The 71,035-nt window shown below is 44.1% G+C and overlaps 2 protein-coding genes across 4 annotated transcripts; both read right to left on the bottom strand.

Moving 5' to 3' along the window:
* Positions 1–18,866: 18,866 nt before the first annotated feature.
* On the bottom strand, positions 18,867–23,431 carry CBLN4 (cerebellin 4 precursor). Its single transcript, XM_069034259.1, has 3 exons — positions 23,165–23,431; positions 21,704–21,820; positions 18,867–19,200 (listed from the first exon to the last, which is right to left on the bottom strand). The coding sequence occupies exons 1-3, from the start codon at positions 23,429–23,431 to the stop codon at positions 19,003–19,005; spliced, it is 582 nt and encodes a 193-aa protein (XP_068890360.1). The 3' UTR covers positions 18,867–19,002.
* A 9,116-nt stretch (positions 23,432–32,547) lies between these two features.
* On the bottom strand, positions 32,548–64,234 carry LOC138120915 (uncharacterized). Of its 3 annotated transcripts, none has more exons than XM_069034022.1 (18): positions 64,017–64,234; positions 63,251–63,506; positions 54,138–54,242; positions 53,267–53,353; positions 52,175–52,348; positions 51,230–51,378; positions 49,240–49,416; positions 48,238–48,670; positions 47,885–48,047; positions 46,026–46,137; positions 42,500–42,590; positions 41,891–41,977; positions 40,056–40,208; positions 38,766–38,895; positions 38,602–38,634; positions 36,841–36,944; positions 35,640–35,723; positions 32,548–34,751 (listed from the first exon to the last, which is right to left on the bottom strand). In XM_069034022.1, the coding sequence occupies exons 2-18, from the start codon at positions 63,347–63,349 to the stop codon at positions 34,647–34,649; spliced, it is 2,286 nt and encodes a 761-aa protein (XP_068890123.1). In that variant the 5' UTR covers positions 63,350–63,506; positions 64,017–64,234; the 3' UTR covers positions 32,548–34,646. The 3 variants fall into 3 exon arrangements, with proteins under 3 accessions (XP_068890123.1, XP_068890124.1, XP_068890126.1); XM_069034023.1 differs by having other exon boundaries at positions 64,031–64,234; XM_069034025.1 differs by lacking the exon at positions 63,251–63,506 and having other exon boundaries at positions 64,031–64,234.
* Between the last annotated feature and the right edge of the window lie 6,801 nt (positions 64,235–71,035).

The following is a 71,035-nucleotide window of genomic DNA, read 5'->3' as shown; positions in this document are numbered from 1 at the left end:
ATCACCTCAGGAATTACCTCATAGAACTCCTTTTCTTTCCTGTAAAGGCAGTGAGGTTCATTTTTTTGTTTGTTTTGCTGTATTTTGCTGTTTTTCTATTAATTTCCTACATAAATATTCAACTTTCCTCACAAACTTTATATTTTACTGTTATCAGTGCTGGACAAGAAGTAACTGTATCCGTGTGTTCCTTCAGCTTTATTAATGACACGAGATATTCATCTAAAAACCCTGCAGAAACGGATTCATTACCTCAGATTGCAGGGGAAAACTCACATTATTTGTTCTGAATGAGGAATGGCCAAAGCCCACTTTAAATCTCACAATGGGAACTGCAGCACGGAAGTGAGATAAGAAAGAGATGCTGAGCTTTGATTCTCAGACTGGCTGCAACAGAACGCTCCCAGCTCCCACGTGTGATAGTTGTCCATGGAATTGGGTGGCAGAAAATATGCAAATGAGGTCTGCAATTACCTGACTGGGATGCACAAACGGGGGAATTGCTTCATCAGTTTGGAAAAGCGAGTGCAAGTGGATTTTTTGGGCTGCAAAACTGAACTTCACAGAAATCAGTCACTTGAATTATCTTACTCATAACTTTACAACTCTGTATTTTCTTCTATATTCTCTATATTTTCATCCCCTGAAAGTTTCCAGCTGTGCTTTTAACAAACTTATGGGAAGAGACTTGCATCACCTGTATTATTCTGGTTTTTAACTCTGAAATAGGTGATTTTAGAATGTCCTGAGCTATTCCTGAAGCAAACCCCCCCCGTGGTGGTCATTTATTCAGACAGCCAGAGCCAAGGCTGTGTCTGGCGTTGCTCAGAGGGGATCCAGGGGCTGGAGGAGTGGGAATTCTTCATCCAGGGATGAGCTGCTCTCTCCAATTCGGGTGCTTCTCCTGCCTTCCCCCCTGGGATGAGGGGTTGTTGAAATGAACTCCACTGACACAGCTCCCCGAGACAGCAAAGTAATTGTGTCCCAAAGGTACCAACCCAGGGCAGCACCGTTTGTCAGAAACACAAAAGGAGCTTTTCTCCTCAGGGCTCTTGGGGAGGGATGCGTTAAAAGCGTCTGAGAACGCAGGTGTTCAAGGAGTCTCTGCCTGTGCTCCATTTTCCAGTGGGAATCCAGTCTGGGAGGAATTAGGGCCCCACTGACCCAGCCCTACTTGTATCCCACCTGTTCAGGTTTCCTGGTGCTGTGGGAAGGACATGTCTGTGTTTGCTGAGGCGGCAGTGGAGTTTCTGTGCTGCTGCTGTGGCTTTCTCAGCAGAGCTGGAGCAAACATCCATTTTCTCCTAATGCCAGAGGAAGGGATGGATGTCTGTCTGCCAGCTGTGAATTCCTTGACCAGCTACGTTTATACAGTGTGAGATGATTAATAGAAAACAGTTCAGGCTACTGAATAAATTCCTTCTAATTGAGCATTTTTTACTTTTTCAGAATATTTAGAAGTCTTGTGCCAGTCTGGGGCCAGTGGGTCCCCCCAGGGCCTCTGTGGCTGTCAGAGCTGTTCCCCACAGGGTGGAAGCTTTAGGAAATGTCATCTAATTTTAAAAATTGCTCACAACTATCCCCAAACTCTCCTGGCGTGGTGTGTTCTGATTTTCTTTGTGAAAGCAGGCCTTGCTCCTTTTTCCCAGGATTTGCACCTCATGCCATTTTCTAGAGTTGTCCAGAGCTATTTCCATATTCACAATGCCAAATCAGAGCCTGATGAGAAAAATCCACATCCCACCTCCTCCCCTTTCTCTCAGCCAACCCCAATGAAAGAATTTTCTCCATCATATTGTGACTGAGTCAAGGTGTAATCACAGGAAAGTCCTTACACAAGATTATCCTCACAGCACCCACAGGAAATGTAAAGTCCTTTTCCACACATTGATTCCAATATGTTCCCCACCAGGACACCTCCTGCTCCAGGACGTTTCCCACTAAAGGGTAAACTTCTGATTTATTAAATAGGTTTTATTTTAAGCTGGATGATTATGAAGCTTATGGGCAAGATATTTTAATATGTAAAACTCTCCATTTGTCAATTTGCCTGCAAGAGGAAACAATAAAAAGAGCTTCCCTGTCAATATTTATTATATCAAATATTTAACAATGGTTTCTTGGCAACTGGAATGAAAAACAGGACTGTTAACTTGGATCCAAGGGTTTGTTTTATCAGGCTACAACTGAAATCTGCAAATGGTGAAAATGGTGCTTAAACAACAGGAAAATTTGTGTAGCAATTGCTGCATAATGAGGAAGCTCAATAGCAGATAATTGCATAAAAAGTACTTTAATGCTAACTGCCTACTTTAAAAAATTGTTGCAAGGTTGGGTTCATAATTAGATTATAATTATAAGCAAACATGAAATGATTACTCTCAACAATTTGGATTGGTTTTTTCAAAGCTTTGCAGCTCCTTTTTTCTGCATTATTTTTATCTTTGTGATATGAATCTCCCGTCTCTCAGCTCTGAAGAAAGATTATTTAATTCTCTCTCTCTCTCTTTCCCCCTCTTCCTCCTGCCCACTCTCCATTAGCACCCCCCCAACCCCTCACATTTCGTTAGAGGCTCGTTTTATTCATTTTATTTATAATTAAGCAGTGATGAGTCATGTATTGTTGCTTTTGAAGGATGTTCTCAGCTATTTTGGAGATCCTAAGCAGGGTGCATTAAGGTTAATTACGTACTAATTTACAGTATAAACTGCACTTGCAGGCACTTTGATCTTCACTAATTGTGGCACTGAACAAAGTAAATAAGAGTTTGTTTACATTCCAGCAATGTGACCATGACAAAACCCTTTTATGGAATTTATGATGTCCTTTCTTTCTCCTTGGCTTCAGTGGCTCAGGGGCAGCCTTGAGCGGGGAATGATCCAGAGGAGTGGAGTCTCTCCATACTCATTTTATAATGATTTTCCTTTCTTAACACAATTCAGATGTTGAATATAGAGCAGCTGACTTTTATTGCATTATAGCATATCAAACGTGTTGTGCTATGGAGGCAATAAATGCTAACGGGGTTTGATGTGATGGAAAGGTGATTTTGAGGGTCTCAGGACAAAGTGGAAGGGCAGGAAGACAAAAGCATGAACTGAGTTAGAGAAACTGAGCAAGGGGATCTTGTTCTTTCCTGGGACTTTTCCTGCTCTTTTCCTGCTCAAAAAGCATCTGTTCCCAGGTTTCCAGGAGGGAAAAATCTGTGTGGCTTCACTGAATCCCTAAAAATGGGCAGAACGTTCCAAATGAGAGGAGACAGGGTTAATTGTTGGAACCAGGCTGGGCTGGAACTCTGCTGTCAGCACCGGGGGTGTTCTGTGATCCCTGGGACTGAAGGCTCGTGGTCAGCCTGGAAGTTATTCCCAGCTCCCGGAGTGTGCAGAGAGAACATTCCCAACTCCCACTTTGTGTCTTGCTGGTGGCTTTTTTTAGTGATTCTCAGCTGAGGCTCCGCAGCTCAGCTCTATGTAGGGCAGCAGGAAACAAAGGCACCAGGAGAGAGCAAAGGCAAAAATCTCCAAGGAAAGGATAAAACCTGTGCACTTGCACTTGGCTGTCTCATCTCCTCCAAAACCAGGCAGGAGTTCATGTTGCCAGGATCATTTACTCTGTCAGAAACAGATCTTCTGTTAATTTGGGCTGGTTTTATGCTAGGAGTGTCATGTGGAGTTTAAATGGTCTGTGACTTGTAGCAGCATAATTCTCCATTAGTTCAAGTTGTTTCTCTTAATTTTCCTATCATGAATTTTACCTTTTGCACAGCACCAGTGCAAGGATTTTGTGTCTGAGGCTTCTCAGTTAAAACGCCCTTCTGTCCAGGAGGACACTTCATTCAGAAAGGGGGTTTGGGGTTTCTTTTTTCTGGTTGAGCAGCTGAGAAAGAAATTGGGATATTTTTGGGGTGCTGCAAAGCTGCATCTCACATCTTGTGGCATGCTTACAAATCTCTCCTGCTAGGTGTGAGCAGCGTGGGGAAGCATTGATTGCATTTAATAAACACCAATATTTTTAAGAAGGAGCCTCAGCAGCTTTCCAGCCTTGTGTGCTCTGCTGACAGCAACACTCAGGAGCAGGAGGAGCAGCAAGTGAGAAGCCCTGAGCTCAGGAGACATCAGCCTCTCTTTACAGGGAGGATGAAAAGGTCGGGCTTCGACATTTCCTGCTGCAGACGGCCAAATGCTTTGCCTCCCTTTTTCTTCTCCTTCTCTTTGGTGTTCAGAATCCATTCAGAAATTTCCCATGAAAGCTTTCTCAAAAGTTTCACTCCCGAATGAAACAGCCATTCTTCCTCCAGCTGGATTCCAGCCTAATAATTTGAGATAAAAATTTGGGGCCTTTCAATTTCCTCACAGAGGAAAATGGGAGCTATTTGGGGAATAGATTCTCCTCATTGCTGCCACTGTCCAATATTTCTTAAATTCTTTTAAAGAAAGTTGTAACAAAGTGAAAAAGGGAGAGTGTAAAGATATTTTTCTCATTTTTGGCTTCTTTTATTGCAGGGAAAAGCCTTGGTGGAAAGCAAAAAGAAGGGATGAGGAACTTGGACTGGCTCAGAAATTATTCTTACGTATTAATATTGCTAAACACTCTTGATTAAACCTCTTAGCAGATTGTAGGAGGACAGGTTTGGAGGTTTTTGAAACTTTGCTTTAGACCTTTTCCTGCAACATTTCCAAGGAAAAGACTCAGAAAAGTGAGGCAAAGAGGAGGCTGAGTTGTTCTTAGTTGTTCAGTGGTATTTTACTTAAATAAACATTGATCAACAAAAATAATCTAGAGTTTATACAGGGTGGCTGGACACTGACAAAACCTTTGGTGTAATGTACATTAAAGCTTTCACTATTAAGGATCAAAACCTGCTCATTCTTGGGGATTCATTTTACACAAAATTGTGAAACAAAGGGTGATTTATTGAGAAGAGACCTTAACAAACCAGGCAGTCACTTCATCTTTGAAATGCTGTTGCTGCATCCAGTGTGGAACTGGGCAATCTTTATATTTAAAGGGAAATCAATATCATTGATTCCACAAAATAAAAGCTGCTCCATAAGAAACTATTACGAAATCTGGCTGTTGGCAAAACACAAAGTTTTTAAATCAAGCTGATCAAGATCGGGGTGAGTTTCTTGTAGCCAGACACGATGAGGAAAAGACACAATGATGAGGAAAAGGCACAATGATGAGGAAAAGGCACAATGAGTAGCAGGGAATTACACGTTTGATCAGGAAAACTATGTCAGGAGTTTGGAAAAGCTTCTTTTGTCCTTGTTTCTTTCTCATACAAACACTCCCTGCAGCCAAGCAATTTGCTGGGGATTTCTATTTAAGTGTAACATTTTCATGGATTTTTTTTCTCCCTCTTCCACAAGATGCCCGCAGCAGTCACTCAAATAAGTGTCAAAATCCTAATCCCTGTCAAAGAGCCAGTTTAGGACAACTCTGGAAGGCACAGCTCTCAGACTTAGCTCTGTGTGTCTCAGAAAAGGGCTGTGAGCTCCATCCAGCATCCCTCCCACCCAGGGGAAGGAAATTCAGCTGTGCCAGGATTGCTGACAGAACTAAAGGGATATTTTTCACTTTTAGGAGCACCATTCCACCCTAGCACTGAATTTCTGGTTTAATAGTTTGATCAGTCTTATATAAAGCGACGTTGGGTAATTAAACTGGCATCCAGATCACCCGTGGAAATGTACAACGGTCTATTTAAGGGCACAGAATAAAGTAAATTATGACTTAGGCTGACACAAACCAAAATTTTCTATGCAAAGCAGCTACTCCTAAATTTCTTTAAGGAGGTTCTTTGTTAAAGCCACACAGTTCCTTAAGAGAAAAAACAACCTGTCTGTCAGAGATACTTCAATTATCTTTATTTTACACTGTTTTTCTTTTAGAAATAATAGTAAAGAAGGTGCTCAGGATGCTTTTATCTGAAGCAATAAACCTCCAGGATGTTCCAGTGTAATTAATTGCATTGCTTTAAAGTAAGGGCCTCTAGCAGAATATACAAGCCTTGACATTTTTGTTATGCATAAACTCGATTAGGCTTATGCCAGAATTAAGCATCAGGATTATATTTCCATTCCATTCTTAAATTCTCATTAAAACTAAAATAAGGGAAGCCTCCAACAAAAGCTACACTTGAGTAAAAATGTGATGACACATTCTGAGACTGAGGGATCTGAGGGTTGAGATCATCCTGTTGCAAATACATTTCTTTCACGTTTGTCAGCTGTTAATTAACATGTAAAAAAGGACATTTTAAATGCTCCAAAAGCAAGCCAGGCTTTGCAGAGAAACAACAGCACAACCTTCCTTGATAACACAGTTAAATCAGCTCAAGTCACTGCTGAGTTATAAAGTAATTAAATGTTATTAGGGACGGACTGGTCCCAGTGCAGCAGGATCCAAATGGGGTTTCAGGGAGAGTTTCATCCCAAAAACTCCTCTGGGGCTCAGGGAAGGTGAGACAGCCCCATGGGAGGGAACTGCAGCACAGCCCACGCCGGGAGCTGCTCTGCCAGATGTTGCTGCTCCATCAAACACGATAAATTGGGTTATTTTTACCCAAATCGAAACAGGGAACTGAATCCTGAAGACCAGATCCACGGTGCGGGTGAAAACAGGGAGAAGACAGGAGGGAATTTCAGCATTTAACTGAACAAATGACTTCCAGAGGGCTCAGATTTCCAGACTCTCTGGCTGGTATTTTTCAAAACTGAAGATTTTTTATTTTTCAATGGCTGAAGATCTTGAGCAGTCTGGATTCCACCAGAGGTTCTTAGAGAAACAGCCCTGAGCTGCTCCTGAGAAAGGCTTTTAGCAGCTTACCCTGAAATGTTATTTTTCTACTTTTAGCCTTCTATTTTGACCTGTTTTGATCCAGGCTGCAGGCAGAGGATGATCCAACACTGGGATTTCTGTTAGCAGTATCCCAATATTCCTCCTAGTATCACACTAGCACTGGCTTTTCCTGCCACATGTGGTCTCCCTCTGTTCACAGCCCTCACAGCACTTCCAAGCCCTCTCAAATAAGAAGAGCTCTGTTCCCATGAGTCAGGGGAGTCATTCCGAAGCTGCCTTTACTCAGTCCCTTACTCCAGACACGTGGGAGTCGCTACAACTCTGCCACGGAACCCAAACCCTCTTTCTTCTCCTGCTCCTTATCCCCTCTCCTTACCCAGGGCGTGGATCTGGAGGAGGGGGGCTTTAGTGAACAGCCTGAAGTTTGTCACATTAACCTGATATTTATTTAAGAGAGAAAGCCCTGGCAGGAGGCCATGAGGGAGCTTCATGACAGCTCAGTGGTGATTTGATGTAACTTTGCTCACCAGGACTCATTTTGTCCCTGTGCTTTCCTCATGTGGGAGAATGGACAATTAACAACCAGGTTCCTTCAGTAAAGGGGTTTCCAAGTTGTGGCCCCATTAGAAGATATTTCTCTGGCCATGTTTTTAAGGCTCTTAATTTGATTCCCATTGCCTATAGCTTTGCAAAGTTGTAAATAGAAAATCCCAGAGTGGTTTGGGTTGGAAGGGACCTTAAAGCTCATCCTATTCCACCCCTGCCATAGGCAGGGACACTTTCCACTGTCCCAGATTGCTCCAAACCCCATCCAGCCTGGCCTTGGACACTTCTAGTATATATAAATATGCAGAAACTGGAATAAGAATGAATCAAGCTCAAGTGCCAGCATGAAATATGTATGATTTTCTCCCACAATTTCTATAGAAGCAATTCCCTTTTGCATTTGGATGTGACTTTTATTGAACTCTCAGGGGTGAATTAGAACCCTGTGTGCTCAGTTCAGTTCCTCCAGCCCTGGGAATCTGAAATTCAAGACTGCAACTCAGAGCTCTCTTCACACATCACTCTGCAATTTGTACAACTTTCTGGAGGAAGTGTCCTATATCAGGTAAGAACTTCTCATTTCAAGGATTTGTTGGACCCATAGATCACCGGTTGAGTGCATCAACTCTGGCCAGACCAATGCAATAAAGCAGAAATATCTTTACTTTTTTGTGCTTGAGCTCATATTCAACAAAAAAATACCAGTAGCAGATGTTTTTGTCACCTCATAGACTCACTTTAACTTGCTATATTTTCAATCCCAGGCTCTCAGTCAGTCCTGCTCCTTTTGCAGCCAGAAATCCCCCAACGCTGGCAAACTAACTGCCCAAGGTGGATGTGAGTGTGTCCCTCTGCTCCTGGCTTGAACCTTTTCCAGCTCTCCTCGAGTCCTGCAGCTCTGGGCTGCTTTGGGCTGGAGCAGACCCAAGTTTGCAGCACTCTGAGCCCTGACCCTCGCTTAGTGCATGAATGTATTTCTGTGGCTCTCAGGCACTTCTTTATCCTACAGAAATGCAGTAATGAGCACAGAGCTTGGGGAAACTGAGCTAAACTGGGGAACTCTGCAATATTTGTGTAAAATACCGGCTGGGAAGAGAGCTGGGAAGAAACCCCCCTGTGCTGTCTGGTGCTCGCTTTCTCTGTGACCAATTCCATAATTCTCCAGCTTCAAGGAGAAAAAAATATGTATTTTTGGTGTATTATATTTTGCATTGCCTTTGAGCACCTCAGTGTTTTAAGGGTGGGAATTTTTCATGAGATCCCCTACAGATGTGAGGTTTGAATTTAGAATCTGGCCTAAATGAAGATGATGTAATCCTGTTCCATTTGAGGTCCTCAGTTCCGATTTTAACTTCTGCAGCTAACAAGGATCTCCAGCCTCCTCCCACTGAAAATTCAGGGTGAATTAAAAGCAGCCCTACAGCCACTACTGAGAGCCATTCATAATTGTCTCTATATTTCTGTTTTAACTGCATTTTAATGCCGGTGCTGTGTTCAAGGCCAGGCACCTGGGAGCTCATTGCCACCTGAATTAATCTTGCTGTAAGTAATCTTGAACAGTCCCCAGCAGTGCAGTGATTTCCTGCAGCATTACAACTTCACCCACACCAATATTTCTAAGCCTAAATGGGGCCTCCTTATCTGCTGGTAAAGAATGAGCATCTAGAAACCATTTTCTGCATAAATATACAACTAACCCAGTTCCCAACCTTTTCAGAGGTGAATGGCATCCGCTCTCCTCACTCTGTGTAGACATCAGAGAGAAAGCCGAGGGGAATTGGCATGTTCCTAAGGCCAGTAGGAATTTTGAGAAAGCATATTTAATCCATTGAAGGATAATGTGTATTTTGTAACCCACTCCATGCTGGTACTGCTGCACTGGGTTATTTGAGGAGATAAAAATACAGGAATTGTTAGAGATGATAAACAAGTTCAGATTTCCAAAAGCTATAAAATGGCTCAGATCCCACAGGCCAATGGCAGGATCCTGGTGCTGCAGGAACATTCCCCAGGATCAAACCCTGTTCTTAAACCCCCTGGACACAGAGCACACAAAGGGATTTAGGAGCATGCCAGGAACAGTCCTCAGGTGTGGCACATCCAAGAGACTGGGTGCTTTGGAAACAAAGCCTCACTGTAGTTTTCTTGAAGACTAAAACAGGCCTTGAGACAAAGCAAAGATTCAAGTTTTGGGACCCATCTTCCTCCCGGGTGGACAACGAGGAGTCCCCCAAAATGAGGAATCCCCCAAAACAAGGGTGGGCTCACCAACGCTGACTGAAGGAGAGAGTCTGCTGGGGATCAGCTCCTCTGGAGCTCAGGAGAAGGGAATTCTGCCCTGTGGGATAATCCTGGCAGGGCTGGTGTCATCCTGAGTGCAGCCAAAGGGCAGGGAAGTGCCCCAAGTTCCGTCCTGGTGATTGGGCTGAGATTTGTGCGGGGCTAAAGCAACATCTGCTCCCCCAACCCCAGCTGGGCTAAAGGAGGGTGGGTTTGATATTTATCACCTTGTCACAGCCCTTCCTTGGCTAAAAGACAGCAAATTTCTATTTTTTGTTAATGAATATGAAAATAACTCACCCTGGTTTTGTCTGGGAAGGTCTGGAGCCCAAAGCCACCCCCACTGTTCCAGTTCAGAGACTCCTGGAAGAGGGAGGAGATTTCATCAGTGAGCAACGCCCCTGGTTTAGCCCAGCAAGAGGAATTTGCTTGGCTGCCTGCACATCAAATTACTTCTAAAATCATCACCTACCCCTGGAAAACCTCTTCTGTTGCTGCAACAAAGAATTAAGCAGATGCACAGCTTCAGACATGGAAGGGAATGAGCCCAAATCCATGAAATCCCTTCAGATTTTAGCACTGGACGTGTGCTCCACTGTCTGCTGGATCCTGTCCTGCTTATGTGTGTGCTGATTATGTAAAGACTCCTCAAGGTCTGACTTACACTTATAAAAAGCTCTGGGATCTTTTCAGAGTCTTATTTTTCCAGCAGCAGAAGGATTGTGACGCTCAGGAATTTCTCCAGCAGCCTGGTTTGTCTCTCACTGTTCAGAAGACATCAATAATGCCCACGTTTCTCAAGTGCATTTAAGTAGGAATTGGTCTGTCATCAGTTTAAATCTCACTCCAAAATTCAGTCAATCTTCATTCAGCTTCAGAATGTGCTAAATTGTTCAGATATTTTAAAACTCTTCTTCCTTAAGGCTTCTGAGTGAAATTTTACATTTATTTAATAAAGCAGCCAGGATTTACTACACCAGTGCTGGTAAGCACTTTTTACTCTCCTCAAGATAGATTAGAGTTGACTGTAGACATTTTTTGCTACAGCTGCACAAGTTTACAAGTCACAATTGAATTACCAAACTGAGGAAAAGAAAGATTATTCCTGTGGGTGCAATGCAGGTTGCAGACTTGTTTTCTTTTAAAGAATTAGCAATAAATGTTATCAGCTGCAGCTAGAAAATGATGCTGACTTGTTCCTTTGTGGGGACCCTATGGGGCATCATGAAAACCAAATTCCATAGCTGAGCTTTCCAGAAAAAAAATCCAACAATGCCCTTTTGAGCACCTTAAACTCAGATTTACTACAGAGGAAAAAACTTGGCTTAAAGGCATCCCTGGCTCGCCCCTGAAGTTGCCCAACCTGCAGTGCTCACACAGTTATTGATTTATTTACTGCTTAAACAATGCGTTCCTGCTGTGATTTTTTGAGTGCTATTTTTCCAAGTTGTGCAGATGCTGTTGCACATCAGGCTTTGCTCTTTTTTCCTGCATCTAAAAAGAAATAAATATTGTGAGCCGTCACCTTTTTTCTCCACAAAATGTACTCGCTGCATTTCCAGCTCTGCTGAGCAGCCTTTCACTGCAAACCCTCAGATCTGCTGCTCGGTGAAATTTCTCATCTCAGGGTGAGCCCCTGACAAATCATCAGAGTTTAGAAGTGCTCACAGTTGTTATCTTGAGGTGCTGTCATTACTGCAAACCTCATTTAAGCCACCCCCATGTCTCAGCCAGGACTGACACCTACAAGCACAAAAAAAGCCTTTTCCAGCAATGTGTGTGAAATATTCAATACAGCTTCCAAAAACCCGGGGATTTGGGCTGCAAGTCAGACTTTTAAACTCACCACAATCCCTGTTCCTGACATTGTTATATGATCAGAGCTGTAAACCCTCAGCTGTCTCTCAGAGACCTGAAGAAAAGTGTCTTCCCCACTCGTTCAGGGGAGTAATTCCTGCACAAAAAGGAGCTGACAGCTGAATCCTGCCCACTGAATCAGTGTTTGCAGCAGACTAGGTCCAGACTATCTCACTTATTGAATTCGAGGCAACAAAGATAGATGGTCTTGGAGTTATCTCCTCCAGAAGCCTTTATTATTTTTGTAGAAATGCATTTAAGCACCCCACAAAAAGTAAAACACTCGATGCCGCTGGAGAACTCATTCCTCTCTCACTGCCCTGATGTTCCTTAGCATTCCTGTGCTTAAGGTCTTCATTCTTCAAATATTTTCATTATTTTGCTTTCTAGAAATGAGCCAGAGTTTATTTCTCCTGAAGAAAAGAGGAACGAGGTGATCTCTTAAAGAGGTCTGCACCTCGGGTTATCTGCTGCTGTTCTGGCTGCAAATCTGGGCTGCACTGAGCAGTTCCACCTGGACTCTGATTCCTGCAGCTGCTCTGGAATCTTTTCCATTTTCCTGGTGTCAAAGGTTTCTTCAGGGTCTTTCTTCAGTCCCCAGGGAGATTTATTAATAAAAATTTTAAAAATTGTCAAAATGTTACCCAAATTTGACAGTGTTGGGTAACTGAGCTGAGCTGGTTCATTTGTACCAATAGCTGCTGGACTAAGCCATGTTTATCAATATTTCAATGTTTGTATTAAATATTGTGGTTGTCTAAAAGCCCTCAGAGAGGAAAGGGAAGGGTGAAAGGACCCGTGACCTCTTCCCCAGTTTTGGAGGGACTGGTGACACTTCTTGGCCACTTCTGAGGGTCTCACAAGACCACCAGAATTACAATTGATAGAAATCTTTAATTAACAAATAAAATTAACTGGCCACCACCATCATATCATGAAGCAGTGGCTGAGGGTGAAGGTGCAGTCGAGTTTTGGGCACAAAGAAAATCACCTTTGATGTGAAACCTGGACCTTTTCTTCCACACCCTGGCCCTAAAAAGTCCAAAATCCTCCTGGAAATTTCACTGAGCTTGACCACTGGGATGAGCCTCTGGCGAAATCATTAAACCAGGTGAGCTTAACATGATCTGGATTTTCTCAGCAAAATAAATCCATACTGTTTGATCCCCCCTCAAGGGAAAGCTGCACTCACCATGACATTAAAGATACCTTCTGAAATTAAAAAAAGCAAGCTTATAAAATCTTACTGCAGGCTGTTCAACAGCCAGTTTTGTATGCTTTAGAAAATCAATGAATAGGATGAAAGTAAATATTGTGTGGAAACATTTGTTCTATGTTAAAAATAAATAAAAATAAAAGAGAGACATTTGGAAATACAATGACCAAAAACATCCAAATGAACTTCCAAAATTGGACCATTTTTCCCTTAATTAAAATCTGGTGACAAAAAAACCCACAAAAAACTTTGGAGCAGTCTAATTGTTTTATCAGCAATCATTTATTTGAAAAGTTCAAATCTTCTATTTCAGCATCAATTCTTTCCCTTTTCTCTTTGAACCAATGTGAATTTTCAAATAAAAAGTGAGTTTCAAATTAAATACAGAGGCTTTTGGATGCAAAACAACTCTCTCCTTTTTATTTGCAAAATAAAAATTCTTTTTTTTCTAATTCATCTGCATTTTGCAAACAGTAATTGGATCCCAGTGGCATTTCCTGGTCAGGAATGGTTTTGAGTAAAATCAAAGTTGGGAACCTTGTGAAGGCTGCTCAGGTGCTTGGGAGGCTCTGGAGGAGGAGAATGCCCCTCTGGCATTGACCCTCCTCTCTGAAATGCATCTCTCAACCCTGCTGCTTTGTATTTAGTTCTGTAGTAGAGCACTGACAAATCTTTATTTTCATTCATTTTGCTGCTTAATGGCACGGCTTCAGCTCAAGGGAAATTGAGCCTTGCTGGATCCTTAGGACTTTTTCTTACTTTTATTTTCAGGTGGTGTTAATTCTAAAGGCAGCCTCTGTTGGAGAAACCCATTTGTTCACTGGAAATAGACTTCCTTTTACAAAGCAAGGGATAAAATAGAGCCCCAAACATTGATTTTGGCATTGAGCAGGATTCCAGGACAGCTACCAGATGTCTGAGTGCCATTCTCAGATTCCACACAGCCACCAAACCCTTGGGGTGATTCAGACCCTCCCTCTGCGGGCAGATCTTGTCCCCTGCACGGGGCTTTTTTGTCACTGCCCTGGTGGCCTGGGGATCTCCCTCCTCCCAGCATTAGGATTATCCAGCACCTCTGAACCTCCTCCCAAAGAGATCAGAATGCAGCATTTTCCTCGTGCCAGCAGCAACTCCCAAAGCTCCACACTCCCAGCCTGTTCTGCCCCGTGCCAACCTCTGTGCCCACATCAGCCCTTGGCACCACAGTGGGGTGAGGGAGCTGCTGGGTGGGAGCAAACCCAGGCACACTCAGGAATCCAGGGATGGAGCTGCTTTGTTTGCCCATCTCCAGTGCTCTGCACTGCCCTGGGACATCTCTTGTCCTCCAGCAGGACCAAAAGCCACCAGTTACCACGTGGTGGCTGGAACAGGATGGGTCAGAACCATGCACTGCAGAAAATGAATAAACAGAACATACTGAGGAAATTCAGTGAGGTGAATAATAGGACAAGAATGTATTTAGGTTAAATTGTTTGTTATTTTTTCCTTCCCACCCCCCACTTGGGTATTTCCCCCACATCAGATACCAGCCAAATAAAACCCAACAAAAAACCCCAAATCTGACATCCCTCTCCAGAAATGAGTCTTTTTTAGATCATTTTGGATCACTTTGTTCCCTTGCAGCAAAGAAGAAGCAGGAGGCAGAAGGAAAATGAGGGGGAAAGGGGGGAAGGAAAAGAACCTGTTAAAAATGATGCAACTTTTCCCTCCCCCCAAACTGTGAGGATTAAAATAGTGATCACAACTTCCATGGAACGCCTCAGCTCACAGCTTGCACCAAACAGACTATTCCAGCCACTTCCCCAATATTCCCATCATCAGTTCCATAAGAGTGCCTGATTTTATCATTATTCTTTGTATCAATTCCCCTTAGGGCAGAAAAGGGCTTTATTGCCCTCCCCATTCCCAACCAGCAACAAATAAATAACTTCAGCTGAGTGTCCAAGACAATTTTCTTTTCTCAAAGGAGCCTTTTCTGTCTGGACAGCAACAGTACAGAAAAAAATGGTGTTGTGGCATGTGCCAGCCAACAAATTCTGTCCCTGGGCACCTTTGTTTATTTCCATTGAGTTATCTGGCTGATGTTATCTTTAGAAGACAAAGAGTTGGAATATTTTAAAGAGCTCTTACAATATGAAGGGCAACAGTCACGAATTGCCGAGGTAAAAGATGCTGCCAACTAAGAACCCCCTAGAAAAGGAGGAGAACATAAAGGAGGAGAACATTTTTCTGTTTTCTTCAGCCCATACTTCATGTTAATGGCTCAGCTCCTTGGTGTGCTCCTGACATAGAGCTCCTTGCATTAATTTCTCTATTTTAAACCTGCTTGGAAAAATACTCTGTGTGCAGACGTGGGGCTTAAAAAATGAGTTGGCAGCTAATTGTGAAATTCTTCAGGCATTTCAAACTGTTTCACTGCATTCCCCTTTCCAGGAATGTTATTTAGATGGAACATGGAAAGGGAAATAGAGCAGAATTCCATTTACTCCTAAACCATCCTGTGTATTAAAAAATGTCCAGTATCAGAAAAAGGATTGGTCCAACAAACTGAACAGGGCCGAGCACCAGGATTGGATGCGTTGGCACCTGGGAATCATTTCCCAAACCCTGTCTCCGTATTCTCAGTAGGCTACTCAGCTACAAAAAGGCCAAAGTGATCGAATTAACACTCATGAAGTGTTCAGATACTGCTAGAGAATGACATAACAGAAACCACATAGAAAACGTTGTTTAAAAAAATATCTTTTCCTTTTCTCTGCTTCAAAGCTGGTTTTTCCTTTTTATGTAGAGACAAAAGAGCTTGTGAAAATTTCACAGCTACCTCAGTGCCTTTTCCAAAAATAGTTTTGCCACCAGGTTCTTTTGAACAGGATCTTTTTGGGCTCTGCAGTTGTTTGGCTTGTGCAGCCCAAATTCTTCACAGCACAGAGGATTCAACAAACAGAGCAGATTTCTCCACTGGATGAACAGAGGTGAGCAGGGAGACCTGGCTCTATCAACAACATTTACATCACTGGGGAGTGAAATAAAGGAAATTAGAGAGGGGTTTTCCATGATAAAATATGGATAAAATATAAATAAACCAGATAAAAAGTAAAAATACTGATCTCATTCATAAAGACATCACTGATAATAACAATAAATCTCTTCTTCTCTGAAAGGAACTTCTTTCTTTTGTCCTTACCACACGTGGCTAAAAGGTTTTCTTGCACAATCAACTTTGTCAGCTACAAAGGTCCCTGCAAAGTGGGTAAAGGATGTGAGTATAGATCCTCCCACTGTGCAGCAGGGGGAGGAATCCTGCCCTCCCCAAAATCAATGAGTCTGCTGGAACTGAAGAGGATCAGAAAGTCGGCTCTAACCTTTACAGTGCAGCTCAACACAGGGTTTAAGTTCTTTGAAAACAGACAACCCTCTAATCTTAAATACCCTTTAAAAAGTGAAGCGTCTCCTGAGCTGTTGCTTCCCAACAGGAAAATGCAGGACATGGGAAGGCAGAAGGAAAAGGAATTTCATTTTCCAGCCCTGGCTCCATCCAGCCTGGCTCATCCTCTCTCTTCTGGGAGCAGCTCCTGCTGGCACAGCAGTGGTGGGACAACACAAAAATGAGGGCAAGATCTGGTAGTTCAAATTGTGTCTAAACCTCACAGTTTGCTCTTAATTAAATGTTTAAATGGGACCTGCCTGTCCCTAGAGGCCACCTCTGAGTGCCCAGCCCTGTGTGATGACCGCAACTCCAATTAAACCTTTGCTTTGACCAGTAAAATAATTAGTTGGTAATTATTTGTGCTGGCTTTTCAACAGATTTTAGAAGCACTTTCCATCAAGGAGTATCCACTGAACAACTTCCTTCTCAGTCTCTCCAGCTCAAGTTGAAATAAGCATTAATGACTCTGAAGAAATCAGAAATGTTTTGCTGAGGGGCAATCGAGGCAATAATGAGATGGTTGAGGATTTTTGCTGGATACTAAAGGCAGCCATTAAAGATCACGTGTTTACAGATTAAAGAAGTTAGATACATTTATCATTCTGAAATTATACTGACACCTTTAATGCCGTTTTTCTTCTGTCTCAGTAGCAACACTTCTTTTACATTACAGACATATCCATGGGCAAGGTGAGATTGCAGATTTTACCAATTCTATACAAAATATCGATGCTCCCCTCTGAAATAAACTCTTAGGACAAGTAACCTCTTTATAACATCATGCAAACTATGATCTGCAATTCCAGGGGGTTTAGATATACATATATTTATATACACACATTTTAGGGGTACAGCAGGGACACATTTTTGATTGCTCATCACAACTTTTTAATATTTTTCAGCAATGTGAATCTTTCACCTTCTTGCCAGGTCCTTCCACTTCTTCCCCAACTGCAGTGGTCAGTACAGAAAAACAAAATTGGGTCCAAGAAATCACCTTCTCATCTGATTTATCTCACAGGAGTGCAAAGTACCCACCAATCCTCCTGAAACTGCCCAAAAAATCCTGGGTGGTAGGTGCTGGACAATCAGGAATTTGGGCACAGTGGTGTGCCACTGATTCCCTGATGTTTTTACAAGGAGCACCAACCAGCCATGAATTCGATTTTAGATCAGTGAAATATCAACAGGACACACTGCACTTGGCCAGCAAGGGAAGGAGCTGGAACCAGGTCCCAAAAGCAGCAAATCCCAGCCCAAACTGGCTTTTAGGGAAGCTCCCAGGTTGCTGCAGATGCTTCCACCCACCAACATTTTCAAGTGCACAGAAATTTTTAATATAGAACCACATCCTTCCTGATACACAAGGCACAAGGATCCATCCATTCAGAGTATTTGGGGCACAAGGGATGAAGCTTTCATTAGCAGCTCATGAGAAAATCATTTTATTTAATATTCAATCCGGTGGCACTGGAGTTTGGTGCTGATGGCAGAACCTAAAGCACAGGTTTCATCCAAAATCCTTTGGAATCAACGTGATTCTGAACACCAACTTCAGTGAGGCCAGGATTTCTGCCTAAATTTTACTTTTAAATAAAATGCATAGGTTATTTCTCTATCCCTCTGATTACCTCCAGGATTCTGCCACACTAACTCGTGGCAGTTCTCCTGCCTCCCAGGGCAGTTTCCATTTTGCATATAACAATTATATCCAATAAAAAAATAGTATGAAGCGACTTCCAAAATCCAAAGGTCAAAAATTCAGCTAACATATATTAATCTTTATTATGTAACAATGAGATAATAAATAAGTTTATGAATTCACATGACCTGTACAAAAAGCTGGGAAGCTTTTGTACCAAGTTAGGTACCACTTATTTGGATTTCATATTTGTTGAACAAATGACCTAAAATTTTATACAGCTGTGGAGTTAAGGCAAAACCAGAAAAGACCTTTAACAAAACAGAAGGGTTGGAAAATACACAGAAATACAAACAAGGGGATCTCATCTCCAGCTGACAAAGTGGTTGTGTCTAAGGAAGGAATCCCTCAGGAGCTGAATAAAGCAGTAATTAACAATCATGTTAATTAAAATTGAAGAACAAGTGTGAGGTGTCCTGCAGGGCAAAGCTGGTTTTGTAAAGCTGTGCCTGAATGATCACCTTTAACCCTGGGGAGTTTTGTCTGAATGGTTATAATCTGCTTTTCCTGTCAGGAATCAGCACGTGGAAAAGAGGAACCCCTTCCGTATCCAACCAAAATACATCCATAACCCCTCAGGCTTATGGAGGCTGGACTTGATTGTGACTGAGCTTTTGGGTGAACCATCCAACACACACCACGCAGAGGAGAACTCAAGCCGACCACTTAGCAGTAAGAATTACCTTCCTAAGACAATGGAACAGATCGTGGCAGTCCAGTCCCAGGGACAGAAACACGTGTGACCAATTTATCAATACACAGTTCTTTGGCAGCAACACACTAACTCTTGACTGGAGTCTGAACTCAAACTCTCCTACATGAAAGACTTGGTGCCAGTCTTTTCACAGTTAGAGAAAATCCACTTCTTCCACGAAGTAAGTCCAGAAAATGAAATTGGAATAAAACTTGCAGGCAGCTTTAGACTGTAACCTTAAGCATTGATATTTATTGTCTGCTCTAGTCGCAGTCCAAAGATATTGTATTTGAACACACAGAATTCTGTGAGACTTCTGAGTAGTTCAGATGGGGCCAAAATCCATAGAGAGAATCCAAAATCACCCATGAGAAAGCGATAAAGAACCACCACTGCCATGATGACAAAATGATCTTCATGTAAACAGAGGCAAGGATGAGTCCACACCGGGATGGATGTCACAGGAGAATTGACTTTACAGGGGAAAGACCAGGAAGCCAGAGAATGTGGAATACTGCCATCCACCGACCAGGTTCCCTTTCTCCAGTTTCAGGTAAACCTTGTCCTCCTTGTCCAGGTAGAGCAGGACCCCGTTAGTGGCAGCTTCACGGGTGACGTCCTTGTCCCCAGCGAAAGCAGAAATCACTGGCTTCCCATTCAGCATCAAATTCACCTGCAAGGGAAGCCCTGAAAAGCTCTAATTAACAGCAAAACATCAAGAACCACCCCTGAATACTAACCACAGTGCAAGGGCCCGATCCTCAGTGCTTTTTGGGTTGTTTTAAACCAGTAATGACATTTATTTGGCAAAAGCAAATGGATGTGAGCTGGACCTGCAGCTGAGTGAGGCATCACCTCAGTTTGTATCACTTTGCCTATCTCAGGGATTATTTAGTCACACAGGAGCAAAAAAAGAAGATAATTTCAATAAATTTGGTCACCAAGAGATGTGACACGAGGTGTCAGAGGCACCACAATGGGCTGGGAGCTTACACTGCACTGGGAACAAAATGTGTGTCCCTCTCAATACAGATGGCAGCCTGGTTTTAAAGTTTAGAACTGACTTTTAGCTTTATAAACTCACTCCATTTTTTCTGTAAAACACTTCTGCAAGCCAGCACAGCCTGTGCTCTGAAAGCAGCATCTCTAATAAAGATGGGCAGGGCCTGGGGGAATGAGAAGTTCCAGGCATTTTTCATTTCCCCCATGGCAAATGATCAGCTTTGGTCTATTTTTCCATTCCAAGCAACTCTAATGCAGTCACAGGGGGTGAATTATGGGATGCTTACCCACATCCACTCTGCTGGCCTTGCATATGCTCCCATTAATTTTAATGGGAGTCACCACAGAATAAATTAGTGCTCAGCAGAAGTCAGGGCAGCAGGGTCTGGTATTTATTTGGGATTCACCTGTCTGGGAAATTCACTTAATCAGGAGTCTCCAGGGAACCCATTGCAGTTTAATGATATTTAATGGCACTGACAGATGTTGTGGGGGCAGAGGAACATCACTTGTGCAGGAAGCCTGCAGGTGATTTAGTGGGGCTTCAGTCTGGATGTGGCTGAGACTCAAACCAGTTTGATCCACTCCAATGGTTTCCAGTTCTCCTCCCCATTTGCCACGCAGAAAAAGGGCATCAGGGCTTTACTCATTGCTTGGCTTGGGTTTATCTCACTCTTTCTATACCACCAGGTTCTCCTCACAACATCTTACAGGAATTTAACCAGAGGACACATCACAGGTTTGCACAGCTTGGTCTCACACTGACTGTTCCAAAACAGAGCCAAGCAAACCCATCCATCCCTTCAGAATCTCTTACTCATGCAAGATTTCAGGCCATGCACAGGTTGGAACATTCCCTGCCATGAGCCCCAAACTCCCAGGTTTGAGCTCCTGCTTTGTGAAACACCAAAGTCCGAGCTGGACTTCCAGAACCCAAAGCTTGGCATCTTTCTTGATAATGTGCATTTGAAATCCACTGAAGTGGCTGACAGAGTTATTCAACTTTCAGCATTCAAGAGAGTGAAAAGAACACATTTTGAGCACATTAAACAGCCTATAAGCTCATTATAGAGATTTTCGTGAGGCCAATGTTTCATTTAAGGCTTTGTCATTGACCTGATTGGAATTAGGATTTTACACAGAAAACTGAAGGGGAATTTCACCAGAGGTGGGATCGTGGCTTCCACCAGCTCTCCCCATCTCCACCATTCACACTTTTCCCAGGAAATGCAGAGCCAGCAATGCAGAGGCAGAGCAGCCACAGAGAAATGTCTGATCACTCCTCCTGCAGATATCCATCTCAGCTCAGCCTGGCAGCCTTAAAAACACACCCAGGAGCAGGAGAGAGCAGGGAAAAGCATCAGACACTTCAATGAACCTGGAGGTCTCGTGGGTGGAAACGAGGGAAGCCACAGATGTTACTCCAGCCCCAGGAAGCCAGGAGGTGTCACAGCAACTGCCTGACCTGGCAGGAAGATTAAGGAATTACTTCAAGGAATTTGCTGCTGGCTCAGCAAGGGGATGTTCAGGAACTTAGAGGCTTTTCCCTCTTGTATTTAATGAGGCAGCTTGGTTGCTATTAAGCAACAGAAGAAAGTGCAAAATTACCCCTTTTTTCTAATATATGACACATCTTTTGTACATTATATGGTGAAAAAAGAAGTTTAAATTGCTGTAAAGGCTCCCTAGAAGACATTGCTGTAGGGATATAACCAACCTTGGTCCTCAGCACACTGAGGGCATAACCAGGGACCTGGCACCAGGAGCCAGGGCACAAATTGTTCCAAAAATACTCAAATCTGGTACCCAGAACTCCTGTGTTCCACACAGTGAGATTAACCTGCAGCAAAACACAACTTTTCAACAGCATTTAAGTGAAATTCAGAGCTCTCTTTTACTCTTGGAACATTCCCTCTCTTGAATGCTTTATGTCACCCAGATATTCATGGCACAGAAGTGAAGCTGTGGTGATTTATCTGAGGTGAGGATTCTGCCTTATTTCAGCTGCTCTGTTTAAATGATTGACTCTGCTTCTAGGAAGTCAACACCACAGGTTGCTGTAAACTAAACTATTCTTCCTTAAAATCGTGTTAAATGCTCCTGTGCTCAGTCAAGATCCTATCCTAAACAAACAATTTGAATAAAGATTTTGTAATCATACTCAATCAACATACCTGAATTGTTTGACTCTGATAGACTTTAATTACGTGAAAATTGAAACTGTAAATTCCTTTCCTTGGTGCTACAAAGACAGACTCCAACGTGAAAAAATTGCCCACATTTACTAGGATCTACAAACAGAAAAATATAGCATGGGGATTAGTACAGTAGTGAGTGCTAAATGAAAATACAGATTATCAACTTTAGAAACCATTCACCCACGGAAAATTTTTAATCTACATCTAAGCTGGTTTATTCATTTTCTGTCACTTACTTTGGAATAACTCATAAAATGGGCATTTAGTTGTATTTATAGGACAACTTTACTACAAATAAACTAAAGTGGGAATTATTTCTTACTTTGATACTATACCATACCTTCAAGTCCTTTCTTCCATACACGTTTTTAAAAAGGCATTTTTGTTCATCATTCCCCCAAAATGACATCCAAACACCAGTCCTGGGAGTGGCTCACGGCTTTTGGCTAAAAAGCAACGGCCAAGCCAACACTGCCTTCCCCAAGCACCAAGTGTGAGGAAGGATTACCTGAATGACAGGAGTCATTCCCAGTTCACAGCCAGGCTGAGTTACTGGAATACCTGGCACATCCCAGCAAAAACTGGTTTCAGTTGTTCTTACAAGCACTAATAATGATTTGGGTTTAATTAAACAGAGGCAAGTGACAGAGGGGAACATATGAAATGAGTGCATCACCCGTATGGTACACATCCTCTGCAATGACTGCATTTTGCTTTCATTCCACTTCGTTGTGCTTTATTTTAATTGGTATTTCCAGGCTCTTTTGTGCCAGGCACAGCCCTCGGAAGCCTCTAGGACTGTTCATGGAGTTTTAGGGTCATTTACAGTGCCAGTACCAAGCCGTGGGGCATATCTGGCTCCAGCTGCCACGACAATTCACTGCTCACCACAGAAGGGTGTAGGAACGAGAAGAACCATCAGTCTCAATGACTTTGGGCTCGCCCCAGGACAGGAGCTGGGACTAAAACGTGTGTTGGTATCTGCACGTTAATATTGGTGCTGAGCTCGGCAAAGCCGGACCGTGAACCTCGGACTGTGCAGGGAAAGTTAAAGGATTTCCCCTAAAAATTCTCTCTTCTTCCCCTCTCAAAAGCTGAACAAACCGTCTAAACTCTACCCAGGCTGCACCTGAGATCCCCCTGTCCCCAAGCCCCTCGGGGCCGTGCCACCCCCCCGGTGCCACCGAGCGCTGCCAGCCCGGCACCTCCCGGGCTCGGTCCCCGCTTCTCCCCGGGGCCGCGGGTGCGGAGGGGCCGCTCCCGCTGCCGGGGGGCAAATGGGGAACCCCTGCAGCCCCCAGCCTCAGCTCCCCCTGCCCTGCCCCTCCGCCTCGGGGTGGATTGCCAAGTTTTACCCGGGATCCGGGAAGGGGCGAGCACCTGTTGATGCGCGGGGGATGTGCAGCGGCCCCGCGGTCCCTCGGGCGCGGCGCTCACCTGGTCGAAGTAGATGATGCGCGTCTTGTTGCTCATCTCGGAGGGCTCGTGGTTGGTGCTCCGCACGGCCGAGAAGGCCACCTTGGAGTTGGCCGCCCGCACGGAGATGCCCAGCGGCGAGGAGGACGAGCCCTTGGCGTCGGGGGCCGGGTTGGAGTCGCAGACCACCAGGCACTTGCCCTCCAGCACGATGGGCTCGGTGTCGTTCTGCGCGGTGGCGGCGCGGCCGCCCAGCGCCAGGGCCAGCAGCAGCAGCCGCCAGCCCATGGTCCGCACCCGCGGCCGCTCCGCGCCCCGCTCCGGCCACCGCGGGAGGCTCCGCGCACGCACCGCGCTCCTCCGGCTCTGCTCTCCGCCGGCTCCTGCCCGCCGGCTCTTCTCTCCTCGCCTTCTCCTCCCACCGCCACCACTTTGTGCCGTGCTCTTTTTTTTTTTTTTTTTTTTTTCCCTTCTTCTCTTTCTTTCTCTCTCTCTCTCTCTCCCGGGTCCTTTGGCGAGCTCTTTAAAACGCGCCGCAAAAAGCTGCCGAGCGAAATACGCGCTGTCCAGAACGCCCTTTTCTCCCCTCTCTGCACATCAAAAAAGAGCGCGAGAAGGGGAGGCGGGGGGGAAAAAAGCCCTCAGGTGAATTATTGCTGAGAGAGAGAAACGAGAGGTGGCGAAGAAATAAACCCATCTGGCGCTGCCATGATCGCCGCTGCCGGCAATTCGAGCTGGAGATGCAGGATGCTCGGAGTGGCGGAGCGGAGAGGTGGCACCTTCCCCCAGAGCTGCCAGATCCTGCCTCTGATAGCAGCGGCAGGGTGCTCACACTGCACTTCTCTCCCTCTAGCTTCCCCCGCCACAAATCCCCCCCTCCGCGGCAGCTGTGTCAGAACAAACCTGCCCAGTTCTCACCTAGCGGGGCAGGCTCGAGGTTTCATCCCCAGGGAGCCTCCCCTCGGAACTGCCCCTGCTCACACACACTCTTGTCCTCCCAGGCAACTTCTGAAGCGGCTGCAAAGCCCAAGGGAAAGTGCCGGGACATCGCAACATCCCCGATTTTCAGGAGGAGGAGGATGGGGAAGCGCTGCAGACTGAAAGGCAGCACTGAACCTGCGGGAGTGTCCCAGGGCACGGAGCTCCTGTGCAGGTGTTTGCAGCTGGGCTCGGGGCAGGACACCCCCAGCACACAGGAGGGAACAGCTTTCCTCAAATCACACCCTGAGATCACCAGCAGGACTTTCCTGCCTCCCCTTCGAGCATTAACGTGGCCAGGTGCCACCTCACGGTTCTGCCACATGGTTATGGTGTGATTTAACACCTCTGCCTCTGATTAATTTACTTTTGTGGTGTGTACTGGAAGGATTGGGAGACTGAGCAGGTACCTTAGAGTAGTTCTCCCATGAATTTCGAGATTATTAAAAACATGAGTGGCTTGGTGCTGCTGATGGCTTCGGGACAAGACCCTTCCTGCATCGCCTGGCCCTGTTTGAAATGATCTCATGGTGAAACCTAAACTCACTTCAGGGACTGCCAGAAGTGGCACAGTGCTCCCAGAAGCAGAATTGGCTACACAAATTTCTATCCAAACCAAAAAAGTGCCAACAGTTTAGAAGAAATTGAGCAAATGATTTTTAGATAGATGCCTTTCAGTACAGCAAAATTGTTTGTGCCTGTAACATCTTTGCAACAAATACACCCTGTGCCAACCATTAACCAGCAGCAGCCTCCATTCCCTGCTTGCCCAAGGCATATCTGGGTGCAGGCAGAAGAAATTAAACAAGCAACAGGAAACTAAGAGGAGGAATAAAAAGCACCAAAATCCACTCTCTGCTGAACAGCAAAGCTTTCTGTGGGCAAGTGTGAGCTGGGACTGGTTTTCAGTTGATGCAGAGAACCGAGGGTGAAGCATTAACTCTGCAGAATTCAGCAAAGTCTTTGAGAAGCCGTAAAGCAGCCAAAAGTCTTCTTAGCAAGCATCAAACTCCCTAAAATTCAGAAGGTCAGACTCAAATTTTAAGGAATCCCGTTGATCAGGCAAGAGGCAAAAATAAATGCTTCTGTTTTCTAGGAATGCATCAACATCCTCTTGCTCAGTGACACAACAAAGATGGATGGAAGGGTCCAGCTGAGAGGCACCACTTACTGTAAGGAAAGGAAACTAGAAATCAAACAAATACTTGAGCACAGCTTTGTACCTCTTGTAGAAATTTGAGCTGCAGATCAAAAGATTCCCTCCTGTGCACAGGAACACCAGTTTGAGGACTCTAGCAAAACAAAGCTGTGGGGAAAATGTTTTGTAAATAAATACAAACAGTTAAATATAAATATTTCCACACTATTTCAACATCTCCTGCTTCAAATCTCTTCTGTCCCTAAAGCTGCTGAGTGGCCTTTTAACACTGCACAAGTAAGAGCACAAGTAACAACCATCCCAGCTCTCCGAGCCTTTCCTCCCAGCAGAGCTGCTCCATCCCTCTGCTCATCCTGGTGCCTCCTCTGGCCTCTCTCCAGCAGCTCCAGCTCCTCCCTGTTCTGGGATCACAGAGATGGATGACTTGGATGGGATTTGGCCAGGGGACCCCACACCTGGACCAGAGCAGAGCTGGGGCATGGCCATGAACGTTCTCCATGTGCTGCTCCAAGAGACATCAGGACTATAAATAATGTCCATAATCCACCTAAGGAAGCAGCCTGGAGAGTCCCTATCACCAAAATACCTGATACCAGGAAACACCTCCTCCTTTCTTCCCAGCCAAGCAGAAGGAAGAGAGCTCCGAGGTCATTTGTAACAATCTCTGTTTGGGTGGCTGAGCTGGGCTTTGATTGCTGAGCAAAATGAGCGAAGTTTGCAGGGGATGCTGTGGGAGAGGTGAGTTGAACAGTGGAGTTTGCATTTAATTCATAAGCAACAAGGTTAATGATTGCTCTTATTTTATCTGACAGAATTTCCCAGTATTGATCCAGCTCCCGCTAACAGGGATTTGGTTTTTCTTCCTTTGAAAGAAAAATGAGTAAAATAAATAGCAACAGTACACAACAATGGAAACAGTTAGATTAAGCTCACAGCATCTTTCCCTTTCTGGACACATTGTGGAAGCCTAAAACTGCCTCCAGCTGGAAGAATTTTGCTGTTTCACAGGAGACCCCCAGCACTGAGGAGGCTTTCTGACAGAGGGAAGAGCCACAGGGAGAATCAGGATAAAACACCATGTCTGCATTTACATTTCCTTCCACCTCTCTCCTTGTAAACCTGCATTAAATAAGATTTCTGTATCAATATTGCATGATACCTTCCAAATCTCTTTGGAAACAGAACATCTTGCTTTGTATAATTAGTCATTTGCCTCACAAAAGGGAGGAATAATCTTCCTCAGACTTCCTCTCGTGCTTTTGAGCTCCGTGCTTGTGTCTGGAGGCCTTCGGAATCCTTCTAACCCCTCGGTGACAGAGCCCTCCTTCCTCTCCTTGCCTTTCTTCTTCAGCCTCATTATTCTTCCCTTCTGCCAGGCTGAGCTTTCTGTTTGCTGAGCGTGGAGAGGTTTTTGCAGGGAGCTGAGCACCCCCTGTCCCTCCCAGGACCTCCCCCCATCTCTGTGCTCTGCCGAGCCCACCCTAACGAGGAGACGTGGGATGAGGGGGCACAGGGGGGGATTCCATCCCAGAATACTGATGGCAATCCCCACCTGTGCTCGTGGAGCTCCGTGGTCAGGCTTTTCCCAGTGCTCTGACATCCTTTCAGGCTGGGATTGCAAATCCTGAGCTGGCTGGCATCTCCATCTGGCTGTTGGCTCCCAGACAGCTGGCCCGTGGCTCTCTGCTGCTCAAACAGTTTGTTGGCCAAACCCAAGACAAATTCACCTGGCTAATGAGCCTGATGGTTCTTAAGAACAGGCTGTAAATATTTTATGAAGTAAATTTCACTTCATTTAAATAAGCATAATATGTGAAGCAATCCTATAGGAATATAATAAAATCTTCAGCTCTACACGTGACTACAATGAATAGAAGATTTCAGTCTTTAATTCACACTGATGCAGACTCAAGCCTAGATTTTCCTTGCTTTATTTTAGTCTAAAATCCAATTTTCCTTGGTTTTTGAAGTAAGCCTTTTCTGTAGTTTGCCTATTCCCATGTACCTCTCCTCAGTCCATCCCATCTTCGTGAATTTTTTAAACTTTCTGAAGCAGCAGAACAGAGAAAACAATAAAAACCAATCCTCTGCTTGTATTTGTTGGGCTGCTTTATTTTCCCTGACACTCTGCTATGATAAATCTGTGTTTTGATGGCCTCCTCAGCAAACAGAATTTTAAAACTCCCTGTGAATTTTAGAGGTGATTAAGAAAATGAGTCAGCAGGACGCCTGCATGTGTGAAGGTAACACTGCTCAGATCTGCTGACAGCTCTGGCATTTGAGGTCTTTATTCAGCATTTCTCGTGCAGCCAGAGCTTCTCTTTGCCCACAGCTGAGCACACCCCAGCCCCAAGCTGAAAAAAATTGGGGTTTGAAATGCTCCCAGGCAGATGCTGCCAGTCCTTCCAGCAGCAGTTGCTCCTTGATGGATGTCTGGGAATATCCCAATGTTTCTGTTGCTCTGAGTCCAACAGACTTTGGGGTTACATCAAAGTGAGAGCAAAATATGACCCTGGAGGTTCTTTTTGCTCCTTCCTAGACCCCAGGTAGGAAGTTGTTTGCCACCAACAGGCCAGCAAATGCCATCATTAATCCTCACTAAACTATCCACAAATAGCTCGATATTTCCTGTATTTATGTGTATTCAAAATACTTCCAGGAAGTATTTACATGTTTAAACCTCCTGTAAAAACAGGGGTTGGGTGGATTAAGACCATAAAATCAAGCCCATACATTAACTGCTTTTAAAGCAGGTATTTGCATTTAAAACTTGTTATAAAGCAAAATTTAAGTCTTGGTTTACTGCTGTACTTCAGTTCATGTCTAGGAAAGATCTCCTGTTTTTCCCACGTTTTTCTGTTAATTTTCCTGATCCATCTGTGCAATCCTATGAAATAAATAATTTTACAAAGCACTGCCCTGACCTAGGGAGTGATCTTGGATGTTTCAACAGCATTTTAATGAGGCAAGAAGTGAGATTTTTGCTCAAATGCAAGAAAATCAGATGATACAGTCAGAAAACCAGGAAAACAGCCTGGCAGGAGAAGCTTCCCCTTTTGACAGGAAGGAAGGATCAAACAAAGGGGTTTGTTCCACACTCAGGATGGAGTTTGCAGAGGCTCCAGCACTCTGCTGGTGGTCAGTTTAGCTTAAAATGTTGAATATATTTTGTGGATATATTTGTGTGCTAATTTGGTGTCAAGGAAACAGAGAAAAATGAGATCACGAAGTGGTGAAATTTAATGCATCTCCCTCCACATCCATCGAGGTGCACAGATCACCTCCCCTCAGGAGGACTTGTCCCAGATTTATTTCTCACCAAAGGAGTTCCACATCAAGGGCCAATGGAAAATTAAGAATAGCACTGCTAAGGGAGTCATTTGCATTAAAACAAGCAGTGAATAGGAGGTTGTCCATTGATCAGATTGCTTGTTTGAGATTTAAAGGCATTGGATTGACTGGAAGGCTTGTGCTGATATTCGGGGAGGAAGCCACCGGGAATGGCTTTGCATTAGGATTCTTAGTGCCATCTATTGAGGTGTGCCAACTTCTACAGATTTTTTAGGTGTTGGAGAGTTTGATTTTTATGTATTGGAGGGTTTGATTTTTTTATATATTGGAGGGTTTGATTTTTTTTCTATTGGAGGGATTGGTTGTTCACTCACCACCTTCCAAGGCATCCTTTTGCTGCTGGGATTGGTGTCCAGCCTCCCTGCAAGGGTCACATCAGCTGCTCCCGACACATTCACACACTGCTGGGAAACAGAAAAATCATAGCAGGGCACCTGGAAGTAGCTGAGTTTTTCTCCTCCTGTTTTAGAATAAAATCATCAGAGCAAATCTCTGGAGCCGGGCACAGCCTCCAAATCTCTAGGAAATCCTTGGCAATTGGGACAGGAACATGCCCTGTCACCTTTTTGGCTTCTTCTCCCCAGTTTTTTTGGCTTCCAAAAATGAATGGTTTTTTGGAAGCCCCAGTTTTTCTGCTCCTCCAACAGTTCTTTGAGCCTTTTTTGCAGCAGACAAGATGCTTGCAATGGCTCGTGTCAGGGCAAAGGGTGCAACAACCCCAGGACAGCTCCATCCTCAGAGGCCTAAATGAGCAAAGCTGAATGAACTCGTGAGTTCTCCAAAATGAACAAAGAAAACCGAAGGGAAAATGTTAAAACCATCCATCCAGTAAATACTGCTGAAGATCTGCATTCAGTAACCACTGTGAGGTCAAAGTACTTGACAAGGGTGTCCTTCTGTAAGATTTCCATTCCAAAAGTCACTTCCTACCGTGCAGTGTGTGAATCCCAGTCTACACCAATCCCAGTCCTTGGAATTTTCAGTTTGAGACATTGTCTTTCAGCAGGTAAGAAAATTTCTCTGCCTGCATTGCACTGAGCTTTGTCTCAAAGCTCTCCCTTGGGATGAGTTCGAGATCAGTGTTAATAAGCAGATCTGAGTCTCAAGGGATTCAGACAAAAAAAAGTTTTAAGACAGAAGTTATTTTTTGCATGAATTCCAGCCCTTTGGGGAGGGTGCCAGCACAGCTTTCCTGCCTGCAGGAAGGGAGAGACAAATGCAGAAAAAGATTTACACACCTAAAACACCAATTTTTGTGCATTTTGGGCCAAGAAACTGGAGAGCTGCTTCATCCACCACAGCCAGGACTTGGAGAGCAGAGTCATCCCAGCAAGGTTGTCCTTTCACAGGGCAAGTTCAGTAAATCCATAATCTACAGGGTTTGGAAGGGGTCTGATTTTCCTAATCAGCTCAATTCCTGATGGCAACGTGAGAGATCAGATTGTCTCAAATGGCAGCACTCCAAGGAGCAAGCTTCAGTGTCAGTATAATGACAGCAACTTGGGATGTCATCTGGGAGTTATTTACTGACTCAGAAAAGTTCCTGGACTGAAGTTGAGCAAATTTCTATTTATAATTGCACCATTTCAGGCCAAGTCCTACAGAGTTTATCCGGGAACTTTTCTAGGAGCTACAGGAAGAATTTTGGTATAAATCTGCTCATCAGTACTTGATCTTTATGGACAATAACCTTTGGGGTTTGGGGTTTTTTTAGGTCAGTGCTTATGAGCAAATGACATCACCACAGCAGAGATCACCAGTTATTTACCCTTTTGCAAAAGAGTGTCAGTGATTTATGTTTCTAAACACATTGCAGCACTTTTGAATTGCATCCAGGGACTTCAAATCTGCATCTGAGACCTTTTGTTTCAAATGCCTTATTTGTCAAATGAGCTTAAAGCAATATTTAGCTACTTTGTGGCTTGCTCTTGTTTAATTACTGATGACTGCCGTTGTATAGAATATTCCCAGCGGGCAGAATTCATCCCTGGGTAAATAGGTAGCAAGTGGGAAGGCTTAAAGCACATTTAGCAATGCCTGCAGTCATTTCAGTGTACACCCAAAAAGCCACTGGGCTGCTCAGACACATCAGACCGTGCTGTGAGGTGAAGGATTCAAGTTAGTGCTAAAGAAAATCTTATTTTCACAAAGTGTTCACACCTGCATGAGAATGAGCTGGAGCTTTCAAAGGCTCTCCTGTTTTTTGTTACTCTGGGAATAAAGCTTTTAGTACATGCTAAACAGTGAAAAAATGAATATTTACACTGAATTTAGGGGGAAGACTTACCAGCTGAGCATTTTGGCAGCCTGATTGAGCCGTTCACTCAGGGACTGGAATCTTGTTCCTGTGAATATTCACATCCCAACCTCTGGGAGCGAGGCAGGGAAGGATCTGTTCAGGAGCTCTTTGAGCCACCTCAGCTCTTCATCAAACCAGCCCCAGGCCTGAATTTTCCACATGTTCTTCTTTAGGATGAGCAGTTTAAAACTTGTTTGTGGCTTTTCTGTGCCATCATTAGCAGCAACTTCCTGAGCACAGGAGTGAGGATTTTCCAACTCTTTCAGGCCTTAGCTGTTGTGCAGTCAGCACCCAACAGGTGCCCTTTCAGAAACCCCACTTTTATTCTCTTTAGCCAACACCATTTTTCCCTTCACCTAAAACTGGTTTGGATTTGAAAGGCATTAATTCAAACCAGAAACCTGTATTCATAAGCAGCATCAAATCTTTTCTGCATAGAACACCTTCCAAGTGACCACAAGTTTTATTTTTACTGCTCATTTATACAAATTAGCAGGAGCATTCTGCCTGGTGCCTGCAGTTCAAATAGGAAAGGGGGGAAAAAACCAAGACAACTGGAAAGCAAAGGTCAGCCACTGCCCTGGGATATAATTGTGCACTTATGGAAGTTAAAGTTTTTCCACTGACTCCAGTGCTGGATAATCTCTGCTCTTCACATCATTGGTTTGAAGAAACCCCGGGAAAATTCTGCCCCTGGGGAAAGATATCTGTATTTCAGCCTGTGAATTCTTGAAAACCCCTTGTGAATGGTGCCCCTGTGGGAGCTCAAATCCCTTCAGTGACCTGTGCCTAAATGAGCTCCATTTCTTCCAGCATTTTCTGGAGTCAGGGGTTTCTTCTGGGAGCTCCAAGTCTGGAGTGTGGGGCTGTTCTGAGCCGTGGTTCTGCTGACAGCCATTATTGTCCAAAAGGAGATACAGAATTTATCTCCTCTGTCCCTGCTGCTCCTGCTCACCCTACCAGCAATGTGAATTTTGAGGAAACAAGCCATGGAAAGAGGTCTCCTTTTCCTCCTGGATCCAGCAGTTCTGGCACAGCTGAGCTGTCAGCAGAGGAAAATCAGTGCAGATCTGACCGAGAGCCTTGCTCCACACAGCTGAATATTGAGATTAATTCCACTGACCAGAACTTTCTGTAACAACCTCACCAAGCTTTCATATTCCAGAACATGCCAAAAATCAGCTCTGTGTGAAAAAAAATAGCCCAGATGTAAAAATGCTGCAGTTTTGCAGGTGAGATTGCTCCTAATATCAATAACCTACACAAAGAGAAGCTTCACCCAACACTCTGACTTTTATGACTTTTGCAGGATGAAACCATCACCTGCTGAGGAGGGATTCCAAGGACATTATCCACAGGGAGACCTGGAGCTCATCTATATAATCCCAAATAAATACTGAGGTGTAAAAACCATTATTCTTTATACCCCTAAAACACAAGAATACAATTGAAGAGACTTGAAAAACCCCAGCCTTATGCTAAATAAAGAAACAAAGAACAAGGTAGGGAACGAGATCTATTTATTTTTATTAATAGATTGGGATGTCTCAAGCTCCCAGGCACTGAAAGAACAGCTTATTTGGGAAAACAGAAACATCTCCCACTCCACAGGAAAGCTTTGTGCTCTCTGAAAGGATAGAACTTCATGCCAAGAAGGTGCTTGGGCATTAATTTCTTTAATTAATGCTCCAGGATGTTCACACAAAGGCCCAGATATCGACCACTGGGCAGGATATATTTTTAATTGGAAGAGGCCGTGCCAGCTGGGCTGTAAAACAAGTACAAGCTGTTAGATAAAATAATGGAGAAGAAAGACTTGGGGGGAAAAAAGTAATGAGGGGAAAAAAGTAATGAGGGGGGAAAAAAAGAAAAAAATCTTTAGTTAAAAGAGACTTTCCAGGACTTTGGAGCTAAAACCCCATGAAACCTATCATGGGCATCACGAATGCTGCTCAGGGATGCAGGGATCCTGATGCCATGGAAATGGCCCTTGGATGCAGGATTATCTGACATGATTCCCAGGCAAGTGGAGAGAGCTCAGGTTTTGGGGCTGTAATCACACATCCAGAGGTGCCAGTGGTGTTTACAGGGCAGGCACCTGCACTGCACAGGCCACTGTGGATGAGAGGTGCAAGGAATTCAAAAGGAGTTGAATTTTCCTCTTCCAGGCAGAAATGAAGGGTGGGATCTGCAGATCCTGGAGATATCATTGCTCTGATGCTGACTCGAGGCAAATACAGCCAATATTTTTGTGTGTAAAACTAAATACTTGAATTGCTTCTGCAAATATTTTTATGCAAAATAAGTCTCGGGGGTGCTAATTTTGGTTTTGTTTCATTCCTTTTGACTCTGAGAAACATGAGTGCATGTGGTTAACTGCTCCAAAAGACTGTTGGGGAGCCAAAATGACACATTTGGCTGGTGCAGACATGGAAAAAATCTTCCATCCCCAATTTCCAGGCAGTGTCCAAGTGCCTCTGCACTCCTGGTGATTGTCCCTGGCTGCCCCAGCACTGAGATTCTCTGTGCTGCAGCAGCCAGGCTCTGTCCTGGCCCTTTTCCTGAACTCCTGGATGTTCCAGGTCACACCTGGAGCAGCAAAGGCGATGCTGGATATGGAGAAGTGTTAAAGGCCAGCTCAGAGGGCTGTGATGATGGAATTCTGCCGTGTGAGTGCATTTAAACCTTTCAGAGGGGTTAATCCCAACTCCTCTTAGTGCTCAAGTTCAGCATTTCCATCAAAGCCCAAACACGGGGCAGAAAGACCCAAAATAAATCAGGTAATTCACTTTTCTCTCAACCCACACTGTTTGCAAAGCTGGGAGGGAAAATGCCCGATTTTATCAGGGCCCTTTTACAGCTCCTTTCTGCTGTTAATGTTCAACACACCCGTTTTGTCCTTGCCTCTCTCGGCCTCTTTTCCTCCCATACATTGAGCTCCTGATAATTACTCTAATTAAAAACATGCAAAAGCCAACAAACACAACAGACATATTTTCTCTTTTGAAAACCATGGATAATTCCCTCCAGTGTCCACTACTTCGATGCTTCATGAGACCTTTTTATTTTGCTGCTTTGACATTTTTCTCTTCCTGACAAAGCAAACCTTATATATTGATTAATTTCTATAGCATTTATGGCAAACACATGACATTTGCCATAAAAAGAACTATTTTATTGTCCTACTTAAGGGGGACTGGGCAAAATAAAACACTCAGCCAAAAACTTTCTTCATTACATACTAAGAGTGCAATGTTTTAATAGCAAAATAAACAAGAATTTGTTTAAATATTCTCCTCTGTGGGTAACAGCTCCCCATTTCATCATAAAACATGCAAAATATTATTTAGAAATTAGATCACCACACAGATTGTTATTCCTTGAAAATATTAAAACTGCCTCAGAAGCCAGGGTATTCAAAGGAAAAGACTGAAAAGAGAAATTATAAAAGGTCAAAAGTGTTTTTCTTTTCTCAATATATAGAGATCTCAAGGGAAAAAAAGCACAAAATTGAGAGGGTCATAAGTGATCTGTGATATTACAGGTTAAACACCACTTAAAAATTCCACATTATAAACCAACTGTCTCTCAAAATCGAGGTGTTCTGCAGCACAGGTGAGATGCTGCCAATGTGCTACTTATTAGTAAAGAAAAAAACAACCAAAGGTTGTTTCCTGGACTCCTCTTTCCCTCAGCTCTCCGTAAAATTTGTGTTCTTATGGTGTGACTTCAGCACAGGCCTTCCTGAACTCCCTGATGAAGGAAGATATCCATCCAAAGAGCTCCTGCGAGTCCAGGTCTGGTGCCTCCCCAAACCTGACCTGGGAATCAGAAATACAAGAATATTTAGCAGAGGAGGAGGAGGAGGAGGAGCAGGGCAGGGCCAGAGCAGGCACGAGGGGACCCCAGCACTGCCTGGGCACCCCTCAGCTCTGCAGCAGGAGCTGCCACCCCCAGCACCCCATCCTGAGCAGGGCTTCCAGGAGAAACAGGTGATTTTTGGCTGTACCCCACTCCAGAAGTGTTCTCCCCGCAGCACAAGGCTCCCCACATCTAAATCTGTTCAGTTTTCCCCACCCATTTCCACTCATGCAACTCAGTTGTTAATTCTCTCATTGTCCCACATTTTTCTTCTTGCTTTCTCAATCTTTTTGGGGACAGAGTCCTTTGTTTATGTGCTGCACCCAAAGCCAGCTTGCTGCCCCACACTGAGGCACTGTTCCTGTTTGCAGGAGCCACAAAGAAACCCTGGAGCCTTTTTGAAAATATTACTTTTAGTGGAACGTTTGTAATTAAATTTCCATGGTCAAACATCTCATTAATCTTCAGTGTCTGCTCAGGCAGGTCCCCAAAGGTCCTCCTGGGCTGCATCTTCTAGGTGACATTTGCTTGTCATTAAAGCTCTCTGCTTCTAATCCTTCCCCCATCACAAAATAAAATAGGAGAAGTTAAAAAAAACACCAAAAAACCACCACCACCACTTAAAGTCATGTCCTAATCCAGGATTTTTCCAGTTTCAGAGGTTATCACTGCATTTCTGTCCCTTTCCTTGAGATCTCTGACTGTTAAATATGGGATTTTCTTTCTGTTTCTACAGCCAGTATAAATATAAAGCAAGTGGGAATTTCTTGCGCTCCTTTCCACTCCTTTCCTCCTCTTTTAAAAAGAAATGTAGCTTTATTTTCATTGCATTTTAATATGATATGTACCAGTACGTTGCTATAAAGCTTCTTCATTTCATCACATCTTTTTGACAGCTGGGAGAGATCCCCTTCATATTTCTGAATTAAATCCTGTAATAAAATAAATTTAATTTGCTGTAGGAGCACACCATTAAAGCAGGAATTAAACAGCAGCGAAAACAAGATCATTCAAGACGAAATTTTCATGTCATGAAAATTTCACATTTCACAAAAGAGCAGCACACACATCTCCTTGCAACCATTAAGACATCAAAGACAAGAAAAAAAAGAAACATTAACTCTAGAGAATTTTAACTGTATTCTAAAATGACAAAACCTAAATCCCTTAAAAGTGGCAGGGCCAGATAACATCACAAGGTCCTGATTTCCAGCACGTTCGGCCTTTTTGCACGTGCAGCAAACACTGCCAAGCTCCAGGTCCTTAAAGGGCAGAACAGGGCCTTAGAAACAAGTCTGGAAATGAAATCTCTTAATTTCGTTTTGTTTGTAACACCCACATTTTCAACAACTTAATGTCTATGGAAGAAGCACCTGGGAGCACAAAGATGTGTGGGACAGCAGAGATGGACGTGGTGGGGACACCTGAGCTGCCATCAGCCCTCACGCTGCCCCAGGGGAGCTTTGGGTTGGATTTCAGGAAGAATTTCTTCACCAAAAAGGTTTTCCAGCCCTGGCACAGCTGCCCAGGGCAGTGCTGGAGGCCTCATCCCTGGAGGGATTCAGAAGAAGGGGGATGTGGCATTTGGGGATGGGGATTAGTTGTGCTGGGTTTGAATTCAGTGCTCTTAAAGGGCTTTTCCAACCTAAAGGATTTTATGGTTCTGTGTTCCATGGCAGGGGTGGAACTGGATGATCTTTAAGGCCCCTTCCAACCCATTCTGTGATTCTCAGATCTCCGCTCTCTTCTCTCCTCTCTGGAGGCAGAAGAAATGATAACAAATTCACTCTAAAATCCCTATTATCCCAAAGCAGTTGTTGTGGGCAGCTGTGGGGCTGCCTGTTCCTCATCCATTCACCTGGGAAGGAAAAGCAGGAGGTGCAGAAACCCTGAAAACCCTTCCCATGCTGCAAATTACAACAGGAGACATTCCCAGAAGGGAATAAAAAGCCACTTTCCCTCAAATCATCCTGATTCCCAGGTGTCAGCACAAACTCCCAGGTTACTCATCCCTTACTCCAGCCCACGAGAAGGGTGTGGTAGAGTTACCTTGAGTTCCTTGCAGAACTGGGACTCCTGGGGTGTTGTCTTGCTTGCTTTGGGTTTAATGAGCCTCCTGCCCTGGATAATGTTCTCCAATTCTTTTTTTAAAACTAACAGAAGAGAAAGAAAATGAGGAATTTCAGCAGCATGAAGAGGTGTCCAAAGGGCTGCAATTGTCTGATTTAGGGCACAAGGAAAATCTAAGAGAATATGGGTCTACAATACATTTATCTAGGAGTATTCACTTCCTGGTTTGAGGTAGAGCTCCTGAAAGAAGCATTTTTTCATGGCAAAAATGTGCTCACATCCCAGCAACTGCAGGATAACACAGAGGGAGAGGACGTGGTAAAGCAGCAGCCATGAATCTGACCTTCCCCAGCCTGAGCACTGGATTAGCCATGGAAATAATGTTCTTCAAACCCACATTTCTCTGTAGGAAGCTCTGGGTTCCTTCAAAGATAAAAGAGCAGAAATCCTCCTCTATGGAACAGTAAGAATTCTTGTCAGCTGGCACCGGGCTGCTTCCCTGGGAGCTCTCCTGCTGGGAAAGGGGGGACAGAGGACACAGCCTGGGCTCTGGGGGCTCCTCTGGCATCTCCCTCCCCTGTGCTCGGGCAGTTCCTGCAGCACCGAGCTCCAGGATGTGCCTTGAACTGAGAAAAGCTGGTTCCCTGGATTTTGGTGCATCTCCTTCCTCTCTGCCCTGGGCACATCAGGAATCCACGGAGGGAAGAGCCCAGTCAGTCTCATCTGGTTCCCCTGAGTCACCTCTTTGGACCTCTCCCTGCAGTTCCTGGGTCTGTGCCCATTTTGCAGCTTTGCCCAGCACTTTCCAAAACTGTCTGCAAAATATTCCATGATTTTGAATTGCCCCTGCAGACCACCAGTGACTGAAGGTAAATATTGTTACATTTAGTCCCTTATGTCTCCTAAAAGGTGATTGGAATTTCTTGGAGCAGGACAAAACACACCAAAGGAGCCTCGAGCTACTCCCAAAGCTGACCCCAGGGCCCCCAAGGGATGCAGGGGTTTGCCAAACCCCAGCTGAGAGTGACCAGCATGGAGATCTGTTATCAAAGGCTGAAACTGGGAATACTGGTCTGCAGTCGCAGCCAACAGCCATGCACACCTTCAAAACACAGATTTTTATAAATTTCAACAAAATACACATCATTTCCACCCACTCACATGCCTCTATCAGCTCTCAAAGGGTTCAGTCTAAAAGCCACTGAGCTCACAGGTTATGACACTGCTCCATGGGGAGTTGGAAATGCATCTTCCAAAATCCATCTCCCCAAAATCCATCTTACATTTGAACAACCTTGGTCTGTGCTTCCAGATGACTTCACTGGTGCTGGAGTTCCTTCTAGAGAAGGAAACCAGTTTGGTTCCAGGAAGTTCTTGAACTCCAGGAAGTTTTCTCCTGCTGCATTCCCACTCCCAATTCCCAGAGACTGTCATAGCCTTCACTGTGATGGAGCACTTGTGCCACTTAACTTTTGTATTTTATGATAAACTCTATTTACCATGGGCAGTACATATTTTTTACATTTCTAAACCACCTGGACACACTTCAATATCTCTTTTTTTTTCTAAAACTCTTCACAGCAACATGGCAGGTTAAGCATCACCATGGCAACACTTCACCTCAATGTTTTCAACCTTTAACTCTCTTTATAAACTACAGAGGTGCAGTGAAAACCTGTTCCAAATGACTGCACAGCACATGAAAATCTGTCTCTGAATGTAGAAACTACATTTACATACCATCAACTTCAGCACTGAGGCCCTTCATGGATGCTGGAAGGGAAGAGAGAGGGGAAAAAACATGATAATAAATATCATTTATACAGTCAGGATGGGAGTTTGCATGGAAGTTGAAGGACTTAATTTCTTATTTGTTGATTATTTTCCCCCCTGCCTTCTCTCACCATCAGGAACAGCTTCAAATTCTGTCAGCTCCTGAGGAAACGTGGCCAGCTCGGGCTCGTGTAAGAGGATCTGTTCCACAAGGGCATGGAGCAAGGTGAACGTCCTCTCCTTCCCCCTCAGCAGAGGCAGCTGCAACAGAGCAGAGCAATGATTGACACACTGAGCTATCATACCTTAAACAAATAAATAAAACACGAAAAAGGAACAGCAGAGATGCTGAGAGATCCCAGCTATATTTAGCAAGAAGAGAAAACAACGGAATTAAACTCCTCCTCTTCATTTTGCTGTTTCACTCACATTTCTGATTCATATCCCCTGACCTTCCCTGTTCTTTGGCGTCTTCTTATTCCCACAGGTCTTTTTAAACTTCAGGTACCCTAATTGATTGCAAGTGATTTCGGCCCCCCAAAGCAAACACAGTCATTTTTCCTTTCCCCTTAGAATCACTGTGCTGTGTTCACAGAGAGAGCAAAGCTTCTCTGGGCACCCTGTGCCAGGGCCTTCCCACCATCACAGGGAGGAATTTCACCCCAATATCCCATCTAAACCTCCTCCCTATCAGTGGGAAGCCATTCCCCCTTGTCCTGTCCCTCAATCCCTTGGAAATCCTCTCTCTCTATCTTTCCTGCAGCTCCTTCAGTGAGCTCACCCCAAAGCTTCTCCTCTCCAGGTGAGCAATCCCAGCTCTCCCAGCCTTTCCTCCCAGCAGAGCTGCTCCATCCCTCTGCTCATCCTGGAGCCTCCTCTGGGCTCTCTCCAGCAGCTCCAGCTCCTCCCTGTGCTTGGCCCCAGGGCTGGATGAGTTGCACTGGAGTGAAATGAAGCACTCAGAAATTGCTGCAGGGCCACAGGAGAGTGGCCACTGCAGAAGAAATGCCCAGGTCCATCCTCTGAGCACAGGGAAGTGAGAAGGGTCCATTCAACAAAACTGCAAAATGCACTTTATCTAAACTGTGCCTAAGCAGGGCCTGCAGCTCAGACAATTCCTCCTGCCAAGGGATTTTAATATCAGGGCAGGCAGAATTCTGATGTTCTACCTCACTAGAGACACAGTGCATTCAGCACCACAAAGCCAGTGCAGCTGCCTGAAATGGGGCAACACAGCTTCTTATCACAGAATGAAAGAATCCATTGTTAAACAGGACTTTGTTTTTGTGGAACCAAGGGCAGGTGGTAAAATGTTGGCTCCTCGTTAGGAATTATTGCCTCGCTCCACATTCAGAGTTAATATTAATGGCTAACAAACCTTAGAATGTGATGATTTTAATTACAAGCAAATATGTACTCACTTTGGCCAGAGATGACAATCGGAATCCTTTAGCCAGCTCTTTTCCAGCTTTTTCATTCAGATGGTTCCCCATGGCTAAAATGTACTCCAAGACAGCAACAAACTTTTGGCTGGATTGCAGCTGCTTGCTTGCTTGGATTTTCTGGATTATCAGCTGAAATGCACAAACCTGCCCTCAGATAGATTGAAAATGTGGGCAATCCGTGGTGTCTGTGCCTTCCCTGTGCCAGCCCTCACTGTCCCCACCTGAAGCCACTCCCTAGCCCAAGGATACCTCCCTATGCAAATCCCTCAGGGATTTTCAGCAAGGACCAGCTCAAACTCCCCCAAGACCACGCTGTGTTGGCACAGTCACCCCAAAAAGGAGCTACATCCTTTCTGGCTGCCAAACCAGCTTCAGCCTCCTGGGCACAAAAAGTGTTTTGCTCTTTGGTTGCCCAAATTTCAGGGATCAGCGGAAGCAGAGTCTGGAGCTCCATCCTTCACCTCCCTCCCTTCTCTTTACACCAGCTCAATGCTGTTATCAAAATTCTTAGCACAGTTTCCCCATAAGGAAGAATAATCATTTCCTGTACTCAAACTCAGTATAATTCATTTTTCCCAGGAAAGCCACCTCCCATCTAGAGCTTTAGGCACAAGACGTGATTTTGTTCTCAGAAAATTTGGGGTTTTTAGCACCACACCTCTTTTCAGCAGTCACCAACACACCAATTTAAAAACAGGGAGAGGAAGAAGCACATGGGAGAGCTGAAAGCTGTTGTTAAAGCATTTACAGCACAGCTCAGGCCAGAGGATGCTGACAGCCAATATTCACAGTGTCCCATAGGATTTTAGGTGTATATTCTGTGGTTTAAACATAGGCATTAGTGTGCATAAGAACATACTTAGACACTAATTAGCTCTTCAGTGACCATTTAATATCCATCAAAGCAAACAGTGCAGAAAATAGCTTCCAAATATTCAGTATCTGGCTTAAGTGGAGCACAGCAAAGGTGTAGCTGCAGCAGGCAGGGTCAGGAATCTCTGCATCTCCCCTGTGCTTTCCATCTGTTCCTCTTCTGAGCTTTCCTCACTGTTACTATGGTTTTAATCACAGCCAGACAAAGGACAACAACTTGGTCCTGCAGAACTTTCACATTCTGTTCTCATTCCCATGCAGAAGGACAGCAAAACCTCTGAAACATTTTCATGGTGTGGAAATCCTTGTTTTGAATCAAAGCATGGGCAAAACCTGGCAGGTAAGGCATGGCTTGGCACAGCAGGATCCAGTCATGAGACTGGCACTGGTTTATTTGCATCCCCCACCCTAAGGTCATCCTGGGGAAAGGCAGAGAGGGACTTGAGCTCTGATTCCCAAAAGTTTCAGTCCAGAGCTGTAATCCTTAGAGGGAACAGCTCCTTCAGTCTTCAGGAAATATTAAATCTCTCTGAGATTTGTCAAACAAACTTCCTCCATGTCTTAGATTGATTCGTTCAGCTCATGGGGCAGGAACCTCCCCACAAGGGAATTGAATTTTAATGGTGGAATTCACTTCTGTCTTATCACTGCCCAAAGAAGAAGGAAAGCTTTACAGCACCAAAGAAAATTTTGAAGATCTTTTCCTGTTCTTTTCTCCCTCTTTTTTGGAAGTCTATTCTACTGCCAGGCCCATTATTGTGAACGTTGGTGGAATAAGGATGATATTAAATGCACGTATGGAAAATAAAGGAAAAAAACCCCAAAATAATCCTCCACAGCTACAAATTTTTGAAATCTGTGCTGAGGTGACCTAGGCCTCTCTTATCAAACTGACAGAGGTTGATCACAAAGATGCCATGAGGGCTCCTGTTACTCACAGGCTCCAGATCTCTGATGCTCTCGGGGAGCTCACGGACACTGAGCAGGAGATCCAACCTCTGGCCCAGCTGAGGGATTTTACACATCTGCTCAGAATTGAACAGAACAGCAATCAGAACTCACATTTACACCAAAACATACAAACATTTCATTATTTATTGAGCAATTCAGCTGTGCCATTGTTTTCCTAATTTCTGTGCTCATTTACTCATTTTATTCTGGGTCTAATCCTGTGGGTACACTCTGGCACATACTGCAAATTCACTGTCTGCTCCTAGGGCACACATTCTTAAAATCAATTGCAATCCTTCCTTGTGAGCAAAAATAGTTAAACACATATAATTTTATAGATTTTGGGAATCTAGCTCAGAATAAATCAGCTCCTACTCTGGAGGAAGAGGAGGGAGTGTGACTTGGAGACACAAAGGGATCCATAATTCTCTTTTTATTATCTACCTGTCTCAACTCTTCATCAGAATAGTCCTCCTATGCTGATTCTGGGTGAGACTGTAAATTTAACTTCTAATCAACAGCTTCTTGTGGTGGTTTTAGCTTGGAGAATGTCCTAAAAATAGGATGTGGTATCTTTTAATGTTGAAACTCCTTACCTCTAACATAAACTGGTCAACCATGTGCAGCTCTGAGCATGACCCCTTGAAGGACAAGTACCTTTCTGCATCTTTTGGTGTGGGCAAATATCTGTGAAGAGAAAAGGAAAATTAGATGTCCTCTTCCTCTTCATTCTGTATTCTGATGAAACTCCATTCCTTGCACTGGAATTTCCTACATATTGTGGTTTATGTGTTTCATATTTATCCTTAGTAGGTATTTGAACCAGCTGTGAGATGGAAAGCAAAAGTGATCTGCAGATACCTCTGGGTACCTGGAAATGCTGATTTGTACACAAGGAAAATAATAGCCAAAATGTTCACCTGCAGCTGTACAGATAATTTAGAATGACAGAATATTTCAGAAAGGCAAAACCATGAGACAGAGGAGTTCAGGCCCTGATTTGCAAAGAGGTTGGATCCATTTCTTATCTCTGATATCACAGAATAATGTGAGCAGGAAGGAACCCACAAGGATCATCCATTCCATCCTGGCCCTGCACAGACACCCCAGCAACCCCACCCTGGGAGTGTTTCCCTTCTTGACCCTGATTTTCACAGGGTTTTTTACTTGTTTCAATAGTGACAGCACAGAACACAGAGCCACAACTTCCTCCCCTCTGTACAAGGTCACAGAATATCCTCCAGGGCCACAGATTTTTAGAAAATGGATGTCTTCAAATATGCCTTCACTTGGAAAAACAAACACAGCCCCACAGCTCCCTTCCTTTGGAGATCTTCCTGCCTGTCTGAGCCATCACTGGGGGAATTCGCAGCATTTCTTAAGAAAAATGCAATCGATGTCAGAGCTCACATATGAGGAGTGTAAAGAAGCTGAAATAAGTATTCAGGTCTACTCTCTTTTCTTTCTCTTCAAAAAACCTTCTAAATTTGCAGCAAGAGTGATTAAACATTCATGGCCATAGCAATACATTTCCATTCAAAGTCAGGAAATGTACTCAAAGATGGGAAAAAGCAAATATTTTAGCACGTTAAACACAGGACAAAGAGTAAGATTTATTTTACTGTTGTCAATAATTAATATAACATTTCAATTGAAAAACTGGTGGCTTTGCATTACTCCACCTGTGTTAAAGCAGATTACAATGTAATCCTTTCAGCCCACTTTACCATCAGGAAAAAAAAATGAATTCTCATTTAAAAATAAGTTAGCTGTTGGCAAATGAAAGGGTACTTATTCATCATTAAAAATAGCTTGAGTTTTTAAGCAAATTCACAGAAGGTATTTTAAAAGGTGACAGCAAACATCTTCATTTAAGCAGAAGTCTGATACCCCATAAAATTGTTCAGCTGCATTATGCATAGAAAATGGAACTAACAGATTATCTGGAAGGTTTAAAGCTTAAAGCATTAAACAATGGGAGCCCTGAGAAAGGAGGCACACAAACATGGGAATGCACTCCATAAATATCTTTTTACATGAATGCAGCTCTAATGGAATCTGTACAATGAAAAAGACTCCCATTTCTTTAGAAAGAAAGAAAGCTTAGAGAGACATGGAGTGCTTTGTTATTAAGACATGAGGATAAAGAATCATTCAGGGAATGCTGAAGAGGTTTCCATATCAAATTCAGTCCTGAAGTTCCCAATGACATCCCACCACTTCCACTGGATACATGAGCAGGACACTCTGCTCCCCAGTGGCAGCCTTGAAAATGGAATTTTGGGGTTGACTTTAAGTATTTTTATTCTACAGTAGTAGGATTCAGACCTTCTGCCCTGGCTCAGACACTCTGACAGGTATGGTTTGCACTGAGAGGAATTTTCCAGCCCTGGACTGTCCTGTTTGAGCTCCTGTTCTGCCCATGGGGTCTCAGGTAGCTGGAGGCCACAGCTCTCAAAGGTCAAATTTTTCACTGCGACTCCCAAATGGAGTGGAAAGGTCTCCAGAAGTGCTGAGTGTCCTCCTTGTGTCATGACAAATCCACCACAGAGCACTGCACCAGAGCAACGTGGGAGTGGTGATGCTCCAAGAGAATTTCTGTCTGCTCCTTTGATTTTCCACTGCCTTGGGAATCCAAGCCTTCATTTTGAGATGCATCTCAACTGTTTCAGTCACACTCAAACCTCTTGGGGTGGAAAAAGAAACATCTTCCTTTCAGTGCAAGATTTGCCCATGGATTCCTCGATTTTGGCACTAAATAATGATCCCAGGGACAGAATCATTGAAGCCACGTACCATCGTTCGAATCCTTGAAAATATATAACACTGAGCAACACAACAATCAGCATCCCTTCCTCATTCCACTGCTGGGAATATTCCCTCAGCATTATTGCCCTCAAAGAGAGACTTCAAGGAAAAAAATGTGGTATTTCAAGCTCCATTGCCATCATTATTATTATTATTGTCTGATGGCAAAGAGCCCAGATGCCATAAATCAGTGATGCCACAGCAATTCCAGCAGCCTGGAGATCCTGGGCTGAGTCTGCAGCGTCAGGAGTGAATCCTGAGTGGCAGAGTGGGGTCAGTGCTTCCCTTTGAACCAAGGTGGGAGCAGGGGATGCCCTGGGAAATGGGGCTGGAGAAATCTCCTTCCCTTTGCCTTTCCAGAAACAGCCTCACGTCACTGGAGAGCACCTCGATGTCCAACTGTTCCCTGCAGTTATTTCCTGCCCAATTCCAGCACTGCAATAAGATATTTCTGTTTTCATTGAGGCTTTAGGGTCAGATTTTGAGCAGCCCCCTCAGCAGGGCCATGCACCTTCCACCAGATCCTAATTCATGTGCACCAGTGTGGGGTTTAACTGGGAGAGCCTTGGGGCAGCAAGGAAACACCCTCCAGAACATAAAAAACATTTAAATACCCAGCATCCTGCCCACAGCCCTTCATCCTCCAGAAGCCATCCCACAGAATGACATTAATTCCATGTTCTTCCTGCTCACATCACTTCCCAAGTACAGACATGACCCTGAAGAGTTCAAAATTCTGTTTCAGATCAGGATGTTAAGGCCCAAATTAAACAGATTCCATGAGAAGCAGAAGCATCAATTATTTACTTCCTCACTTTTCTGTCAGTGCCTTCTTTTTCCCAGTTTTCTTTAGCAAAACACTCCTTTTTTTCTCATTTTGAGGCAAGAAACAGTTTCACATCAAGCTTTCACATGTAAAAATGTTTATTAAAATGGCCCAAGTGTTACATGGGAGCTGGGATGTGGAACAGATCCCGCTCTAGGATCCCACTTCTTTCCTTTCTTTCTGCATCTCAAACTACCCAAAAAGATAAAATCCAGTTCCTGTGAATTTCACACACCAATAGTTTGCTCAAATTCCTGAAATCTGTTCAGTTTTGTTCAAGCCACAGAAATCTGCACTCTGCTTTAAACCCCCAAATCTCTGCCACTCAGGCACACAAATATTCCCAATATCCCATCATCCCATGAAGCTCCTTTAACACTTGTCTGCCTTCCTCCTCTCCAAACCACCTTTCCAAACTCCACATCATTTGCAGAAGATTCTGCCTTCTCCAAAAGGTCCCAAAACCAAACAATTCCCCCCAAAGTTACCTTCTCAGTGCTGTAATCTGCTCATCTGTAAGCCCACCACTCTCCTCGTGGATGATGTACAGTTTTTCCTTCAGCTCACTCGGTTTTATACGGAAACTTTTAAGAAAAATGTCTGGAGAAAAAGGATTCTTGGGTTACTTGGAAGGAAATGCTCAAGGGAAGGAAAATCACCAAAATATCTCATCTGAACTTAGCAGATTTTAAAAAGAAAGAAGAAAAACCCCAACCAAAGAGGAAAAAAATGCCAAAATATTCAGCAGTTGGTATCCTAAAGCAAAAACTCAGTCTTCATATTTTCTTTAAATTTACATAGCCAGTAGTCAAGGAAAAAGAAATCTGAGGATGATTTTCTGGTCTCTTACTGATACTTGCTCCCTGTGTGGCAGAAATTTCTTTTTTCAACAAGAATCCTTTAGAGAACTTAGCTTTTATTTGTATTTTCTCCTATATTGCTCTTGAATTTAGTGTGGAGATCTCTCAGAACTCTCATTTTCCTCTGGTGTTCATAACTCCACTCAAAATCTCCAGAATTTTTAACCTCCTGGCATTTTGGAGCTTCATCTTTTTATTCCTTAATTTAAGGGCCACGGTTTGCAGCACTTGCAGGAAGATTAATCAGAATTCTCAGGATCAAATTAACTTTTGATCTAAGTCATGTCCATTATAATAAGGATATGCCAAAACTCTCACTGACGAGGATAAGATTAAGAAACGGATGTAGAACGTCCCAGTGAAAAACAGTTGTAAGAGGAACAGGATCAAAAGGAGGAATGGTGCAATTTGCAAAGCAAAAGAAAGACATTTCCTCAAAGAAACTGGAATAATTCAGTAGATAAAAGTGCTATTACAAGATTCTTTTATCTGCAACAGCACTTTGCCATCACTCTTCCTTTTAACCCTTCAAATTGTTAGTCAAGGGATGCAATAATTCCAAGTTATGTCCATTTACATTTCCCAATTAAAACTTTACACGCTCTCCAAAATACATTTTTTCTTATTAACATTCATCAAGATGAAATCATTAAAACTTCAGTATTGACTGCCCCAAATTCCTTACACATGGAACACTTCTTAAAAGCATCTCTAGGTTATAGAAATTTTTTGGAAATCCATTTTCGTAACAGAAATCCCACTACTCTGTGAAGAACAATTACTCCTGCTCCTTTAATATCTTCTCATCAGAGGAATTGAAAGACCTTCACAGTATTTTATTAGGAAGACCAGGACTGGGTGTTGAACTGCTCCATTAGCTCTGCCAGGCAGTTCTAAGTCAGGCTTTTGGTAGAATCCCACCTGAGCTATGAGAGCAGAGGGCTCTGTTCAAGAACAGGATCCTGTTCACAGCCTGAGCCCGTGGCCAGGGAAAAGCCAAGAATTCCTGTGCCTGCCCTGGAGCTGCCCCAAAGACTCCTCACACCAACCCACCTCCCCCTACAGGGATTTCTTGACCCCAGTGCAGCACAGCAGTCACAGTTCTGCCTCCCAACCGGCTCCTGCTGACTCTGCAGCCCACAAAATTTGAAAAGTCTTTGAAGTCAGAGGCTGAAATTGATTTTGCACATGTCAGGGATGATTTTACACTTCTGCCCCAAGACAGCAGCATCACAGCTCAATGGCACTTCCAGGTTTTGTAGAAGAGAAGCAGCCTGGGGATTCATCTCTACAGCATCAAGGACCATGTTTGGAGCAACTGAGCCACGGGGTCATTTTTTGTAAAGAGAGAAGCACTGAATTAAAAGATGATTTACACACAGCCTTGATTACTGCCTATGGAATGGCAGAAAGCACAAATAGCAAATGCAGGCAGAGCTCAGCCCAGGCTTCCAGAGAGGAGCACACAGCCCTTGTTATCCACTTACTGAAGTTATGTGCAACTTTCCGATCCAGCAGGATGTGCTGATTCATTGAGGGCTCACTGCCCAAGAGCACTGCCGTGTCCTGGATCTGGAACTGCTCACAGAGCCTGCATACATCTATTTTTCTCTTGCATGTGTCACATGATCCCCAGACAGATTTTTGAATCTAAAAATACAGGAAGGACACTGGGTAAACAAAAAGCCAGAAGAACAGAGGCCCTTTGTTCCATCCAAACCCGGAGAAGGGCGTCCAGGTCGTTTTGTGGCACAGCTGGATTTTTATACCTATCCGTGTCATACAGGCTACAATATTGAAGTTTCTTTCCTTTAACAGCTACCATCAGTTTCATCCTCACCTTGTCACAAGGAACGACATCCCAGTGAAAGGCTTTGGTTCTCTTTGCTGCTGGAGAGAGGCTGCAGGGCTGTGGGAGGGCAGGTGGGGCTGGTGGAACCTCTGCCCTGCCCATGGGAGGTGGCAGAGCTGCTGCTGGGGCTGCTGGGGCTGCCTCCCCCTCTGCAGCCTTGGCCGGGGGCACTGCAGGCTTGCTCAGGCTGCTGCTTGCAGAACTCCCACCCAAGTGAGGGGGGTCCTCTTTCTGCTCATTCAGAGGCACAATAAATTCCTCATAATCAGCTTCGGGGGAGCTGCATCCTTGAGAGCCCTCCTGAGGCAGGGAGGCACCGCTGCCCGGCTGGCAGTGCCTTTCCAGGAGAGACACCCACTCACTCTGCAGCCTGCCAGCAGCCTCTGGCCGGGTGTTCTGGACAGTGAAGGGGATCCGGAACCTGAAATGGAAGAATGTCATCTCTAAACGCCAGGGAGTGCAAACAACATCCTGCCTAACACAGAGATCCCTGGTTTGAGCACAGCGATGTTCAGCAGCTGCACTTGTCAGAGGAGCCCAGGGCTGCTGGCTCTGACCTCCGCAGAGTTAATTGCTCATGTGTTTGTGGTTGGAGAGCTGAGGTTCTGCCATGTGTTGGCTCTGCAGTGACCTCGTGATCCACGCTGGTGAGGGAGCAGTGTGCTACACCTGGGGTGTAACAGGCATTCAGAACCTGCCCACATCTGTCCCAGCAGCTGAACCAGGCATCTCCTCCCTGGCTCCTGACATGACAACTCCACAAGCTGCTGTGGGCAGGATTTCAGTGGATCAGCTCAGGTCCACTTTGGATTCCTCCAGAAGATCCTCATCAAATCTCTGCAGAGCAATGGGAGGGGTAATCTAAATAATTCTGATGGCCTCATTTCTCCAGTGTTGTTATTTTATCCCAGGACACTGAGACCCTCTGCTGTCTGACCTTGTTTGCAGCAATTCTGCTTTAACAAATTATTAATTACCAGCTATACTCACAGATAATGGTGATCTCTGGTGTGCAGTGAGAAGGTGCTGCAGCCACCGTCCTCACTGACACCCACATTCCCAGCCAAGAGAGGAACTGTGGCTGTGGCAGGGGCTGCAGGCTGGCCCCTGTGCCCCAGCCCAAGGCAGTACAAAGCCAATTCTCCTTCCCGCAGCTGTGCCAAGCACCTGGAGGACAAGGGATGGAGACACAGCTCATTCTTCATTGACTTCTTATTTACACAGCCTGGCCCTTGTTAAAGCACTTTCTAGTGTCAATAAATCTCCACATTTTTACAGCATCCTCCACGGAACAGTCAAAAATATCAATAGTAAAGCATAAAATCTTTGAGATGTTCTTGTTTGAGAGTTTCTTGTTCTCATCTGACACTTTAAGTGTGACATAAAATCTGAACAGCCCAGTGAGAGCTAAAACTAAAATCTGATCATCAATTAAAAATCATCCAAGTCCTGATAATTTTTTAGCCATGCTCTGTCCCTCCTTCTCCATTTACTCCTCTTGTTTATTTGGGACAGTGGATCTTTGGGATTCTGAGCTTTTAAAGGAATCCACTGTGTGACTGAGCAGTGCATGGCGTGATGAGGCTTCAGAGTTTCTGTGCCTTCCACGTTTCACTCCACCAAGCCATAAACAAATCATTAAATTTAGTTCCCAATCATACAGTCCAATATCCCTCTCTCTTGGAAATCCTGTTACTCCATGGGAACTCATCCTGGGCTCCCTCATTCCCAGGAATGGCAGGAAAGGGTCAAAGTATTCTACTCATTAGGGCTTCCAGCAGAAGTGACTGTGGAAAAATTTGGGGGAAAGCTCTTTAAATTATAATTAACCCTGGAAGAAATTGCCTGAGCATACAGAGCTTCCATTCCAGCAGAATCCTCTGCTTCAGCCTCTCCTCTGGAATTCTGCCCTGCTGTTTATAACAAAGGTCCAACTACAGGCTGGGCTTTACTGTATGTGGGTTTTATTCTTATTTAAGCATTTGCCTTCTCATTTTTCTGGAGGTTTCTGCCTTTCTTTATCATTCTGGCAGTTCTATCAAACCTCTCTTTCCCTCCACTCTCTCTTCAAGGTGTGGCTGGTTGATTAAGGCGTTCTATGAGGAATTTAAATAAGTTTAGCTGCTCCAGAACAAATTAAACATAAAATATAAATTGCATCTATTCCCACACAAACAGTCAAGGTGATAAGAATTGCTTAATGGAGCTGGCAGTTATATTGATCTCTTCTCTCTTCAAGGCAGGGACTTATGGTTTAATCGGATCTCCAGATGCTTCCACCATCACTTACTTTGCCAAAAAAAAAAGGAGAAAGAGAGAGGATTAATATCAAGAAGAAAACAACAAGGGCTTTGCTTCACAAGATAAATAAAAATCAATTTTTGTTTGTTAACAAACCTGTTCACTGTTGCGAGGTAACAAATCCTGGAGACACTTGAGGACAGTGTTTACAAGACATACAGTGGTAGCCTTTTAAAGGCAATTAAAATCATTTTCTGTGAACTGTGAAGTCTTTTGAGATAATTGCCTTGTGCAGATAATTACAATGTGAATTTTTTTTCATTAGGTTTTGCTAGACAGAATTTTTTTTTCCTCTCTCTTTCTCTCCTTTGATGGTGTAAGAATTTCCAGGTGTTTTAGGAGCTGTCTCAGGGAAGGGTGGTTTGTTTGCAGAATAGGGAGCAAACATGGAAAACCATTGCATGACTGAGAATGGAGAGAAAAGTCAAGAGGGAAACAAATTCCCAGCAGCAAAATTCTTCTGAGCATGGTCCCCATTAGAGATTTTTGTTGCCAATGCTCCCAGCAGGCTCCACATCACACCACAGCTTTGGGTTTTGGGTGCCACTACTGCACTGACAGCTCCTTGCAATGCATCTACCTTTACACTTTCAAAAGAAACTAAAGAATTAACTTATTATCAGCACATCCAAATCTCAATGCATCTATCAGAAATTTTAACAAAAGCCAGAGTTCATACTTCACCCATTTAGTGGAGGTTGAAGTGCTCTGCTGCAAATCCAGCAGCCCTTCATGGATCACATCACATTCTGCAGGTCCCCCAGAGCAGGACTCCCCTGGTCTCTTGTAAGAATTGCTCTGTATGACTCTGCTCAGCAGGTAGATTATCTGGATAATAAGAGGCAGCAGAGAAAAAATACTTTCCATGTTCATTGCCTTCAATAACACATCAATAGTTGGATTTTACAAGTACAAAGCCACAGTCAAATAGGTAAAAGAAACCAACATAAAATAACTCCGGTCTTTCTATGATGTTAAACTACTTAACTGCAATTTGGTTTTATGCCCACAATTCTAAACCTGGCAGTGGAAGGAGAATATAATTTTATTCTGGAGGGGTTACTGTAAAACACAACTTTTTTCATTCATATACAAAGCAGCCTAGGACACAGTTTCTGTCCAGCTCAGTTCAAGCCCAAGCAGCACTCGATTGATTCAGCTGAAAATCTCAGACAATGGTCAAAGATAAACCACTGGGGCTTTTCTCAGCATGAGGACGATCCTCATTCATCCTTAAAACTGAGCGTTTTAAGAAATATCTTATACAGAGAACAAAAAGTGCTTAGAAAGTTCCAATTAGGATTCAGCTGTGCACATCAGCAGTGTTGTTTGCTTTAACACCCCCAGAGCGGTTCCATCCCAGGCGTGGCTGCAGAACTGCCCCCACTCTCCTATCTCATCTCCAGCTCCGTTTACACCCCAGTCCTATGAACTGTGCCAAAATCCTGAGGCCAAACTTCCTCCTGAGCTCACATTCCCTTTGTTCCGTGTCCGAACACCCACGGAATACAGACACCCCTCCTTGCCTGCCTGCACAATGCCCAGCAGTGCCTGAGACCTGCTGGGTGCCACCACCCCACCAGCTGGGATTTATGGCAATGTCTGGGGTTTTTCACAAACTCACCTTCCTTTTGTCATCAAGGGACACAGCCTCCAGCTCGTAATCCTGCCTCCCGTGGAACACGATGCTGAAGCGCCTCCTCTCAGCGTCCTCGCAGCCTTTGACTTGGGAGAAAGGGAACTGCTTCTTAATAATTCCTTTCTCAATGTTAAAAATGGTCCTGGTGTTGAAATCCAGCTGCAATAGAAAATTCTTCATCACTTGAGGCCATCTTTGTTGAAAGGCAAAGGCAGCATCCCAGTATTACCACGTGAAGGTATTTAGATAAAACACAGAATAAATAGAATTCAAAAATGACATTCCACCATCGAGATACTGCCCAACATTTGTTTTAGTCACAAGGCAAACAGATATTCCTTGGAAGCTGTGTTTCCACTTCTCTTTTGATGAATATGCATCAATTTATCACTCTGAAATATTACTTCTTTTGAAATTCTCCTTGTCTCACAAAAGCCAGCACAGAAACTTCCCCTTCAGCACAGAATAATGACAGGACCACCTCAGCAGAGATTGAATTCCTCCCTCCTTCAATCTCTGCCCCAGCACTGAAACGCAGTGAAGGTGTTTAGAACAATTCTAAGTCAAGAACTTGTTGTGCAGACCACACAACCCACACTGTGGCCTTTCCCTCTGTCCTGTCTATGGCAGGAAGCCTCCAAAGCAGAACTTTTCTCATTATTATCTCTGACTTTTGAAGGCTGCTGGTAATTGGAGGATTGAAATTAAACTAATCCGGATTCCCAGACTGATAACTTCCACATCTACTACACCTCTCTCCATTTTTCCACTTTATGTTTAAACAAATTATCTTTTCATTCAAAAAGTGGTGAATATTGATGGAATTAAGGAGATTATATTTTGCACAGTTAAGACACTGTAGATAAAACCACCCTGTAGCATGCATGACTTGGACTTGCTCATTATCAAATTTTGTCCAAACTACAAGAAGCTTTAGTGAATTCCAGGAAAAAAAAACCATGAAACCTTTGTCCCTCACTTCATGGAAGCAGGAAATCACCATCAGGTGTTGTCAACACAAGTTTGCTTTAATATATTTTTATACACTGCACCAAAAGTGAGGATTTTTAAAGGTACCTGCAAAATTCGTTTCTGCCAGCGGTAGTGTTTGTATTTGTAGATAATGAAGTTAAATTGTGACCCAGTTAGCAAATCCTGTGGATCCTGGAAAACAGAACAGAAATCAGCCACACATCCCACACTGGGATAACATTTGGCCACCCAAATCCAGCCGTTCTCAGGTGAAATCTCTCTCTGTGAACAGAAACAGCACCGGAGGCTTTGCAGGAGAATTCCACATGGAAATAGATGGAAGCATCCTCCTGACCTTTGTTAATCATGTTAACGAGGATGGGGAGAGAGACCATTCACAAGGGCATGGATTTACAGGACAAGGGAGAATGGCTTCACACTGACACAGAGCAGGTTTGGATTAAATATGAGAAAGAAATTCTTTACTATGAGGATGGTGAGGCCCTGGAAAAGAGAAGCTGTGGATTCCCCATCCCTGGAAATGTTCCAGACCAGGCTGGATGGGAACACTGGAGCAACCTGGGATAGTGGGAGGTGCAGGGAGGTGGAACAAGATGAGCTTTTAGGTCCCTTCCAACCCAAACCATCCCATGATTCTGCAATTCTGCCCCACATTTATTAACCCAGTACTTGATGCAGCACTCAGAATAACAACAACCCTTGTGTGGATTTGAACTCCTTCATCCAGGTAGTGCCACCAGTGCAGCTGCAGCATTTCCATGGAATATCCATCACACAGGACACCACCAGCAGCACCAGCCAGCCATACCTGTCCTGTCTGGTTATGAACGGGGCTGTCTGTGATTCCCAGGCTGTGGTTGTATCCTTGACAGCAATCCAGACACGCTCCTCATCTCAGCAGGGCTCTCCAGAACCTCTGACTGTATTACAAAATAGATCAAAGGAGTGGCCTTACCTTTTCAGCATACACCTCCTTCTGTGCCAAATGCAGAGCTCCTTCAATGCTCACTTCTTTATTTTTCACCATATTCATAATTTTGAGGATTTTTTCCTGGCTTAACTGGAAAAAAAAAAAAAAGTCAATCAAATGTTTTTGGAGACTGGTTTTTCATCTGGCTGTGGAGGATACAGAGTGCTCGTGACACAGCCACGGTTGCTGCCGTAAAATTACAATTTCATTCATATTTTATGTCCTACTGACAACCTGCCCAGCAAATATAATCTCCCTTTGAAACCTGGTGAAAGTTCACAAGATATCAAATATACAGGGGTTTTTACAACTTTAGAAGATGTGGTGGTAATATCTGGAGATAGAACTGCCAGGGGGAAACCTTTCTGAGTTAGAAACCCTGGCAAGAAGTGAAAACATCAATTTTGCATGGGAGCCTGTCTAATCCTGAGTGTAAAGTCCTGCATACAAGACAACATGAAAGAAAAATCAGGAGCATTTGAAATTTTCAGGGTGAAGAGGGGGCAAACTGCTGTTGGTAGGAGGAGGTGCAGCTGCCACGGGGACTTAGTGAAGCACATTAAAAGCCAGCGTTGCACTTCCCCTTTCTCTCCCCAAAACAGGAGGTTGAACTGCCGGTAAACTCAGACACAAATTTCTGTCACTCCCGAGTGCAGCAGGTGTGGCTGCAGTGGCAAACAGGAATCGAGCGAAGCAAAAAGGCGAGGGGAGGCACCAGGGATGCAGAGCTGCAGCTGTCACAGCACTGGCAAGGCACAGCCACGGGCTCTGCAGAGCAATAAACAACTTCCTTTGAGACAGACCCCAGAGTCCCCGCGTGGGACATCCATCCCCCAACAGCAGCAGAGCTGGGAATCCGGGAGGAGCCTGGAGGTTTTACAGGCAGAGCTCAGGAACTTGGAATTTTTTTATCCAGACTCCGTTAGCTCCAAGATCCAGCGTTCCCTGGGCCCTGAGAACGGCTTCACCACCGGCACAGATCTGTCAGAGGGAAATCTTGCTTTGCAAGCATTCTTTCCAAACTCTCCAGGTGGATATGCAGGTGCAGAGCCCAGCCCAGGCTGTGCAGGAGCAAGGGAAGGACAGGAGGGTTGGGAAGGGGCCTCTCCTGCAGCTGGGGATGCTGAGGACCTGCCCAGCTTTTCCTACACCCACCACTCTCCACAGAGAGAGCAGCTCCTCTGCTGAACACCCCAGCAATGCAGCGCAAGGTCCTCTCAGAGTCACACAGGATCACTGAGGCTGGAAAAAATCTTCCCAACCCTTGTGTCCAACCTGTGATTGATCCCCACCATGCCCAGTCCTTCCTTGGACACCCCAACCCCCCAGACACCTGGCACAGCTGGTGTGCCCCATAAAAACAACCAGTCCCACCACAGAGGTCCAGCAAACCCACAGATTCCCCTTTTCCCAAGCCACACTACACCCAACACTCATTATTTTACCAAATTTCTGACATCTCAGCCAGTTTCTGGGGGACACACACTCTGCCCGTTTTTACAGCCTCCAAATAAAACTGACAGCAAAATAAATATTTTGTTTTTAAAGCCCTGGAATTTTCAATGCTAATATAAGGGTAACTTATGGCACATCTCCCAGATGCAAGCAGAAATGGGAACAGTGAGGAAAGGGGGAAAGCAGCCTGATAATTCATTCACAGAAGGTTCCTACAGTGACCTCCCCACTCGCTGCTGGAATTTTAAATGGCCACATACTCACACCTCACATGCACTGGGCAGGATTGGATCTTAACAAGACAATTCCCCACCGAACAGGCTCTGTGTGAGTAAACAAGAATATGGATACATCTGAATTGAAAAACACAGTTACCCTAAGGCTAAGCTCTGCCAGCTCCAAACTGCAAGATCCTATTTATTCAGGATAGCAGCTCCTGAGATGAAGTTGGAAAGTATTTTTGCCTGTTAGGCCTTTTTGTATGGAGAAAGGTTCAAAGATTTTTTGCAGCATGATGACAATTTTAATTTCATTTTTTCAAATTTAATTTTTTAAGATTTTTTTTTCTTAAAAAAAAAAATGCAGAAAGGGAGACATTCAACTTAATATTCAACTCTTCCTCCTTCTTACCTTCACCAAAGTCTCTTTTAGACTCAAATGAATTTTTGCCCAAGACATGAAAGCAACAGGGAAAATGTCTTAATTTGCTTAATAATGGATGAGGAAAAAGGTGTTTACAAAAGAGAAACAAAACATTCTGTGTATTTAAATTCAGGAAGGTTTGTTAGGAAGTCAGACCGACAGAGAATCCATTCCCAAGAAGCACACAAAAGGCACTGCTCGGGGCAGGTTGTTTTTAACAACACCTTGTTGTTTTCACCTCTCTTAACTCTCTGCACATCTGTAAGCAGGAGGGGAACATTTCCAAAGCCAAGAGAGGCAAAAAAGGGCATTTTTCAGCTCATGAGAACTGTCAGAATTATTTGTCAGAAACCTGTCTGGCTCACTTAGGTTGTTGACAGTCACATGTTTCATGGTATTTTTACTTGCAAACAAGACTCCAGTATCAGATCCTGACCTTTTTCACTTTGTACCTCGGGGGCTTTTCTCTCAGCATGACAGAATTTTTGTAATGTGTTTGTTTTGGTTATATTTTTCTTAAAAAGAAGCAAAATTTGTCATATTATCCACCAAAATGCCACTAAGCCAGTCTGTGTTACATTGCCTTATAAAATGTGACTGGAGCAACCAAACCGAATGTTTTATACAAGACTGAATAACAAAACTTAGAAAAAAATTAAATTCTTCTATTATAAAGCCAGCACTTTAAGGAAATACATGAGATTCTGTTAATAATGCACTCACTCACCTGCCAGGTTAAAGCAGCTTGTTTAAAACAGATTAAATTTTCATCACCCACCCCAAATTCAGTAGAGCCACACAAGTGATTTGAAAGAATTCACAATTGAAGGAAGAGCGTGGGGCTCCAGACATTCTCTGGAAAGAGAGGTTTTTACATTTTTGGCCTGGTACAAAATGTGTTTAGTGGGGAGAGAGGAGATTTCTGGCTCATTCTGGGGCAGCTGCCAACGCTGCCCTGCACATGACCCCTCCCAGGCCTTCCTGCCTCTCCCCATCTCCCCAGCACAGGCTCACAGGAGGCCCTAAAAGGACCCTCTAGAGGGTTTTGCATGGAGTCTCCACACTATGGAAATATTGCTGGAATGATCCCAGATCTTCCAAGACCCAGTGATGAAAAAGGGTTAAAGCCACATCACCCGAGTCATTCCTGAGCAGGGCAGGGGGAAGCACACAGGACATGGGGCACTGCTCAAGGATAAAAGGCCAAATGTGTTCCTCTGGCTCTTCTTCCTGACTCTCACCCTGCAATAAACACTGGCTCACTCCCCCAGAGGGTCACAGGATGGCTCTGACTCCTGTGCAGCCACCTGAGCTCCCTGGGCTTCTCCAGGGGACAATCCACCCCTGCAGACCTGTCTTGTTACCTGAGAACCCTTTCCCTGCACTGCCTGCAGAGGAATTGGAGCTATGTGGCTTTTGCTCAGCTTCTCCTTATTCCTTGGCCCATCCTACCTGAATCCTAACAATATGACAGCAATCCAATGCAAAAATGCTCCAGGGATCTGTGCACACACATCCATGGAGACACAGAGCAGGACATGTGGCTCCACAGCCCCACACATGACCACAGCTGTCACAAACACTGGCATGACTGGGTGAGACATCATTTCAGGCTCACCCAGGAGGAGATCACAGCTCATCTGCTCCCAGCTCTATCATTTCCTGAGACAACAAAGCCCAGTCATACAGAAATCCTGTTCCCTGCACCAAAGAGGAGCAAATTTGATGCAGTTCTAGTCAAGCTTTTCACTGTTAAGCATTCCTTACACTTGTCCCGATTAAAGATTAAACATCCTCATCTGCTCTCTGCAAGGAGGAAGAGACAGCAGCTCCTGGGTGTGCAGGATCCAGAGGGAAGGTGGGACTGGGAGGGCTTGTTCCAAATCCTCTGCCCTCCACAGCAGCATCTCCCTCCTGGCACTTCCATGCTCCGAGGATAAGGGGCTCAGCCCAAGAGGAAAGGATCAGGTAAGGGTTAATTGTGGCTTTACAGAACTCTCATTAATTTGGGGGCATAAATCTGACTGAACTTCACGCTGCCTGCGTGCTGAATGTGTCATTTAAGTGATTTTAAAACCAGACACAATCTGGATTGCCTTAAAGCTCCAGCTTGGTGTTATCAACTTCCATCTCCTAATTTATTCACTTCCACCAGGTTTGAACTTGGCCCAAAATGTGCTGAATGCTCCCATACATTTCCAAGGGAGTGGTTGTCTCCTAGGACTGGGGTATCTGAAAGGCCTTCACTTTTAATTTACGTGAAATATCAATCCAGGTGACTGATGTGGTGTTTTTGTGTGGCAATACCATCTTTTGTAGCCAGACCTAGAGACAGACCAATATTATTTGTCAAACAGAGCTGCTATTCATCAAATAAATTATCCATCTGTAATAATGTTTTGCATTATTTCTTCAGATCCATATCTGGCTGAATAGTATCTGTCAACATTTATTCAAAGAAGAAGGTATTCATCAAACAGGAGCTTGATTTCCTTGAAAACACTGCAAATTCTGCCACTTCCAGAAGGAGCTGGAGGAGCCCAAAGATATTTTATTGTAATTTATTTCTTATTGGTATAAAGGTATGGAGTGATTGTTTATAACATAAAAAATCTCAAAGAACTATTCTCAAAAATATGAAGATATAAACTGGTGCCCAGTGACATGTCCATAGCACAGCTACAATACCAACAATTTCAACTATTTTCAGTACTGAAAACATCACCATATTGAGGAACCTCAAAGCCTTGACACTTCTTAAAATTCCCCTCTGAAAAACTGACACTTTCTAGGTCTCACATGAGGCAAACCTTCAGATTTTCCCTCAGTTACCAGCATGGACCCTCCCGCTCCAACAGCTCGGAGAACTTGTCAGGAAATGGCACTTGGAAAGTAATTTCACTGTGGAAACTCAGGATAAATTGAGTGGTGCTGCTTGCACAGGAGACTGACTTTGTTCTGTTCACTGTTTCATCAGTGATCTGCTCAAGGACTGGAGATTATGTTCATTAAATTCACAGATTTTGACGGGCAGGTGGAAAGAACAGCGAGGGGGCTTCAAATTCCAAACAACCTTGACAAATGAGAGCAGCAATAATCTATAATTCAGCAAGCAGGTGGGGAAAAAATCAGGATGTTCAGCAGGAACTGCCAGCTTCACAAGCACTGGCTGAAGAACACTTTTTTTGCAGAAAAAGCCCAGAAGTTTGAGCAGCTTGCACAACGACAGCAGCTCCCAACACGGTGCTGTTGCAATAAAAGGGAATTTCCCTTGGGGAGATTCCAGGCAGCAGCAAAACACAGAGTGCTCAGCACGGAGGGAGGATTCTGCTGGAGCAGGGCGGGACGTTTTCCATGCCTCCAGAAAAGAGTTGGAGGAGTCCAGCTCAGGACAATGAGAGCAATCAGAGCTTTGGAAAAACGGGATTTACAAGGGAAGGGAGGAAGGGCTGGGATTTCAGAGCCTGGGGAAGGCTGGAGCAGGCACAGGCTGCAGGTTCATAAACAGCTGCTGCCAAAAGGGAAGGAGCAGGCGGCTCCCTGTGTGGTGGGGTAAGGAAAAATACGGGATAAATTACAGCAAAAGAGGTTCTGCTGAGATGTTTGGAAAATACAAGGATAACACTGAGCCATCCAGGGAAAATTATGGAGTCTCCCACCACTAAACATCCTTAAGAAGAATTTAACAAATGCTTGTGCCATATCTAACCTGCTCCTTGTTGGACTCGCATTTTGCACACTTGTTTTGCACTTTGATTCAGTCCAAGCCTGCCAAGAACAGAAGGTTTCACTGCTTTTCCAGGGGAAAGAGGCAATCAGAGATTTAAAAATTTTGGAAAACTCCATCCAGCCTATGAGCTTTTATTTCCAAGGCAGAGATGCTCCCTGGAAATCTCTGCTTCAGGGACCATGTGCTGCTTTATCAGAACCAGCCTCAGCATCACCACAGTCTGTGGCCTGAATATTTTAAATTAGACTTGATTTCAAAACAATATTTAAGTGCAAACTCACCCAGTAATTTCTTGGTGTACTGAGGTATAATTTAAATGCTCTGCTACAAAATGGACTGAAATAGAATAAAGAAGGTGGCTCATACAGGAGCATTTCAGTTTGCTACTAAAATAATAACATTCTATGCCTTTAGCTACGGTAATTAAAATAACCCACAGTGATAAGAAGTATCAAGGATTATCATATTTGCTTATTAACATAATAGTCAAATTAATCTTGTGAAGAAACAAAGATTGCTGGGCTACTTAACAGCAACATCTAATTATTTTGGAGAAAAACATGCATCCTTCTGCTCACAGGCTCACAATCTCATCTTGTGCCCTCATGCCTTGTAACAGAAAGATTCATATCAAGCAAGAACCAGGCTGCTAAAATTATTAAATGCTGAACAAGAGATTTCATTATGCTGGAGGTTTATTAAATCACATTAACACCTGCTAAGCAAAGGTATGAAGTGCAACAGAGAAAGCAGCACTGATTTCACACACGTTTAACTGAGGATCCAGGGTCTCCATGAGTTTCCCATTAATTAGCTGGAACATTTAATGAACAAACCCTTAAATTACGTTCTAATCAAAATACAGACTAAGAGCTTACAAAACAAACCCCCAATGAGCATCCATCTGCTGGTGTAACATTTCTGACCTGACTTCTCCTTTCCCCAGGATTCTGGTTTGCTAATAAATCATCCTAGCAAAAAATTGAGGTAAATTTCTCCTTACTCATCTCCTCCTAAACTCCAACAGATTTAGCAGGATATGATCCTTGTCTGTATAATGGTTTTGTTCTGTTCTGAATACTTGCCTATAAAAATACACCACATTTTCCAAACAGGCGCAGATTCCTCAGGATCAGCTACCTGGACATCCATTTAAGCTGGGCCCTAAAGTCAGAAGATAATTTCTGTTCAAAAAAAGGCTTGAGAATATTCACTGCGCTCCCAGTTTCAGGAATGTGGGCAATATTGAGAATTAAACAAGACACATGGAGCTCCAAATGCCTCAAGAGCAAGAAATTTAACAGAGAGGCTTCACCTTTGTCTGGGTGATGAGGAAGACATCTCAGGATGTGCTTCATCCCTGTCCCTCAGGCTACCAGAGCTGCTGCCAAGGCTGGGGGCACCTTCATGAATACACATATCAGAAAATATGGAATCATTTGGCCTCATTTAAATGGAATTGATCCCTTGGTAAGTATACAGTGAAAATCCACTTTAAGCTACCTCAGAAAAGACCAATTAAATTTTTAAAAATGGGGGGGAAAATGAATCACCTAAGAGAGGTGGCCTTTAAGAAAAAGTCTAGTGAAAATTGTAGGGGAAATCCATGGGGATAAAGTACTTTAAAGCAGCTGATTAAAGTAAAGCAGGGTAGAAAAGCAAAAGGTCTGGCAGCCATTCCACCTTGCACCATGGTCGTATCAGCTCTCAGAAGACTCAGATGAAAAGGCCCAGAAAGACATATATTCAACTTTTAAAAGGAGTTCACAAGAAGTTTAAAACACTTTTTTCTCAGGCACAGTTTCTCTGTGTGGGCATTTTGGTGCTTGTACAAGCTGAGCTTTGTGCATGTGCTTCACTGCAGGGTTGGGGGAGTGAAAGTCAGTGAAAAGTGACACCATCTGGTCGTGGTTTCCTGTTTGCTGGTTCTCATTCATGTAAAGCCCTTTCTGGTAGCAAACATTTGGTTGTTTCCACATCTGTGCTGCCCCCGACCTCCCCAGCAGTGCAAGAGGGAAGATGAGAGATTCATAAGCTGCCACTCGTGCCTGTGTGTCTGTGCCAAGCCATAAACACATGAGCCACGGGCAGCAGGGAAAGGGAAAACCCTTCCAGGGCTGGGTTCGTGCTTTTCCAACCCCTGGCATCAACAGCTTCTCCAAAGAGACCCCAGCACCACCAGAGCCTGGCTTAGCAAACCTCTCATATTTGAGGAACAAGGGGAACCATGAAAACTGGGCTGGACCTCCCCAGCCCTCACACTTTGCCAGGCAGGAGCAGTGCCAGATAAGGTGCTATTACTTGAGGTGAAGCAATTATTAACTATCAAGCTCAAGAATTCAGTCTTTGGATCACCTGTCACTGCCCTGCTCAAAAACCTTGCCAGGCCCAGGGGGCTGATGCTGTGTGGAGGTAACCAGAGGCAGCCCCTGCCCTCTTCCCCCTGTGACAATCCAAAGACCAACAAAAAGGTCTGCCTCCTCATCTGTGTAATTGCTCTGGGGTTTTCCAGAGCCTGGCCTAGCAAATCTCTCATATTTGAGGAACAAGGGGAACCATGCAAACAGGGCTGGATCCTCCCCAGCCCTCCCACTTTGCCAGCCAGGAGAACTCAGAGCCTGCACACAACACAATCCTTCTTTTCCCTAAGTGCTCTTTTCCCTCTGCCAATCCCATCAGCTGTCCCAGTCCCAGAGGAGCTTCCCAGTGCTCAATTCTCCAGGTAACAGACTTCCAAACATGCAAATATTGAAACAAGAAGGAGGCTACAAGTCTCTGTGTGTGGCAGGCACTCAGACAAATCCACAGTGCTGCAAGCTGATGTATATTCAGTTCTGGCATATCAATCACCTCAGATTCCAGTAGGATTATCAAAAGACTGCTTTTGCCTATAATATAAAGCGCTTTTTCTCCCCTCCAATTACCTTATGGAAATTTTTAGCACAGATAATATACAGTGTTAATAAATCCTCTCTAGCATGGCAAGAGAAAGACTGATTTTCTCTCCTTGTATCAGGAAAACTTCGCACGTTTCAACTTTCTCAAGAATAAAGCACAGAAAAATATTGTCTCCTACACATCTTCTGCAAACACTCTCTGATATATGAGACCAGTCTGAGCTCATATCACGTAATAGTCCATTACATCAAACAACCTACTGCAAATTCCTTGCCAATAAAGCACAAAGTCATTCCCAGTTTCTGATAAACCATCTCCAGCTACGCACAACAAGCAGCACTTCCACACAAGCCATAACACTTTCTGCCTTTACCTGTGAAAAAGTGTCTGGTGTTCTTGTATTATCCATGTCTGGGGAAATTCTATTTGTCTCATCAGTATCATAGAGGGCTGCAAAGTGCAGTTTATTCATGAATCACACCTGCTTCTCCACAGCATGCTGCTCGCTCTCTCTCTGCCCCTCTGTCTCTTATGAAATCTTGCAGCCAATGGCTTTTATTAAGTGCTACTTCCTTTTATGCTGAGAACTGAAAGAAACAATAATGATGCTTTTCTTCCTTATGGCAGCTCTGTGAAAAGACCAAAAAAAAAATGTAGAAGTTGTTTGTTTGCTTTTCCTGAACTGATATTTATGTTCCAGTGACTTCCTGAAATCACCAAGCCCAGACTGCTGAAATTATGATTTATGACTATTTATTATGATTTATTACATTGCATCTGTCTGAACACCCAGCATATGTTAGTTACCCAAATAAAGTCCATGCTAAATGTAAGGAAGTTTGCCTGAGGAGCTACAAACACAGTGCCCAGTTTTCCCAGCAGTGCTTTTATGCACAGCAGCAATTTTTAACACATCTCCCAACTCCAGCATGGATATCTGCATATTGGACAGGAGCACCAAGGCACCTGCAGCTTAATGCACAAGACTCCTCCAAAGACAAAAAGCATTTTAAACTTTTTCCTTGCTGTCTGTACAGGGAAGAGAATTGTGAATAGGAGAGGAAATTACCAGCAAAGCATTCCTGAAATCAAACCCCAACCCTGACAAAAACTGTTCAGCAGCTACAGGGAAAACACACCTTGGCTTCCCCACCTTTATGTGGTGACTCCTGCAACATCCCAAACCCACATCAAAATCAGTCTGGAGACTGAAAGTTCTGAAGACACACAGCTGGGAGACGAACTCTTCATATTCTGAAATTTCTTCTCCTCCAAGCAGAGGGGAAAATCAGAAGCTCTGAAACGTCACCTACAAAGCAGAGTTTTTAAGAAGCAACAGGAATTGAAAACATTTGGGGTTGATGACAGGTCTCCTTCCTCTGCTGCTCTAAAAGCAGCTTTTTAATAGCAACAACACAGGAAGTTGAGGAGGCCAGGGCAGAGCAGGTGCCACTGGATCACTCTGAGCCCAGGGTGGGCTCTGGCTTAGCCCCCACACCCACAGGTACAAATCCCACCCATCAGAGCCAGAGCTCTGGAGAAAGGATTGGGAATGAACTCTCCCAGATCACTTGAGGCACTGGAAACTAAATGGGAGGTCAATATATGCTAATATAAACAGGGTTTAATCATTTGAACTGATTAAAAGTCTTTGAAGGAGTATTATCTTAACACAGCCTCATGTAACAGGGCTTGACTAAATCCAGGTCTTCTGAAGAAAAATTTAATAAAAGATTGTCTTTCAATGCCCTCAGTTCTGACTGCTCTATGTCCAGTGTGACAGATGGAAATTTTTCACTAAACTGGAAAAAGAAATAATGGGAAACGTGTTTCTTTGACAGCTACCTGAAGCCATTTGGTTAAAATACAATAGCAACTCATTCACTCCGAATCGCATTTCTAGTGCTGGCCTATTCCCCCTAAGAATCCTCAGTCCTTGAGGAAGTATGATTTTCTTTTTAAATTAAAGAATCCCAAGGAACTTCTCTTTATAACATGATTATAGCAGCACAGAACGTTTCAGAATGGGGAAATGACAGGTTCCTTTCACAAAGGTTCTGTAGAGATATGAGGTGATCTTTTCCCCTCCACTGCCTGGAGAGCAGCATGTTCTGCAAGGCTACAGAGTCTGGGAGAAAGCAGTTAATCAGAATAGAGCTCAATTGCTACTCTTGGAGCAAACATTTCCAATTAATCTGAAGCCGTTAATTACACCTTCCTTTAACAAAGGCTCTGGTGTAATTTCCTTTTTTTTTGCTCTCAGTGAATCGATTCCAACGTGTGCCAGAATCATGAGCTGCAGTAAACACACGGGAAAAGTCCCTGCTGGGATAAACCACCAAGTGGAGATGACAATTGTGGGGGAAAGGGCTTGGAATCAACATGGAAGAACAGGAACTCTTTGGGCACTGTCTGAACAATGCACAAGGTAAATGTTTCGGACCAGCAGGGCAAGTTTTGCTGCAGAAAAACATCAACAATGCTGTTAAGCCTGGCCTTGGGCACTGCCAGGGATCCAGAGGCAGCCACAGCTGCTCTGGGCACCCTGTGCCAGGGCCTCACCACCCCACAGGGAACAATTCCTTCCCAATATCCCATCCAGCCATGCCCTCGGGCAGTTTGAAGCCATTCCCCCTCATCCTGGCACTCAATCCCTTATAAAGGGTCTCTCTCCATCTCTCCTGCAGCTCCTTCAGGAGCAAGGCCACAGTGAGGTCACCCCAAAGCTTATCCAGGCTGAACAATCCCAATTCTCTCCTTAAACCTTATGGGGTTTTAGGCTGAAAAGATTGGATTCTCTCAGATTTACTCACAGAGATTCTGAACACCTTTTCCCAAACTTCCTTCCAGGCACAGGGTGTGAACATCCATTCCAGCCTCCCGGTTTCTGATATCTCACAGCCCTGGGAGTGACTTCACAGGCCAGAAATCCAATTCTCCACCTGCTTTCTGAAATTCTAAAGCCCAAAGGGTCTTCCAACAGCATATTGTGGATAACCACATGTGAACTCATTGTTTTGTGCTTTTTGTGGAAGTCAAAAAAAAGAAAACCCCAACCCTATGACCACGATATTTTCAATCAACCTAAATATGCGTTTAATAGGCAAAAGTCTCGTGTTCATTTCATTAAAGAATTTTCCTAAACCTTTCCATACCTAAGCAATAGATGTCGTGAAATAAGTTATTTCAGGTTAAAAAAATGAGAGCTGAATTAAATATTCTTTAAATAAATAAATACAGCATGAACTTCATAGGCACATTTTTGCCTCTCATTCAAGCATGAATGTTCCAGCAGGGCTGGAATGCTCTCACAAAGGATTTCAGAGCTGAAAAACAAAGCCTTTCCCTGAAAAGTTGCTTCACCTGAAAATTACTGCCTAAGCCTGTTTTATAAAAGGGCTCTTTCATTTTTTTTCCTGTGGAATGGTGCTGAAACAGTGAGGAAGTCAGAGCTCCTTGTGACTTCATGGGGCTTTGACCTCAGCATTCCTCTTCATTTCACAGAGATCCCAACAAGATCTGAACCAAATCCACCCAGACACGTTAGAAAGAAGCCCTGTTCCAGGAGGTTTTGCTTTTTCTGTTTCCTCAGTGCTTATCTAGCACAGCAAATTCCAGCTGTTTCCATTTGGCCTAATTTTGGTTCTGCTTTTAAGCAAGGAAAATATTGATGCACAACAGGTTGTGCTACACTGAAGTGGAAGATGCATTAAATGCAAGGGGGGGGGGGGGGGAACGACAAAAGGGGGTTGTATGAGAACAGAAGATGAGTAATTTAAAATTAAAACTTCAGACAAGTGAGTCTGTGAAACTAAATTCAGGTCGAGGGTGACATCTAGTGATGCTCAGCACAAATTCTGCCTATTTTTGCAGCACCCTCACTCATGCAGAAAATTTAAACTTTCACCATGTTTCACCTGATACACCACAAAAGAAATATTTTCCCATAAAATGTGAGTTTAAATTTTTTTTCAGGTCATTTTTGAGCTAATTTTTAAATTAATTCACTATTTTGAATGAATAATGGGAGAACCCATAAAAGGAAAAAAATAAAGATAAGAACTTGGAGGTAGAGAAAATACATCTGCTCATTACAATGGAGAAGTTGGTACACGAGGTCTGATTGATGGAAGTGTTGTTTTTTGGCTTCTTTCCTTATTCTTCCCTTTTTTGTGCAATACATCTGCAAAGCACGGTGGCAGCCTGATACGTAAATAAAGCAAATCAGTAATTAGCAACAGAGTTATTATTAATTCCCTTGTGACTTGATAATGCACAAACTACTCAGCTGTTGAATTTTGAACAACAAAAATGTTCCCAGCAGCTTTCTGCCTTTGCCAGTGGTTCCTGGTCAGCATCCAGGAGAGGAAAGGAACTGCCCACATGTTGCTAAAAATAACAATTCTTCATCAGCCTGGGCAATTTCCTTTGAGCTTCTCACTGTGTGCAACAAACAGCAATAAAGGAAATCATGGAATAACAGAATCCCCTGCGCTGGAAAAAAACTTAAAGCTCATCTCATTCCATGCCCTGCCATGGGCAGGGACACCTTCCACTAGCCCAGGTTGCTCCCAGCCCTGTCCAGCCTGGCCTTGGGCAATTCCAGGAAAAAAACAAAGCATCACTGCACCAATTCATAGTTTAATTAATTTTTCAACTGCTTAAAACACATTTCATGCAAAAGGCTCACCCTCTGAATCTCCCAGGTGATCCCACCTGGTTAATTCTGATGCTGCACCCCAAAGTCGAGAAGTTAAACCCACGTTATTGCAATGCCCAGAGGAAGGGACAGCTCCACAGATCTGCTCCTCTGTGACACAAGGTGGCACCAGACACTGCCTTCATTTCAGGCTATTAAAAGGTGGATCATAAAGCAAAACCTTTGTAGAGTTTGTGGTTTTAACTGAGTCAGAAAACCACAGACTCTCCAGTGACTGTGCCCAGGGAGTGGCTCCTGGGAATGGCTGGGCACAGCAGGGGCAAGTGGCAAGTGCTGAAAGGTTTGAAATAGCAAGGAATTGGCTGTGGAATCAAAAGGAGAGCTAAAGCAATCCTGAGGGAAGCTGGATCATCTTTTGAAAGCTGGGAAACAGCAGCACCCTTTAATGAGGCACAGAGTGGGTACAGAATCAGGACCCTCTGTAGTCCAGAATGGTCTTTTCCTCCTGGAAAAAGGCAAAGGGATGCCTCTTCTCCCATAACCTCCTTTTGAAACTTCAATCCTTTCATCAATCAAAACAGATAATCCAGTTTTAGCAAACCAAGTATTAAAAAAAAAAAATTAATGACAAAATATTTAAAAGATGACAGGAGATTGCAGCTGCCTCCTCCCCTCCTCCTTATTTGTCTGGTCTTGACACCACAGCCTGGGACAGCTCTGGACCAGTCCCCTCCTCTGTTTTCAGTCTTGGGCAGCAAGAGAAGAACAAAGCAAAGGGTTCCCCACGCAGCCACGGTGTCCCAGGTCAGCGATGTCACTGAAGCTCCTCATCCATCTGTGCCCCTGAACAGGGAATTCTATTGCAGGCCACAGTCAGGAGTGCTGAAAACACAAAGTCCAAGCACTCCCCAAAATCCTCACCCTTTTTACACCCAGTGGTGTAAAGTAAAGCCCAAGCAAGGCACCGAATCACCCAAACTTCAGCAAGCACCTTTGCAGGGCTGTCTTTTCCGAAGCTGTGACACAGAGAACACCAGGCAGCTTTCCTCGATGCTGGCTCCGAAAACGACTGCCGGAATTGCTGTTCAAATGAGGAAATCCATGGAAAGAAACCTTGCCTTTGGGCAGCCCTTTTGGCACCGTGGCTGGAAGGGCATCCCCAGGGAAAGAGCCCTGAGGGCACAGCCCTGGGTGGCAGCAGGCACAAAACACTGAAATGGGCTAAACTGAGCCCTGCCCTGGCAATGCTCCCTCCAGGAGGAATTCATCATCATCCTCTCTTTTGTCCGTAGGGAGCACTCGGCTGCACTCTCTGCTGTGTTCTTGCTCGTAGCTGCTCTTAGGAAACCTCAGCCACCAATGTTTGCCCGAGGCAGGTTGTTACTGAGAGCTCCTCGAAGCTCCAGCCTCAGCTCCAGGGAGCTGCTCATCACCAGGCTCTCTGCTAAGGAATGGGGAGAGCAGGGGGAGTCTGCACAGCTTGGCTGCCTTCACTCCTCGCTTCCCACTTCACAGGGAAATTAAGGAAGAGATTTCCATTAAAATACCTGCCCTGCTACAGAGGAGAAAACATGAGGCCCAGATCCTGGGCTGAATGAGCTTCCTGCTCTGCTTTTCATGGAGTGAGAGGGAAAGGAGAACTACACTGAGGGGAAAAAACCAAACCCTATCTTGTAGTTAATATAGGAATGAGGTGCCCTGGCTTCGAATCTCAGCTCTCCACTGTGCTAAAAGCAGTGTTTTGTGCTCTGACACCTAATTAGCCAGAGAAGGAACAATAACCCACGAGGCAGGGGGTGAATTTACAGCAGATCTCTGGACACCCTGTTAGCACAGAGACTCTCCAGACCCTCCACACAAGCCTTTCAAGCTGGCAAGGCTCAAATAAAGAAAATCCTAAGTAACATTATCACTATATATTGTACCTAGATGCATCTATTATGCATTTATATCAAAATTTATTAAGAACTACTACACAGAAGATAATAATACAGCACAGATTGAAAGAGGGATTCAGGAGAAGAAGGAGGGGATTGAAGGTTCACTCTGGCCCTCTGCAATAGTTTGTGGAGCAGTGACACAAAACCATCTGTGAACGAGGGAGCTCCTCAGGTCAACCTTGATTGCTTGGAGCTTCTGGCACCTGCGTCCTCCAAGGCACTGACCTGGAAGAGCAAGGCTGCAGAACATTTTGGGAAGTTTCTAAGCAGCCACAAAAGTGTGAAATCAGCTGCAATTCCATTATTTCTGCCATCAGAAGTGGTGCAGGATGAGTGACAGATGTAACCTTTTCATGACAAGCCCTTTTCTTGTCAAGACAATATTCAGAGCAAACAAAACCTTAAACCTCAGCTTCTGCTTTTATGCCAGATAGGAAAATGTGCTGTTCAGAAACATCTAACTATGGATTATTATTAAATTCAAAGATGTGTAAATAACCTTGTACACTTCAACTGAGAAGAAAAAGGAAAGAAATTGTATGAATAACTAGTTGTCACTTCTGCTTTCCATAATAAATTCGTACAAGGTTACATGAATCATATTGGCTTTCCAAATCTGTTTTGCTTTCTACATCAAGATGGTTCTGTTTCTGACAGAAAATATTCTGTATTGGCACCCTGTAGTCTGACATTACTCACAACAGCTGGATCACATTGCAAACTTCAGAATCTGGAAAAGGGAACCTCTCCAAACCTGAAGAGCATTTAAATCCCATTTTACTGTTGAAGAGCAACATTTTGGAGGGCAGCAAATTCCTGGTTATCCCCAAACCATAACAAGTCAGTAAAGACTGCCTTGCTCTGTTCTAGAAGTTATTTGCAAGAACAATGCAACTAAAAGCTCTGAAGTTGGAACTTTTAATAACCACAGGACAGCATCTTCCACACACAAAAAGAATAGAACAGGAAACGCTTGGAAAAAATAGAAAGGCAGAAGTTAGACCTAACTGGTAAATAAAATTAAAGGACAGGGTCTGGTTGTGGGGCTTTTTTCGGTCGTGCTTGTCTGCAAAGCAGCAACACTGGACTGCAAGTACTGCAACAAACAGAGGCACTTTAACATTAGCAGAACAATTTGTCCCCATATCCATCCATCCACAGCACCTGAAAGCTCAGTAAAATCATCTTTAAAGCTTGCCAGCCTCCAAAGCCTCACAGTTCTCTCTGGTCCAGGAGTGAGGTCAGCAGCAGCAGCAATCAGGTTTGAAAAGGCCAAGTGCACCCATCCCTCAGCGCCACAGGGCAATGAAATTTGTGAAGCTTCCAGGGAGATGAGGAAGATATTCCAGGGATATTTGGCCCTGATGGAGCTGAAGAGCAGAATGCAGCTGGCTCAATCACGTCTGCTTGTCTCTCACTCTGTAAATGAGAGAACAAAGCTGACACTGAGCATTATTAGTCTAAAGCACTAAAAATCCCTTTAACATGAAAAGCACCTGCAGGTGCTGGTAAGTGTTTTGCAATCAGGTCTGCTTTGTCTCCTGTTACCCAGGAATGA

This window comes from Aphelocoma coerulescens, chromosome 20, assembly GCF_041296385.1.
Source record: "Aphelocoma coerulescens isolate FSJ_1873_10779 chromosome 20, UR_Acoe_1.0, whole genome shotgun sequence".
NCBI lineage: Eukaryota > Metazoa > Chordata > Aves > Passeriformes > Corvidae > Aphelocoma > Aphelocoma coerulescens.
This window is presented reverse-complemented; position numbering and strand designations above follow the sequence as displayed.

Bases quoted from the DNA above. Each gene is read 5' to 3' on its own strand.
- LOC138120915 (XM_069034022.1), bottom strand. From the start codon at position 63,349: ATGAATAAACTGCACTTTGCAGCCCTCTATGATACTGATGAGACAAAT. The intron at 40,209-41,890 runs GTGAGTAACAGG...TGTGCATTTCAG, and splicing joins GCATCAGAGATCTGGAGCCT to CTGATAATCCAGAAAATCCA. The intron at 36,945-38,601 runs GTATGTAAATGT...CTCTTCTGTTAG, and splicing joins CCTCAGTGCTGAAGTTGATG to TTTTAAAAAAAGAATTGGAG.
- CBLN4 (XM_069034259.1), bottom strand. From the start codon at position 23,431: ATGGGCTGGCGGCTGCTGCTGCTGGCCCTGGCGCTGGGCGGCCGCGCC. The intron at 21,821-23,164 runs GTGAGCGCCGCG...TTCTGTTTGTAG, and splicing joins GCATCATCTACTTCGACCAG to ATCCTAGTAAATGTGGGCAA. The intron at 19,201-21,703 runs GTATGTTGATTG...CTTCCCTTGCAG, and splicing joins ATCAGAGTCAAACAATTCAG to GTGAATTTGATGCTGAATGG.